Source organism: Desmodus rotundus, chromosome 11, assembly GCF_022682495.2.
Source record: "Desmodus rotundus isolate HL8 chromosome 11, HLdesRot8A.1, whole genome shotgun sequence".
Lineage (NCBI taxonomy): Eukaryota > Metazoa > Chordata > Mammalia > Chiroptera > Phyllostomidae > Desmodus > Desmodus rotundus.
In genome coordinates this window covers 67,402,249-67,474,157 of record NC_071397.1, presented here as the reverse complement: position 1 = coordinate 67,474,157, position 71,909 = coordinate 67,402,249, and the positions used below count along the sequence as shown (strand labels likewise).

Below are 71,909 nucleotides of genomic sequence, written 5' to 3'. Positions count from 1 at the left end.
CTACGCCATGTTATGCCAGCAGCAGCCTCCTACATCTTGTGTTTACCGAGTGTCTCGATTGCATTATTTTCTCTTGTGCTTGATTTAATCTCATGCTGTTTTATAAATTTAGTGTAGCCCGTGTGTACAGTGCTTATAAATTCTACAGTAGTGCACAGTAAGGTCCTAGATCTTCATATACACTCGCCACTCACTCAGCGACACAGTGCAACTTCCAGTCCTGTGAGCCCCATTAACGGTGCACCATGTTTTATCTTTCATACCACAGTTTTACTGTACCTTCTCTACGTTTAGATACACATACCTATCTACTGTATACACAAACTGTTGTAACTGCCTACAATATTCAGCACAGTGACATGCTGCACAGGTTTGTAGCCTAGGAGCAATAGATGACACCTATAGCTTAGATGTGTAGCAGGCTATACCATCTAGGGTTGTGTAGGTGTACTCTGTGATGTTCGCACAATGAAGAAACTGCCTAACAATGCATTTCTCAAAACATGTATCTGTGTTAAGCAGTGCATGACTATATTTAAAACATGCTGGTGGTGACTTTATCAATTCTCAACTCAACACTGTAAGTGAGATTAATTTCTATTTCTTTACCTTATCTGCATGAGCTTTACTGACCTTTACTGATTATTAATCATTGTATTACACCACCAACTACATGATGGACTTCTAAGATTTTATTTTACTTAGTAAAGTTTTACTAAAATTTACTTTCATTTATTTTCATGATTTCAAAAAAATTATTCATATTTCCAAAAACAAAAATAAGAAACAAAAAACCCCAAACTCAAAAGAAAAAAAAAACAGATTTAGAGAAAGAAAACATGGGTTTTAACATACCTTCTCAGCTTCTTCTGCTTCTTTTTCTTTTTGTTTCTTTTCTTCCTCTCTTCTAGTTTTTATTTGATCCACTATTTCGTTTAATTTTTCTTGCACAGCTGTCACTAAAGTAAAGATCATCACCATACCAAGGTTTTCTTCTGCCTATGTAACCAAACAAAACAAAACAAAACAAATTAAAAAACCCAACGACAAAAAAAACTGAGACTGTAGTGAGAAGCATACTTCTCAGACAAATAAATAAAAACTCATCAATAAAAAAGTGTTCCAGCATAATAGCTAAATTTCATACATTCATAGTATGATTACTAATTCAGTTACCCATCAGTTTCAGACACTTGGATAAATGATTATTTAAAAATTGAATATATGTCAATAACACTATCTTAAATTTTAAGAAGTCATGTAATTTGCTATATCCAACCTAAAGTGGGTATGTCAGTAAATTCTGTTTAATAGTCATAAATGTAGGTAGAATTCAGAAAATCTTTCCTACAGGAGGTAGTAACATCAACTCTCAAGCATGTTTTCATTACTTTAGTTCCTTTCGGGAAATTTAAGAGCTGTGACAATGACCTGAACTTTGAGGCCAGAGCAATTTCCTAACATAATATAATAATAATGAATGGAGGGAGTTCGGTGATTTACCTTTTGCTACCTTTTTGTTTTTTCTTTTGATTTGAAATGGTTCAAAGCCACATAGAAAAGCATCTCTGATTCATGAAAGGGTTATAATTCAAAAGCTATTTGGAAGTTGATCATCTGAAGGCAGAATAAAATAAAACATCTTGTCTATCCATAGATATAAGATAGGGTTCAAACCTATCATTTCTGTGAGTAAACTAGACAAAAAAATAAAAATAAATACAAGCCGGATCTCTGTCCTGGAAGCTGAAGAGATTTCCAAGCACTTCTTTGACAGGACTGGCCTCAGAAGCACCTGAATAGGTATTTCACCTCCTGCGCCCTCTGCGAGGACTAGCCTTCAGGCTAGCTCCTAAAATCCTCTGCAGCGGAGCTTCTCTGTGTGTTTCCACACTAACCACCCCAAATCCGACTCTAAAAAACCTCTCCCCTGCATGCCTAACTTGTATGGAAACTGACCACTGACAGTGACTTGGGTGTCCCATAGGCACCTCAACATGGAAACCACCATCTCCACAAAACCTATTTCCAAGTTCTCCATCTCAGAGAATCATACCACCACCTACCCAACCTGAACACTCCCATCCCATCCTAAGCTCCATCACTGTCCCTTACCTATTCGTATATACTACTTAAATTCGCCTACTGTTCTCTATAAACTTTTTTTTTAATGGAAGGAGTATGAATATAAAATGAAAGAAAATAACTCACTCAGAGCAAATAATTTATATTAATACATGACTGCCTGAATATAGCATATTGTCTCAGGTTCTCTACAATGTTTTAAAATGAAGTGTGTTATACCAAATGGTATTAGAATTAGTATAATTTCATACTGGGTAACAGGGCTCAGGATCAGCATAAATTCATGTTTAATATATGTTTTTCCACTCTTCATTTGCTAGTAGCTCAATATATAAGTATTTTTTAAATATCAGCATCGAACCCTGGCCAGTGTGGCTCAGTTGTTGGAGCTTCATCCCATGACCGAAAGGCTGCAGGTTCAATTCTTGGTCAGGGCACATGCCTAAGGCTGAGGGTTCAATCGCCTATCCGGGTGCACATGCTCCCAGTCTAGGCATGCGGGCAGCAACCAAATGATGTTTCTCTTTCACATCCATTTTTCTTTCCAACCCTCCTCTCTTTATAAAAGCAATAAAAAAAATATCCTCAGGTGAAGATAAAAGTATAAAATATTAGCATTAAGAAGACCAACAGTCCTTGAAATATGCAAGTCACATTTAAGATGCATGCATGTTTTCTAATTCTGCTTAGAAAAAACAAACAAAAAACTAGAACTTCTGACCTTAAGATGGTAAAGATTTTGCTTGCCTTCTCTATTCCCTACTCTGAAGAACACATGAAAACTCTCTATCCAAGCAAGAGACAGCTTTAAATACATGCCAAGCTCGGTATCCCATCTCACCACGGACTAGCCAAATAAAAGCTTTCCAATAGCCATTTTTTCTTCCCCTCTTAGAGGAGTCATAAGCCCCTGTTGCTGTTTATAAGCTGAGGGAGAAGGAGACATAAGAAAAAAATCAGTCACCAATCCTCTTCCCAGAATGTAGGCAACTGGCCTGCAACAGGTCAGAGGGGTTCGAAATTTTAATTCTTTTCAGTTGGATTTTTAACTGCACGTGGGACTGGGTATTCTGAGAATGCAACTGCATCTGGGCTTACACCTATCAGTCTTTTTATTACCTAAAAGTCATGGGTGATAGTTTTAAACAGGGGCGACAACTACTACTCTTACCCGAAGTTTAAAGGTATTTGTTTGTACATACACACACACACACACACACACACTGAATTCTGCATGTTCAATGCACTAATTATACATATTTAGCATTTTCTGACTTGCAAATGATATATAATACTTAAGGCCAAAAAAACCCCACCTTTACAAAACCTGTTATTTCCTTACCTGTAATGCTAACAATTTTAAAATACTTGAAACATCATTATCTTCTAGATTTTCCTGGGAGAATATTTCATAAAGGGGGGCTTCATCTGGGTATCTCTCACTGTATGTAAACTTGAGGGTGGTCTGGACAGCTAAAGACATAAGAGTTTGATAAGAATATCTTAAAATGTAGAAAAGTCAACATCTTTGATGAATCAGTAATTACCCTATTTTGCCATGTATAATGTGCATTTTTTTGCCCAAATTTTTGAGAGAAAAATTAGCATGTGCATTATACATGATGGGTGTAACGATTACATACCATGGGTATAATAATCCTGTGCATAATGCACACAAAACATGGGTGTGCATTTTACACGAGATTACATTATACATGGCAATACAGCAATTTACATGTGTAAATGAAAAACACAACAGATTTTCCTCCAAAGAAAAACAAGGTCATAAAAAATCAGATTAGACTCTTTTTAAAATCCTGCGTTAGATGAATAAAAGGCACTAAATATAGCACCTAAGAAAGTACTATCTTAGGCTCCTTTTCAGGCCTCTACTACAGTCAATTCCCAGGCTTTAGCTGGGGGGTGGGGGGAGGGCGGGCGACGTCTATATTTCTATCCGCACAGTGCCAGCAAAGGGTTGCTGAGGGCTCACTAGATGACATGTTCTGAAGCGGGCAGTCTGAGAGGCTGTGTGAGAAACTTTTAACCCGACTCATCTTTGTATTCCCACTCACTCTTTTGGCTCATGCCAGTTCACAGATTCCCAACTGTACAGGAGTAGGACTCTCACACGAGTATCACTGCAAGGTACCTATCCCTGGCAGCCCCGGCCTGGTGAATTCTCAAGCAATCTGCAATAGAGCAGATGTACTAAACATTTTCTGTCAAAACTTATTAGCCATAATAATCCTTTGTCTAGACTTTGCCTTTCTTATAACTTACATTTTAATTATTAAAGCCTCCTGATTTTGATGATTTTTAACTCAAATTAAATATCTCTCTGTGGGGGCACACCTTAAAATATGTTGGTTTGATATTTTGTTTCAATGTTTGTGTATGGATGTCAACAAAGAATTTTATGACTCAATGGTTATAAAAAAAATGAGTGTTTTTTGCATTTTTCATTGTTTTTTATTAACCTTTCTAATCTCATTGCTAAAAAAGTTTCTTTTAAAAAATGACTGCTTCTACTATGTGATGTAACAGACATTCATTATAAAAAATTTAAGAATACACTATGATAGATAAAAATAAAATCAACAGTCATCCCATTATCAGGAAGAGATCATTATTACCACTGTGGTATATTAATGATCATAAAAGTATTTTTAAAATGATACTTTAAAGTATCTTTCAATGTATATATTTAAATTTTAAACAAAACATAAAAATTACTCAAGTTGTACTTGAGACTTTATACACATAAATATGTAAATAACAAATATCCAACATCATTTACAATTGTACAAAACAGATTTGCAGGTATCAAGTATTACCACTAAAATTGGTATTACATGGCTGAATTTTAGTTGAACAGTTTACCAGAAAAAAATAATCCCCGAGTTAACATAAACTTACATTACATTTTTATCAAATTAAACTAGACTAAAGGTAGAAATGAACTTCAGATTTCTCTTGTGCCCCCTAACATCTGCCCAAATTTAAATCACTTTACTTAATTTTATTAGTTTCATAACTGCTTTATTTCAATTTGTGTATCTGTCTTATTTCTATAGTCATATAATAGTGGTTTTACAAATATGTATTTAAGTAACAGTAGAATATCCATCCTAAACAGAGGGAGAAAAACATGCAAATAGGTGTTTATACAGACTAATTTATAACACCAAAAATCCAGTAATCTCCGAATATGAATTTCCAAAGATGAAAAACAATCATAGAAAATAATAGTCATTCAATGAAATATATAACCACTGTAATATATATGCATGGGAAGTCTTGCTTTGGCTAAAAATATCTCTTCTCCATCTGCCGTATTGTTAACATTTCTGTTTCGCTTTTAAAAGCTAAGCTTATTGTGTCAGAGTATATCTCACTGACTTTCTATTTTTCTAGAAGTCATACATGCATAGTATACCACCAGAAACACACGACACATCAGATTCTTAACGGCACCGCAGCGCCTCTGTACCTGCAATGCCTGGCACGGAACTGCTGTGGGAGAAGTAACATTCCTGAGGGACAGGCTCAGAAAAACCACAAGTACTTTTTACTAGACTTACTCTCGTCATTTTCTCCAGCCTCAGACGTCACAGTAATGGTGAAGCTGGGAGGATTTTCTGATAATACTGCAAGAAAATATACACATAGGTTAAGTTATTAAGGTGTTTTCTAAGGCAGATGTTTTCCTCATTAGCCAAATATTACTACCCAGTCCGGGAAACTGATCCCTAGGCCTGAATTTCCATTTCCACAAAAACAGACTAAATAGGGCATTCAAATAGTAAAACATATCCATGAATTTTCTATATAAATCTCAGATTGTCTTAAATCTGTAAAGAACTACCCATAGTAGATACCCTCCTGGATTTTTACCAAATCAATTAAAATAATTACATAATTTACCTTTAATTCAAAATTCCCACCCATATATGGAAAATCACATTCCAAAAAATTCCCAAATGGAATGACAAAAAGTTTGATGTTTCTTGTTAAAAACTATCCGCTGATAAATATTCAGTATTATCACTAATGTTTATACTTAAGTATTCTGAAATACAATTCAGAATCTCCATGACAAACAGTTTGTATTAATTTGTTAAGAGTTTGTGTCTTCTAGCTATCTCTTTCTTGCACAGCATCTCTGGAGCCAAACTTTATTCCTTTTACAAATTACTGAGCCTCTACCATCTTTCATGGAATTGTAAAATTGGCCATAAATCTTAAATCAAATTGCTTACAATTTGTTAAGCAAGACAAGTCACCTGAAACCTATATAATTTTATTAATCAATGTCACCTCAATAAATACAATAATTTTTTTAAAAAGACATGTAAATCCACACTTACATAAATAAGAAAGCTTTACACACCACTTTACACCCTGATATCTGGTACTATGTATCTGTTTATGATCTGTTGCCCCATAAGCATACTGTAAAGACTATGAGAGCTCCTAGATCAGTGCCTGACAGTATCTAGAAACCGGCCTTGTCAAGGGTGCAGGGCAGCAGCCTCTTTCCAAAATGAAAGAGCGTGGGGATCCCTGAAGAAGTCGCTATGGAAACTACTCAGCTTTTCCTACATGGGAACTTCTGAGGCCTTCATAAATATTCATTATCAATAAAAGTTTCAACACATATGCCTTCATTTTAATTGAGGTGTAAAAGGACTTGAAACAATGATGAATATCTGTGAATACTTGAAAGGTGTTTGTCGGAAAGATAAAAGGCTCATTGGACTCCTATTTTAATAGGCCTTGGGCAGGCCAGCCTCTGTTGAAAAAGTCCCTGAAAGGAAAATATAATAAAGCTTTTATGATTGGCTCTACTTTTTAAAAAACGAATGTGTGTAAAATATATTTGATGTATTTCATTCCTGTTTCTTTTCATGATCAATAGCATTTACATGTCAATAAATATAAACATTGCAACTGTAGAAGTAAGGATTCAACCCCATGACATTCCAACTTACTGCCATTTTCTAGGGCTTCATGAGGCTGGAAGTTAGGGATCACCTAAGAGCCAATAACGACAGCTACCATTTACTGAGCTTTGCTTTGTGCCTATGCAGTGCTATACACTTCCACAAAGATCTGTTAATTCTCACACCAAGACCATGACTTTATACTGTTACCATATTTCCCCAAACCTAAAAGGCCGTCAAGTAGAGATGCACCCTCCTTTATGTACCACTAAGAAAAAAAAGCTGAAATTAAACTATGAAATGTAGTTGATTTTAAGATAAATTCATATTGCATGGATGTTAAATGTAAAAATGTCTTAGAAACAATATAATACAGCACCATGCCAATTTTATAGAAGTGAAAACTGAGATAAAAGAGCTTTTAAATAGTTCTCTCGAGGCTATACAAGTAGTAACTAGCAGAACTGAATAATCTGTAAAGAGGTTCATTAAAAAAGAAAACTTTCCCAGCTGAGAAATTGCAGGGAAAGCATTTGAGCTAGTCTGTGAATTAAGGCATATCAGTAAGTACAGATGGAAAAAAGAAATGTAGGAGAGTAACAGAGCAGCCAGGGTATGATAGTTTGTTTTTTTTAAAGCAGCAGTAATGTGGTCAGAACTGTATTCTAGACTTAGGAAGATAAATCTAGCAAGAGTGCGTAAAACGGGAGAGAAACGAGACTAGAGGCAGGCTGCACTAGCTAGCTACTGAAATTGTCCAGCAAAGGTAACACGGTTCTGCACTAGGTTGGCAGCAATGGGAATAGCAGGGTGCATGGTGATGAATGACATTTTAAATGTGCAGGCAGAGGATGGGGGAGCCAGTAACAAAAACAAGAAATAAAAAAGAAGAATCAAGTATGATATCTTTACAGGACACAGGGCAGTTTCAGTTGGACGTGTGGAGTATCAATCAGAAAGCAGCAAATGGAGCTCAAGAGAACTGGGCTTGATTTTAATTTTGGGATCATCCACAGAGAGGTGACAGCTAAAATTGTTAGAGTAGGTAAGATCCCTTAGAGAAAACGGAGAGAGAAATAAGGACCGACACCACCTTTGTAAGGAATCCTAAATTTAGAGGGGAAAGTACAAGAGGAAGAAAAAGTGCCAGAGATTAAAAGAAAAGCAGCCATCAGAGATAAAAACAAACTCAAGAGAAGGCTATCTTATTTGTGAACCACCCCAGCTACCGAGCTCCAACTCTGGCACGGCAGTGTCTACAAGCAGGGGCATCCAACCCGCGGCCCACGGGCCACAAGCAGCCCAGGACGGCTATGAGTGTGGCCCAACACAAAATCATAAATTCACTTAAAAGCTTTTTTGTGCTCATCAGTTTTTGTTAGTGTTCGTGTATTTAATGTGTGGCCCAGAGATGCCAAAAGGTTGGGCACCCCTGGTGCAGTGTATGTGTCTGTGCGGCTCTGCAGGGAGAAAATGGGCAAAGAACCCTTGGCCTGTAAGATCGTGTCTAAATTCCTAACAAGGCCCACTGTGATATGGACCCTGCTTACTTGTCAGGTCTCATTCACACAACTCTCACTTCTCACTCTATATTCCAGAAATACTAAGCCACTTGCCCACTGATCACATTTTGCTCCCTCACAGTCATGCATTTTGCATATGCTGTGCTCCTTTCCCACGACTCATTCATTTGTTAACTGCTCATCACCCTTCAGTTCTCCAAACAGCTCAGTCCCTCACCTCTCCCTACGCGCCGCTTCACCCAATACATACCTCCGTGGAAGAGTCACAACACTGTTGTAAATGACTCATCCCATGTCTTTTCCCAACAGACTGGGCTTCTAACAGTCACATTTGGTAAATATTTGGTAAATAAGAACATGCGGACAGTAGCAAGAACACCTTTAACTGCCTGACCTTGGGAGCCAGACCGAGTAAGGAGGCATGATGAATAAGAAAGAAGTTGATAAGCCATTAATCCATAAGAAATCACGATGAAAGGCATGTTCTGGAAAAGCATGAGAATGAAAGAACTGTAGGGCTACAAAGTTTATGGCCACAAAGAGGAATTTCAGAGGCCAAAATTTTGAAGATGGCATCTCCAAGGTATGGCTATGCAACCGTCAGTTGAAGAAAATAAAATCAAAACTGTTTGTTGATAAAGACAAGGAACTTTAAGCCATGTTAGAAGAATCAGAAACGAATACAGTAAATTTCTGTGGAAGAGTATCTTATACATAAGAGTTATCAAGTATTTACATTATTCTTCATTAAACAGATATGGAAACTGAAAATTGGAGAAGTTTTATGATTTGTGTAAGGGTGCAGAGCTAATAATACCCTCTACACCAAGCAGCCATTACAGAGAAAAAATTGTGAACCAGGTACAACGGAGAAAGGATGTTGGAGAACTCTGCTAGTATCTCCCCAAATCCATTCTTCCTTTCTTCCAGTGACGCCATTTTTAACTGCGCACACTGACCGCCTAGAGTAAAACTGCATTTCCCAGCCCCGCATCCAGGTCCGTCTCACCAAATGAGTAGGTTACAACTATTGGGTTGGAAGCAAGTAAGTCCTTTGACAGTGTCCAGGAAATTTCCTTAAGAAACTGCTGTCCTTTACTTTTTTTCCCCTTTAATTATTCCACTGTCTGAAAAAGGAGCACTGCCTTCTTGACCATGAGGGTGAGACTACATCTCGGGGGTGGCAGAGAACTAAGTCTGGGTCCCTGAGGAATTTTTGGACAAGAGCTACACGACTATCTTTTATGTGCAAGAGCAATAAACTTTTACTTTTTCAAAACCACTGTTATTTGAGGTTTTCTGGCACAGCTGAACTTAATTTTAAAACAGGTATTTAAAAAACCATGGAAAAGGATAATATTCCCAAGCTTGGGGGTGACTAAACTAGGGATGGGAAGGACACCTAACTGGGCTTGCAAAGATGGATGGTGAGGGAATAATCCCAGCTCCAAGATGCCAGACTCGCACCATTGTAAGTGGATCAAATGCTTTTGAGAAAAAGGAAAAGGTTGCTGGGCACAAGGGAATGAGCCAGTGGAGGGGTAGAAGTGTTAGGTGAAGGGGGCAGATGGGCAGAATTAAGGATTTTGTCCAGAATGGAGATTATGGAGGTAGTAGATGAAAAATGTACACTAAAGGGACACACAAATGACACTAAGACGTTCACAAAGAACCAGACAGCCCACAAAATAGTCCACTTGCTTCTCAGGAAGTGTGTCTTAGAAAAACTGCTTTCAGAAGATGACTTCTGCCCATGTGTAAGATGCAATTATAAATGTTTAAGGCTCATGGCTGCTACTTAGAGGTACTGACACAGCAAATACAGGATTACGTACCCCTCTTTTCAAACAGAATTAAGGGAACTTGGCTTTTGGTTAGCGCAAAGCCAACCAATTTGTTCCAACAAAACTCCCCATACCCAGGGACTCTGACACAGAAACGGCTACAACCTTAGGAGCACTACGGAGGAGATGGGTGATCAGGAGAGCCTGTCGTACTTCGGAAAACTAGCTCTTAGAAGGATTGGATCAATATGCAGTCAAGCTACAGAATAGGCAAAAAGATGAAAATGTATTATGACTTGTTGTAATTCACAACAAGTGCAACACCAGACCAAAAGCTGTTTGCAAATAGTTAAGCAAGCAATTCTGAAATTAAGCTAGGTCTATACGGCTAGGACTCCGGGCTGGCCAAATTGTGCCTCTTCAGCATCCATAAGGGGATCATAATGTGCTTACCACGGCTCTACTGCCACACACTCAGCCATCTCTTTAAAAAAAAGTCTATCTACTTCCTTCATTAATAGCACTGAGCGTTTACCAAATCTAGTATTAAAAAACTACTATTAAGTGTGATTCAAAATGTAGTTAGAAAACTACAAATTCATGTTCCTTGGAAAACTGACACAAGCAACTCTTTCTTAAACCTGGTAGAAAACATGGAAATATAAAATCATCGACACAAAAGAAGGCTATAAAATAGTAAACCTTGCAAATCCTGCAAATTTCAAAAGATTAAACACAGAAACATTTTATTTCAAAGTCCTCTGCCTTTCCCCTGAGAGGTTCCATAAAGAACATGATTAACGAGGCAGGCCGAGTTCTTGATGAACTATAAATCAAGACGTCTCAACTTAATTTATTTATTGCAAAGCTGCAGGAATACTGACAGGAATTAGACCCTAAGCAGCTCAGCTGATACCGAATACTTGCATGCATTAAAAATTCATAAATTATCTTTTATCACCCTGACTCAAGAATCCTCAAGCACTTTTGCCTCTGACAAGAATTGCATACACTGAATTATATCAGGACCTAGTACTAAAGAACCACCAGACTGTTGCAGGGTTATAAAGGTATAACTTTTATAAATGCTTATTACATGGGCAGAGTTTAATGAGGGATACTTTATGTGCAAAGAAATGAACAGAACTGCACATCTCATGCTTTCTTAACTCTACCTACACAGTGCTCATGCCTGTTACATTTCCAATAGACTAGGAATGACTGTATCTCACACTTAAGAATATATCCAACAGCTAACCTTATATTCTATTTTATTTAGACATTGACATATAAGCAAGGATAGAGAAGGGAGCCAGACTCCATACACACTCACCCAGTTAACGACACTCTCAAACCCCTCTTCACTCATCCCCTTAACATCCTCACAGCACAGCTGTACTGCTGGTGAGAGAGAACATGAACAGGAATGCAGCTATACAGGGTAGCTGAGAGACATCTGCCTGTTGGCAAAGCAGAACAAAATTTGCTACCGTTGGAAGCAGTGGTCAAAGGTGGAACTAAGAAAACTACGCTAAACAACGAAAGGGAGAGGGATTGGACTTTATGAGTTAAAATGACATACCTTACACTCTGAACTCTGACAGTGATAGACGACACTCAAAGAAAGGTATGGGGAACAGAAATCCCACAAACCGAGGTTCTACTCGCTCTTACTGGTTTTATTTGATGACTTCTCAAAAACAAAGTGTAATGTGGGAGTGGCCACATTGACACGACTATCTCGCTGCATTCTAAGAATCATCTGAAGCATTGCTTAGTACAGAAGAGTTGTCTTCCCTTACGTAATGAACTTCTCAATATTTTACATTAGCCGAACCTGCCAAGTAATCTCCACCTCATCCCAGCTGGAGTTAGAGCCCACGCCCCATGTCTGACGGAGAAGGAACAGGAAAGGAGTTTCAGACCTATCTTAGTACCAGTCCTGCCGCTAACTTGCTGGCTGACCCCAAGCAAGCCACCTCTTTCCTGGGCCTTCATTACCTTGCCTGCAGCAAGAGGAATCCAGGCTGGATGACATCTAATATACCTTCCTGCCTGACAACCCGTGGTTTCTACAGTGGAACTGAACTCTGGGCCACATCATTCACTGGGCATTCTTCAGAATGCCAGAAAATAAAATAAATTTAAAATGAGGAAAACAACAAACTTGGGGATAATGCTACTGTCTGTCTGATTCTGGGTAAACATCACTCTGAATCCCGTAGACTTTAAGACATCTTCGTAGGAAAAACAGCTCCTATTCGAATAAGGGTGGAAACTGACACCTTTGAGGCTCTGGAAGGGTTACTCCCACGTGGAGTATGTTTTCGTGTTATTGCACTCAACCTCCGGTTGCTGTAAGTTACACAGAAACCAAAGTGCCCCCGACTCAATTCCAGACACTCTCCAGGGACCTGCCAGCCTCGCTCCGACTTCTAGATTTCAGGGAAGAAGCGCAACAACAGCCGTGGAGTTGTTCACAAACGCCTGAACACATGGGGAGAACTTGAGGAAAGAGTGGCGGGCCAGGTGGCCACGCGACCCCACTGTCCCCTTCTCCATCGAGGCCCGGGAGGCCGAGGGCAACGGCAGCTCCGGCCCATCCCACTCCATCCCGGGACGGCTGCAGTGCTGCCTGCGGGAGTCACCTGTGAAGGAGTCGGGGTAGATAGACTCCAGAGCCTCCAGCTCGTTGCGCTGCTCCTCGCTGTAATCTGTCATCGTGGCCCTCGCTGCTGCCCATGGATCGCCCAGACACCCAGGCGGCGCGTGGCAGCCGGGACCACTGCCGCGCCAGAGGAGCGGGCAGCTGCCTGGCGGGCGCAGGCGCAGAGTCCCGGGCTAGGAGGCCAGGGGCCCAGAGCCAGGCCGGGCCTGCCGAGCAACAGCCCCGCGCCGGCCTCCGCCAGCTCCTGGGTTCGGCGTTCGGCTCGTCGGGCCTTGCCAGCGGGGCCCTGAATAGCCGCCTGTCCCACGCCCGCTCTAGATTTGCAGAGATAGTGATCGGTCCCGGTCCGGCATTCGTCATAGACACCTAGGACCGGTCGCTGGGCTTTGCAGGGCTGAGCGTGAGAAGCCCCCCAGCGCGGCATCCGTGCTCGATGTATCGGGGCTGAGAGTCGGCCTCGGGTTCTGGAAGTGGGCGGACGGGGCGGGGTGGCTGGTGGTAGCCGGAGGGGGGCGTGGGGAGCGTGTGAGATATCAGTCGTTTCCGGTTTCCAGATTGAGGCCCGGTGGCCTGGCGGGGGGACAAGATGCTCGTGGTAGTGTGGGCTAATGGTGGGGCCCAGGTGATGTCTACGGTTCTCCAACCTATAAAGTCCTTGGCGTCCCGCGGGAGTTGGGCGCGAGGCCGCGGGCGGTGTAAAGCCCAGTGAGTCGAGTGGCAGAAGCTCTGGTGGTGGGTCCCGTGGGTCCGGAAGGTTCGGCCCAATTCCCGAATAGCCACTCTCCCAGGGAATCGGGGAGGAAATAGACTGCAAGTCCGGAGATCTGGGTTCTATATTCAGATCCCTAGGCTTCACTTTTAAGTTTGTAGCTGGACGTAGATTTAAACATGTCTGTGATTGTGTATTCTATGAATTGATGAGGGGTGTGTGTAGATTTCAGTAACAGTTTTGATAAGCAAGGTAAACGTATCAATACTCTGAAAAATGTTCAGAACCTTTGACTTGGGAGAATAAAACTGAGGACTGTATTTAAAATACATACACCTGTCATCTCCAAGTTCATCTCATCAGTTACAAAGAAAATTTTCGAACTACAATGGCAAAACCTAAGCAAATGGCTAAATAAACATGTTACTTTTATGAGGAAATTATTAAAGAATTGCTTATGTTTATAATGTGTAAAATGTGTTTGACTTAACATGGCTAAGTCAAAATAAACGGGAAATGTAAGAAAATACTCCATTAGGAGGTTTTTTACACTTTTATAATATTTTCCTTTGTTTTCTTTTCTGTATTAAAGCTGGATTCACCTGTGTAGTGGGGGAAACAGTTTTTAATAAGAAGGTCCCTAATGATGCTCTGAAGTTTTTCTGTTGTTATTCTAAAATGATGATGTCCCATGGACCAGAAAGCATCCTGATCCTGTGTTAGGAAGTATTGCTCACTTGTAACAGAGGAATACATGGAAACATATTCAGGTACATTTCTATGCCTTAAAGTATTAAGGGTTGATTGGGACATTCTTTTACACTTCAGGGTAAACAGTGATTCTGAAGATCAGAATCAAATAAAATACATGAAGTAACTTGCAAATATAAGGGGCTTATTTGCCTGGATATCCTCAGATCAGACGTGTTACTGGGTAAAGAGTTTCTGGGCAGAGGGAACAATGTCAAGTTCCTAAACTGAGAGGCCACTCGATACTTTGGAAGCCAGTATGGCTGGTGCACGGTGAACTGGTGTAGGTCACATGGGGTCATTGGAGGGTTTAGCTGGAAGAATGACAATTGACTACAGTACTTTAGCTACTAAGTGTAAGTATATGTAATGGGGACAAAGTGTGAAAGTATGGAGACCAATTAGGTGTCTATGGTAATAATTCAAGCAAAAGACAATGATGACTTGGACCAGAGCTTTATGAGTCAAGGTGGCGAGGTACTGGCCAAATACTGGATATACTTGGAAGGTAGAGCTGTGTCAGGGTTTGATGCAGGTTGTAAGAACGAGAGGAGTCAGAGATGGTGTGGGGCCAAAATGACAGGTGAAGATAATAGAATGAGTTTGGCAAAAAAGTTGGTAACATTTTAAAATAAATTTTAAAAAATAAAAAAAAATTTCCTAACTGATAATAATGACCTATCAAAATGGATGCACTGTAAATCAGGTCACATCACTCCTTTGCTCATAACTGCTCTGCCCGTCTCAGATTAAAATCATGTCTTTACAATGTAGGTTCCATAGCATCTGGTTCCCTGACCCTCACCCAGCTCTCGTTACTTCTGTGACCTTACTACCGCCTAATGCCCTGCCACCTATTCTCTGCTCCTGCACACTAGCCTCCTTGCTGTTGCCAGACACACAAGACAGGTTCTCCTAAGGTCTTCGCACTTTCTGTTCCCTCTGCCTGCAGTGCTCTTCCTCTTACACGTGCATTGCTTCCCTTCACCTCCTTCAAGTCTTTCCTCAAATGTAACTGTTGATGAGGCTACTGATAATTCTACTTAAAATTACAATCACCTTTTCTCACTAGTATGCACCCCTTTATTTTCCTTTGGCATTTAAAACTGCACTAGAATTATTTATGTTTATTCCCATTCATTCATTCTCTCTCTCTCTCTCTCTCTCTCTCTCTCCCCCTCCCTCCCTTTCTCCTTCCCTCCCTCCCTCCCTGCCTCCTTCCCTCCTTTCCTCCCTGCTGTCCTCCCTCCACCCCCCTTTCTTACTGGGCGTTTCTTGTGGAGGCTGCAGGGGAGAATCAATTTCCTTGGTTTAGCCCATGACCCCCTCCATCTTCACAGCCAGTAATGGCTAATTTCTCAGGCATCACTCTCACAGTCCTTGACACTCCTCTTCTGTTGCCACTTTGCCTTCTCTGACACTGATTTCTCATGCAATCCTCTTATAAAGACTCTTGTGATTATATCGGGCCCACCAGGATAGTCCAGGGTAATATCCCCATCTCAGGAACCTTAACTTCACATCTGCAATGCCTCTTTTGCCATATACAATGTAAGGTGATGTTCACAGGTTCCAGGGGCTGGAACATGAACATCTTCGGGAAAGCCAGTGTTCAGTCCACCACAGTTCGCAAACTCTGAGGTTTGTGGGCCAGTGTCTGTGTGTGCACAGTTTTTCTGCGTATTTCCTCAAAAGAACTTTCCCCAGAGTGGTTCTTCAGAGGAGTTCATGACTCAGGGTGCACCCAGTCCCACAACTTAATCGCCCTCCCCTGTCTCTTCTAAAGGGTAATTAAAGTCCCAGAGACATTGACTTGTGTAAGACCATATGGCTGATGACAGAGTGTGATTTTCTGATCTTCATTTTGACCCTTCATAACTATGACCTACTGAAAACAAATGGGTGGATTATTGTGGTGTTCTGCCACTCCCTGAGTAAGAAAGAAGACCCAAGCCTCCAGGTCACACCTGTCTGTGGCTAATAGAATCAGTGCCACTGGCTGTTGTGTAGCTCAGATCCAAAGTTATGCCTCAGTGAGCAGGGAAGAGTCACTTTGCTAAGAACCCCAGCACCTTGAAGGGAAGCCCTTATATGTGCGGGAACAGTGGAAGTGGAAGAGGGATTCAGGTGTGATATCGCATCCTACTGTTGGAACTCAGGATGTTTTGGTTATTCCTTGACAGGAGTAGGAGGAGAGTTTTCCTAATACCCACAAGGCCCTGGAAGTTTTATAATCTGCCTCCTGTCATTGTATGGCAGTGGAGTACAGGGTCAGACATCACACTACAGAGATTGGGTTCTGGCTCCGTCCCCTATAGGTATGTGACCTTTGGCACACTGCTGGACTTCTCTATACCTTAGTTACCTCCTCAATGAATTGGGAGAACTTATTTTATTGGGGTCAGGTAGGCCTGGGTTCCATGATTTACCAGTTATGTAATGAAACATCTCAATAGGAAAGTATTTCATTTGTCTGACTTTACACAAAGTTCCCTCACATTCTCTATTATTATCTAATGTTATTTCAGGAAACTCATTTTACAATATGTGAATCTGCATACCAGTTTGTTATAAGTAGTAAATGGAATAATTTGGTTCAAGTAGCTGGCATAGAGTAATAAACACGAATTATTTTTACTACTACTACCATCACCACCACAGGTGGGTGTGGCCACCTGTCTGGACCGTTGGGGAACAGCAGAGGCCCCAGTACGTGAAACCCATTTCTTACTGGAGTTCTGGTGTGCTGAGATTAGAGAAGTTTAACTGCACTTGGTGGTTAGTACAGAAAAATCATTCAAGTCAAGACTAACGTGATTAGTCTCTCTGGAAATACAACATCCATTGTTCTTTGGTCCATGGATCACAGTTACAGATGTGTATCCCATAGAGCAAGAGCCAGTTGTGTAGCTATTCTGAGGACAGTCTGCTCTTTTGTGGCCAGTGCTAAATTTTGATAGACTTACTTAAGAGCTAAAATTGTATCTCTATAATTTATATTTTGAGGTAACTAGTAGCTATTTAGTCTTGCAGTTGGAAGGCTTTTGGCTGGCCATGACATTGCAAAGTTTTAAGGTAAATGTGATTTCCCTCTCTGCTAAAAACAGAATGCAGGAAAACATTTGTAAAGTCATATTACTGTTCCTTATTGCAATAGTGCTTTAGAAATTTTTAAAAATGGAATTGGCGATCGAGCACAGAGAAAGGAGAAAAAGAAGATGATGAGTATAAATGTATTCTGCAATACAAACAAACAAAACCAAAGAAAGCCAAGTAAAACACATCTAGACAGTGGAGTTGTATTTGTCTGCTGGAAAGGAGGTAACGTAAATTGTGGTGGGGGGTGGGGGAACTGAGAAGGTTGTAGTAAAAGATGAGCAAGGCTGTGTGATGCCAGGCCACGGCATTTGATGTAGTAGTCAAAGGTTTGGTAATACATATAAGGTAGTATTAGTGCTTAATTGAATTTAATTATGTTTTAAAGTTAAGTAAATCCATTAAGCATGAAGAGGAAAATGTACAATATTACTAATGAAAAAATTTTGTCTAGCTGGCTGTCAAACAAAAGAATACTCTGGCCAAAAAGTCTGTGAATTTTTTTCAATTACAATTTACATTAAATATTATTTTATGTTAGTTCTGGGTGTACAGCATAGTGGTTAGACAACCTTATACTCCACAAAGTGGTGCCCCTGATATTTCTAGTACCCACCTGCCACTATACATGGCTATTAAAATATTACTGACTGTATTCCCTATGCTGAACTATACACCCTGTGACTATTTTGTGACCACAAATTTGTACTACTTAATCCCGTCACCTTTTTCACCCAGCCCTTCAACAACCCCCACCCCGTCCCCACTCCTTTTGGTAACCATAACTCTGATCTCGTGTCTATGAGACTGTTAGGGAACTTTATTTATTTAATTAAAAATGGATACATACAATTAAATCTCAAGAATGTGTACCACTTAATATTCACTGATGGTATAAAAACCTATGAAGCCATGTGGAGAAGTCAAAGAATACTTAACAATTCTTTGCTACAAAGCTGTAGTAGAAGATCATGATTAAGTGGTTCAAAATATAAGTTGTATATTTCATATTCTGAAAGAGTTTCCTATAGAAAGGGCTCCCAGAAACTAGCGGAAAGAAAGTTTCCTGGTGTTAGTATGTAAACAACTACTATCTTCTTTCTGATGATGTAATATTTTTATTTCATACACTTTAGTTTTGCTGTAAAATCTTACTGAAGAGTATTTACTTGGTACAATCCTTGAAAACTATTAAAATGATTTGGAGTATGATATAAAGTGTTGCTTTAAGTAGTGTGTCTTAATATAGAGGAATTTCAAAATTTTTCAGATAAATGGAGCCATAGAATTTCAGAGTTGGAGGAGAGCATAGTGAACACAGTGGATGTGATCATCTGTATTTACATGGCTCATTTGTACCAGAGCCAAACAAGGACCCTACTTACCTTCCACACTTCTGTTTTTTAAAGCTCCCTCTAGCAATGCCACATAAGTACTGTACATAGAGTTAGGTGACAAAGTGGAATGATTTTCCTCGGCCACTTGTAAAAGATCAGTACATTAACACTCTATCAAAAGTGGAATGCCAGCAAATGTCTTTAGAGAAAACTCAGAATCAAATCAAGGATGTTTTTCTTCCAGTAGAAACAACCTGGGCCTACTACTGTTCCAGACGATTGTATACATATTGACCTGTATACATATAAACATAAACGTAAAAATCTTATTAGACTTAGAAGGGGCCTCAAGAATTTATCTGCTCATTTCTTTGCCTTCCAGCAAGTAAGGTCTCATTATCCCTATTTTATAGATGAAGAAATTGGGCCTCAGAAAGACTGATCTGCTCAGTAAGAGATGGGGAGGAGGGATAGGTCTCCTGTCCTAGCAATTTGCTACACTATGCATCTCTTCATGGTTAAAACAAAAATTGGTTCCCTTAAACTTTATTTTCTATTTGCTTCTATTAAGTTTGAGGGACCTATAATTTCACACAAAATAGACCCTTATTTTCATGATTATGTAAAATTAGATTACCAAGTAATTGATTTTTAGATAGTTAAGTTGCCAGGTGTTCCTGAAAGTGAATCTTCAAAGTCAGCTTGACTATTGGCAATTGGTCCATTGCCCAGTAAGCAGTCATTGTTTTATTTATTTATTTTTTAAAAGTTTCTCATTTTGCTAATTTTGGCCAAAGAACCAGTTGCTTACGTTAATGTGGCAAAAATCAGGCACAAAATACTACATATATCAGAAATAATATAAACTAGAAAGCTGTCAAATCTTAGAAGTGCAAAGTCATGCACAGAAAAGGCAGGCAGGTCTCCCCTTCTGGAGTCCTAGAGAATGAGTATACAAAGGTAGTTTACAGCCTTGCTTCCCCAAATAGATTTGAGTGCAAAGGTGCAATTTAATAATGAAAAAGCACAGACGGTGTCTCTGTAGTGGAGCACAGAGGGGAAGCTTTATGTGTCATCACTATAAAAATGCTCCTGGTGTGGAGGTGCTACCAATAACATGACACTAATGATGATACATTAATGCCTCATCTTTGCCTGTTTACAGCAGCGTGACTCCAGACCGTCAATGGGCTTCTTCCCTACATGTCACCAGCTTTGAAAGGGCTTTTTATCCTGGATTCCAGAAGGTCAGATAGGTAAGCTTGGAGGAAGAAGTAGTGAAAAGCTTCCGAATATAGAGGTAGAAATACAAAAAGAAACCAGAAATCAGAGATGGGGAAAATAGCGATACAAGACACAGAGTGCGAAGCGGAAGGAAAGGGTCACACTCAGCGCTTGTTTTATGGAAGGCAGTGTGTAGAGCACTTTGTTTCTCTTCAACATTTAATCCTCCCAGCAGCTCCTTGAAGTAGCTACTATGTGCAGACACCAAAATGGCACTCAAAAATATTAATTTTTGCACAGCTAGTAAGTAACAGAACCGAGATTTAAATGCTGATATGACTCCAAATTCCATAATGTTTTAGTAAGACCAATGTAGGCATTACTAGACCATCAATGAAATTTCAAAAAGGGAGACTGGCACAATTATCAGACAAACTGATTTTGGAAATAGCATTTTGGACGGACTTTTGTAAACAAATATTAGAAGAGAGAGAAAAAGATGAAGGAATTCCATTGAAACTCCATTATCGTAAGAACAGAGTATGTGTCAAGCAACCTGAATCACAAAAGGTGCTATAATCAAGGTTTTAATTCAATACCTCTTGATTTGCTTTCTTCATTAACCTCATCTTCATGTTCCTGGTCCCCAAGGACGCTATAGTGACCTTGCAAGTCATCACCCAAACAGAAGAGACTGGGTGCTGAGATATCTTTCCAGTCCTGACTTGAAGGAATACGTACGTGCTTGACATCTTCACTTCCAGGAGCAAAGCCAAATAGTTTCTTTATGCGCTGCGTGATGAGGAGGTGCGCGTGCTGCTCTGCAGCTTGTTCAAAGAGCTCCCTCTCGTGGCGGAGGTGGTTGGTCCAGTAGCAGTGCTGCAGAGAGGTGAGGGGTGAGCAGCACCTAACCACACAGCAGGAGACTAGGGCAGTGATGGTTGCCAAGGTGATCAAAATCCAGCCCAGCATCTTAATGTAATTATTTAAAAGGAAAACAGAAAACATCAATGCATCGAGTATTCAAGAAACAGCCATGGCCAGAAGGATTCCTTCAAAATTGAGAACCAAACTGTGGACAAGATATGTTTTTCTAGTTTTTAACACATTAACAAGGTGCTGATCATTTGGTATGGATATAGGTGTGATGGAGGTATAGGCCCAACCATTTCAACTTCATTTTTCTATTACAAAGGATTTTGCTCAAACTTGGAATGGATTCTAAGTATTGTCCTTGAAGAAGCAGATGCTATAACCCACAAATTACCCTTGCATAAAGGAACACAAAGTATGTGCTTTGCTTTTAGTCCAATTTTACTTTTCAGCCATCAGGTCCAGGCCCATGCATTGTCTGAGGGCTTACTAAGTATTTGATAATGATGGTGATGAAAATGAAGCTATGATAGATAATAATGGTAGCCTCCTAAGGCACCTTCAGTGATGTGCCAACAAGTACTCATTAATATTTCTTCCTGAGTTGCTCTTTCCTTTTATTTTATATGACCAAAGAAGGAAGTCAGTGAGCAGACTCTTATGTCTCTAAACATATAACACCTTATTGTTTTCCTTTTCATTTCCTTCCCCCTTCAAATAGTCATTTGCTCACTACTTTTATGACTTTTTTGAAATGTACTTTGAAAGGAAAATGAACTAGACTTTATTTGCAACTGTTTAGTTTCCACCATTAAAGACTGATGTGAATGGCTGTTTTCTACTCTTACGATCCTTTTATTTCCTTTTAGTTTTTCTTCCTTTCTCCCCCAATATTCAGCTGTTGTTATATAAAGTGAGAGACACAAGTTGCACACATTTAGGGAAGCCAGCAGTAGGCAGCCACAGTCTGGGAGGTGGAGGTCTCTTCCACAGTTTGTGATTCACCGACAGTCCTGGAATCACCTGTGTGCACAGGGGCACAGCTGCACTCTGTGGAGGCCAAATCCTACAAGGTGATGCACATCACAATTAAACTTAATGGAGGCCAGCAAGGTGGAGGAAAGGCCTTCTTAGATGCCCATAAATTCATCGACTATCATTTATTGAGCCCCAGGTTGACGGCTACCATGTACTGTGCGTGGTGCTTGGCTGTGGAGACTCACATGTGCATAATTTAAGATACAAACATTCTTCACACAGTCTTTAAGCCTTTAGAGAGAAACAAAAGAGCAAGCCAAGAAATATGGTAATTTTTGATATGTGTAAACACGGGCCTGAAGGAACCCAGTGGAAGAGAAATGAACTTGTTTAAAGGAGAAGAGTATCAGGGCATACTTCTCAGAGGAGACGATGCTTGCACTAAAATTATTAAAGAGGAGTTCAACAGAATGCAAGCACTTGAGGAGCGTTCCAAAGAGACAGAAAACTAAGAGCTTAAAGGGTTGGGGAAACCTCAAGAAATTTGGATTCACTAGGTCCTAGGAGTCGTGTGGAAAAGTAGTCAGTGGCCAGATATTGGAGGTCTAGTATGTCATGCCAAGAATTTGGATTTGTACTTAGGCTGGTAGGAAATCACGAAAGGACATTATGTGGAGTGTGCAAGGGCAGGCTCATCACAATTTGCATTCAGAAAAATAATTTTAGCCTCAGTGTAGAAAGCAGATTGAAATGAAGTGAAACCAAGATCAGGAAGATTTTTGAGAATGAGGTATGGGTAGAGAAGGAATTTGAATTTGATCTTGTGGTCAACCCAGAAGAGTTCTACTGAAAGACAGTGTGTATTTCTCAAGTGAGACTGATGTTTAAGGTAACCACAGAAGGCCCTGATGAAATAGGAGCAGCATGATGTTTCAAGCGGCTATTCATTAGCTCTGTGAACTTACAAAAGTTACATAAATTCTCTGAGCTTTGGTTTCCTCATCTCTAAAATGGGATTGCTTATATCTGTCTCATAAGCTTATGAGGACTGGAGTTAATATATGAAATGTATACTATATGATGAGCAACTATGTAAATATTAGTTTTGTTTCACCAAAACAAAAAACCCACTGGCTGAGAGCACTCAGAACTGCACGACCATCCTTTCACAGAAGTCTGTGTATCATTAAATAAGACATTTTAAGAAAATGTTACCATTGCATATTACCTCTTAGTTTTTCTTAAGCAAGGATATTTTTAAAGTTAAAATTTCCCCACTGATTATTTGACTTTTCACCTATATTCACATAGCTCCTCTGCCTGAGCTTTAGGGCTAGTATAAAAAGGTGAGACAAAACCTACTGTAATGGGATTTCTCATTTTGCTTAAACTGGGCCATATTCAACTCTGCAGTATTCTGGGAGTTGACAGTATTTTTTTCAAGTAAATATCATCAGCACTTCTAAATTTTAATAACTGAAAAGTAATGGGTCAAAAATGTCTTTATAATAAGTGGTTTAAAAATGATATTTTTACTGTATGGCAGGGGCTTGAAAATTCATTTTTTTCCCTACATCTTTTGGAGAAACTGAGGAAAGCCAACCACTCTCTATTGAACCACACTTTTACAGTTTTTACATTCAACTCACAAGTGTGTTGGGTTCAGGCCTCCCCTAGCCTCCCTCATCCACTCCTCGCACAAACCTGTCTAAGGACACTAAATTTAAAGCCGCCATGGGAGTTCACTTTTACTTATATTTAAGCTTGCTGTAATTTTAAATATTTTAATCTATAAAAATGCATTTTAAGAATATGTGGCAAGATGAAATTTAGTAATATGGTAATATTAGTTTAATAACAATATCCAAAATTCATTGTTTTGTATATATATAAATTCTGGACACAGTGCTGAGCACCTTAGGTATATTAGCTCATTTATTCCTCACACCGGCCCTATGTGGTAGATCCCATTAATGTCCCCATTGTACAGCTGAGAAGAGTGAAGCACGGGTCAGTTACATAAGTTGCTTAAGGTTTTGCAGGTTAATAAACAGCAAAGAAAGACTTAAACCCGGGTCTGTGATTCCAAAGCCCAATATCCTAACTGTATTTATATAGCGATCAGTAGAAATCACTTTGACGAATGGCATCTAGTTTGTGTTCTATAGTCAGACAATATGAGGAGCAGCAGGAATGAGAAATGATTCCAGTGAGTGTAGACTGCAGTTAATATGGGAAAGGATAACAGAAAAAGAAATCAAGAACTTACTTGTGACTGGAATCTGTGCAGAAGAGCTACCTCATCTCTTACCAGGTTCATGTCAGATGGAGCTGATTTGCAACATGGAAACCCAGCTAAGATCTCTTCCCGTTTGCTGGCATTGATGTTGTCAAACACTGGGTAATGGTCCACAGATACAAATTCACTTGCCGCACATTCGTAGTATGTGCCTGTCATCAGGGTCGCCACCAGCCATGTCAATGGAGCAATGAGTGCCCTCCCGGTGATGCTGCAGAACCTGAGGCAAGCCAGCTTGCGCTCCAGGAGGCTGATTCTCCGGTGCGGAGGGGCACATTTGCAGCAGTATTCGTTGGAAATTGTCCACATTTGGCTTCTCAGAGCATAGCCAGCAACCAGAAGGATCAAGGCAGGGATGACTAGAAAAGCAGAACCATAATAGAAATTTTTCCCAACCTGACAGGGACAGCTGAATGTGAAAGAGGAGAACAGCTGTTGCCCACCAATAGTCAAAGCAGCAATTAAAGAGTTGATCAATGTTCCACTTCTCTGCAGAGAAGATACGATACGGTTGAGAGTTGCGCTCATTGTTGGGAAGCTCTTCCACAAATCAGCTTGTATCCCTTTCTGATCTTTAGACTCCTCCAGCTATAACCATTTTATGGGTTCTTACTGGTTCTACTGGTTGTGTCAGTCAACCCAACATCCTTACATGTTGAAAGGATTCTAGCATCTTTCCTTGTGCACCTTGGGAGTCCTGACCTAATAAATGCACTTCAGATTACATTCATAGCTGGAAGAAATTGAGAGAGGGGTTGATCTGGTGTGAGTGAGGGGGAAAACTTCTTCAGTGTGTCTCTCCGCTGAAGAGAGGATGACTCGCGTGCAAAGCAGACTACTGACAGCGTTCCACGTGCTGCTTCCTGAGACACAAAATGCTCGGCAGCAGCAAACAGAGCACTGGGAGCAAAGCAGAGAACGTGCTTACCCTCGGACTAGTCCCGGATTTGCTTACCGTAAAATTACGACATAAAGAATAATGGACATTATCAAAAAATGAATGGATTCAATATTTGGAGCTCTCTGGAGTGTCCATAACCCAAGAGTTCTGCCAGAAGATCCCAAATGCTTTCCAAAAAGGAGAATAACAAGGCTTGGGTACCCTTAAAACTGAATCACAAAAAAGCATTCTAACATTGTATAAAAATCTATTTGTATTGACAGAATATAATATAATGATGTGTTACTTTATGCAAATTTTTAACGTGACATCTTTTTGTTCTATGAAAATGTGATATTTATGTATTAATAAAGATATATATATATAAAAGAAAGAATATGTAAGGTGTTCTCTATATTTCTATATTTTCTATAAGGTGTTTTCAATATTTTTTGTATACCTTCTATATAAAAGCCACTGAACTAGGCCTGGGTGGGCTTATAAAAAGTGAATAAGATATAAATTTCTGTTTTCAAAAAAAAAACACTCAACTGGACATGGTTAAATACATAATTAGTGAATTGAAACATAATGCTGAAGAATTTACCCAAAGCGCAATATAAAAAGACAAATAATTAAAATATGTTAAAAACAAATTAAAGGACTCTACTCCAGGAAGAAAAACAACTCAATTAAAAAATGGGCAAAGGACCTGAACAGACACTTCTCTAAGGAGGACATCCAGAGGGCCCAGAGACATATGAAAAGATGCTAAGTATCACTAGTCATCAGAGAGATGCAAATTAAAACCACAATGAGATACCACTCCACACCGGTGAGAATGGCCATCATAAACAAATCAACAAACAAGTGTTGGAGAGGTTGTGGAGAAAAGGGAACGCTAGTACACTGTTGGTGGGAATGCAGACTGGTGCAGCCACTGTGGAAAACAGTATAGAATGTCCTCAAAAACTAAAAATGGAACTGCCTTTTGACCCAGCAATTCCACTGCTGGGATTATACCCTAAGAATTCTGAATCACCAATTCAAAAGAACCTGTGCACCTCAATGTTCATAGCAGCACAATTTACAATAGCCAAGTGCTAGTAACAGCCTAAGTGCCCATCAGTAAATGAGTGGATCAAAAAACTGTGGTACATTGACACGATGGAATGCTACATAGTAGAAAGAAAGAAGGAGTTCCTACCCTTTGCAACAGCATGGATGGAACTGGAGAGCATTATGCTAAGTGAAATAAGCCAGGTGGTGAAAGACAAATACCATATGATCTCACCTATAAGTGGAATCTAATCAACAAAACAAACAAGCAAACAAAATAGAACCCGAAACACTGAAATAAACAACAAATTGACAGTAACCAGAGGAGTAAGGGGAGAGGGATAATGGGGAAAAATAGGAGAATGGTTGTCAAGGAACCTGTATAAAGGACATATGGACAAAGCCAAAGGGGGTAGGTTTGAGAGTGGGAGGTGGGGGTGGGTGGGGCGGGGGGCATGGTGGGGCGAAAACGGAGACAACTGTACTTAAACAACAATAAAAAATGACCAAAAAAAAAAGAAATAGAAGACAAATTAAGCAACTCCATAACCTGTTTAATAGGAGTTCCAGGAGAAAAAATATTGAAGGAATAGTCAGAGAAGCAATATTTGAAGAGAAATAAGTGAGGATTTTGCAGAATCAAAGAAAATTCTCATATAGGAAAAGTGTTAGATGTTATGAACAGTGTAAAGATACATGAACATATAGACACATCACAGTAAAGCTGCAGAGTATAAAAAAATAAAAAGATAATCTTAAAAGCTACCAGAAAGAAGAGATACATAACCTATAAGAGAATGACCGCAGACCAACAGGAGACTTCTTATCAGTAACAATAGAGGCCAGAAGGCAGTATCTTCAGAGTAACTCAGTACCAGCTAAACTATCATTCTAGACAGAATAAGATAAAGGTACATAAGACTAAGGGAATTAACCACTAATAGAACTTCATTAAGAGGATTGTGAAAGTATATTTTCATCAAGAATAAATGAAGTCTGAGGAAAAACATGGAGTAAAAAATAATGAGTACAAATATGATATTCATAAGATGTTCCTTTAATTATAACCTGTAGAAATAACTACTTTTTAATTTAATAGATATAACTAAAGAAATACATACTTATAGTAAGAAGTCACTATGGAAACGGCTAAACTTAAAAGGACTGACCAGACCAGGTGTTGGTGAGGATTGCAGAGTGACCGGAGCCCTCATGCATTGAAGGAGGTAAGGTAAAATGGAACAATCCCTTTGGAAAATTGTCAGTTTCTTCAAAAGTTAACTCTATATCCACCATGTAACACATGTATTTATCTCCTGGGTATTTGCTCAAGAAAACGAAGGCATATTTCCACAGGAAAACTTGCACGTGAGTGTCCGTAGCAGTTGTATTTATAATGGCTGCAAACTAGAAATGACACGATGACAGGAATACATTCAAAACCACTTCTTGAATCAAAGAATTCAAGTGAAGGAATACTACATAAAATTCTAAAAAATGTCAATTAATCTATGTTGGCAGAAAATAGATCAGTGCTTGCGTAGAGAATGGGGGAGGAGAAATGAGAAGAGAGAGATTACCAAGAGATATGAGAACATTTTTAGGCATTTTATCAGTTTGTACCGGCAGGATTTTAATTTACGGAATGACTGAGTGATAACACTGAAAGAAGAATTTATTACATTCATCAAGAGAAAGGGGCATGCCAAGCCACACGGGCCATATGGAGAAATGCCAGGTTTGGTCAGAAGGCAGGAAGGAGGAGCAGAAAGCCTAGGCCAGACCTTTCACCGGTGTGTTCATGGAAAAGGCAAGGCAGGGCAGAGAAACCTATTTAGGACTGGCTAGTTTAAATAATTCTGACGGGATTTGAGGCACAGGGGCTGTCACTATCCGTCTGATACCTGGGCCTGGGTTGATCTAGAGTAGGGGGGATAGTGGCTTGGTGTATTGAGAGAAGAGGAGGTGGTTCAGAGTATGGGCTCTGGATTGCATGGGAGATGTAAATCACTTTGGCTACTAGGGAAGCCCTGTAATTAACGGATGCCAAATAGACCAAGAGTCTGAGATACTGCAGTGAAAACAAGGTGATGGGAATTTCAAACATATTGACTGATTTGATGGCTTCAGGGGTGTATACATAGGTCTAAACTCATCAAATTATACATCAATATCTCAAGAAAGCAGTAGAATTTTAAGAATAATTATTACATAATAGAAATCCAGTGTATAGATCACTCAAAAACAGAAAATAAAAAAGGAATATTGATAGGAAAAGAGATAATAGAGGGAAAAAGATGGTACAAAGAACACACAAAATAATGGTAGAAATGAGACCAAACACACCAATTTCACACACACAAAATTAAATAGGTAACAATTACTGGGTACTCACTACATGTTAGGCCTTCTTCTAAGAACTTCATCCTACTCAATCCCCACAGTCACCCTGTGATGAGGTGCTAATATTATCCTCAGCTTTCGGACAGATGAGAAAATGGAAGTATGGAGGGATTAGGGAAATCGCATAGGGCCAGAGATGAATGGGAAAACCAGGATTAGGACCCAGGTGGTCTGGAACATGCTCCCAACCACCACACCAGAGCTGGACTGAACTTACCTGTCGAGCAATTAAAAAAGAGTCACACTACTTACCGGCGACATACCTCAAACCAGTCCACACGCAAAGCTTGAAAAATAAAGGTATTGAAATACGTATTACTGAGAGTAGTATTAATATGAGGCAAAACTGAACTAAAGGCAGCAAGTGTCCAGCTAAGTTTGAACGCTCCATCATAAGAAAAGGAACAATCCATCATGCGTAAGATACTTGTCAATTTGTATGTCTGTGACTGCATAACTTTGAAATATATAAAGCAAACACTGATGAAATTATAGATTGAAATCCTTAAAATCATAGAATTTTAAAACATATTCTTATCAGAAATTATTGATCAAGTGAACATTATAAATGATATAAAAGATATGGTGAACAATATTAATAAGCTCTAAGATAAATATAGTATCCTATACCCTAAAGATAGAGAATAAACATTTTTACAAGTTCCCAATAAATTAGTTGCCAAAACATATTGATTATGTATAAAATTGCATGGGAAATTTCAGCATTAATATCTAATAACAAGGAAACCGACTTAAAAACCATGATAACAGAATGCTACAGATTAGGGGCTGGCAATCTATGGTTCAGGGACCAAACTGATTTGCTGCCTATTTTACGACTTTTGAGCTAAGCACGGGTTTTACATTTTAAAATGACATGTGAAAATTGCATGACATTCAAATCTCAGTGTTTATAAATACAGTTTTACCGGCGCATAGCCATACTGGCTCCTGGGACGTCGGTAGCTGCTTCCCCACCACAGCCACAGCGATGAGCAGCTGTGGCAGAGCGTGTGGCCACGAAGCCCACAGTATTGACTCTCCAGCCCTCACAGAAAAAGTTCGCTGACCTTTGCCAAAGAGCTGTGCGAATAAATAAATTAACTAGACTGACAGCTATAGGTATGCACAAACCTTAACGAATAATTTTTTAAATTGCATTTTATTGATTATGCTATTACCGTTGTCCGGATTGTCCCCCTTTTGCTCCCTTCACCCAGCACCCCCACTCCTTCGGGCAACCCCCCCACCCCATTGTTCATGTCCACGGTCATGCGTATAAGTTCTTAGGCTACTCCATTTCTTATACTGGACTTTACATCCCCATGGCCACTCTGCAACTACCTATTCGTACTTCTGAATCCCCTCACCTGTTCACGCTTTCCCCTCCTCTGGCAACCACTGAAATGCTCTCTGTATCCACGATTCTGTTTCTATTCTTCTTGTTTGCTTAGCTTGTTATTTAAATTCAATTGTTAATAGATTTGTATTTTTTGCCATTTTATTGTTCATAGTTTTGATCTTCTTTTTCTGAAATAACTCCCTTGAACATTTCATATAGTAATGGTTTGGTGATGATGAACTCCCTTAATTTTTTCTTGTCTGGAAAGCCCTTTATCTGTCCTTTGATTCCAAATGATCACTTTGCTGGGTAGAGCAATCTTGGCTGTAGGTCTCTGCTTTTCATGACTTTGAATATTTCTTGCCAGTCCCTTCTAGCCTGCAAAGTTTCTTTTCAAAAATCACCTGACAGTCTTATGGGAACTCCCCTGTAGCTGACTAACTTCTTTTCTCTTGCTGCTTTTAAGATTCTCTCTTTATCTTTAAACTTTGGCATTTTAATTATGATGTGTCTTGGTGTGGGCCTCTTTGCATCCATGTTGTTTGGGACTCTGTGCTTCCTGGACTTACAAGTCTACTTCCTTCACCAAATTAGGGACGTATTCTTTCATTATTTTTTCAAATAGATTTCCAATTTCTTGCTCTTTCTCTTCTCCTCCTGGCATGCCTATGATGTGAATGTTGGACTTCTCTCTTGTAGTTGTCCCAGTGACTGTTTATACTATCCTCATTTTGAGGAATTATTTTTCCTTCTTATTGGTCTGATTGGTTATTTTTTATTCCTTTATGTTCCAAATCATTGATTTGATTCTTGGCTTCATCCATTCTACTGTTTCCCTGTGAATTGTTCTATATATCAGTTAATGTATCCTTTGTTTCTGACTGGATGTTTTAATGCTATTAAAATCCTCACTAAGTTCCTTGAGCATCCTTAAACCAATGTTTTGAACTCTGCATCTGATAGATTGCTCATCTCCATTTCATTTAGCTCTATTTCTGGAGTTTTGATCTGTTCTTTCATTTGGACCATGTTTCTTTGTCTCCTCATTTTGGCAGCCTCCCTGTGTTTGTTTCTATGTATTAGCTAGAGCTGCTATGATTCCCTGTCTTGGTGGTGTGGCCTGATGTAGTAGGTGTCCTATTGGGCCCTATCACCCAAGCTGGGTACTCAAGATGCGCCCTTCATTTGCACTGAGTACTTAGCAAATAACTTTGAAGAAAAAATTCAAGCTGTAAGGTTTGTGCAGTATGATACATTATGTAAAGCTTTAAAACAAAATAATTTATGTTGATAATTTCATATTTAAAAATAAGTTTAATAGAGTCTATGGGGAGTGAGTAAGTAGAGAAGGAAATTGTAAACCATTCTTTCAAGGAACTATGTAGAAAAAGTGGGAGCATTGATTGATTAGAAGTCACTGTTGGGATTTCAAAGTCTTGCTGTAAAGGAGTTTTTTGATGACAAATTCTTGATTTCTTATTGTTGTTTACTGTTAGAAGGAATAATGACTTCATTTGCAGTACCTTTGGGTAACTTATCAAGGATTGTGAATGATTATTTCTATGAGTAAACAATTTTCTATTGGGCTTTATAGCCAAATGGTCTCCATGTTGAAGACAGCTTGCTGTGGCCTATCCAACATATGACATGTCTGCTCCTCAATAGGTCCCTGGGTGTGGCTTTGCCTTGTCGGAAGGTTTGTGGATGACCTCAGATGGTCATCATCTGGCTGACATGTTAGTAGATGTTCTACTTTCTTAGCATCTCCCCAAGTCACTACTCAGCTTCCCAGGTACCTCCCAAAGTATGAGTATAGGGGGTGGCCCAGTCCCCCATTTACGTGGGTTGATAAACACTGCAGAGCAGATATGACAAGACTGAAGAACGTATCGTACTTCCAACCCCAGCTCTGAATTCAGTCCTAGGACACCGAAAGAACTCTAAATAAAAGAGGAAAAAGTTCTCTTCTGCATTATTTTAAAATGACTCCTCTTTCTCGTTTGCTACCAGAGCAGACACTGTTGATTTTCAACCAGTGTGCCACAAGAATTTTAAAACATGTGATACTTGACTATTTTCAGGGGCACTGACCTCTTTTCCTTTCAATTGTCAAAAAAAAAAAAGGCAACAGCCAACACAATAATAGCCATCTAGTGTGAATGAATCAAAATTATACCTTTCAGATCAGCAAAAAATGTACTTTTTGGTGTGCCTCAGAAATTTAGCAATTAGTTTATGTGTGCCACAAGACGTAAAAGGTTGAAAATCGCAGATCTACATGCTTGAGGCAACCTCCATGCCTTCTTCCATTTAAGTAAAGTGTGGTTTTACATGAAAAGAAGGAGGCTGGGGGACACAGGTCTAAATATGATCATAAGAGCTGCTGAAACTGGGTTTCTCAGTCTGCAAACCAGTCAACCACTGCCCCAGAGTCAGTGCCTACGGCTGTGTTGTGCAGGCTGTGCTTTTGCACGGTAGTCGGGGCGGCGACTCCTTCCTAAAGCCACACGGTCCTGGCTGCAGGGCTGGGACTGAAGGGGGACCCGACGTCAGTCTGGAGGAAGAGCTGGCTGTCTCTAATGTGCCCATGTTGTCCTGAATTCTCATGGTGGCCCTGTTGTCACCATACCTCAACCTTTAGAGTTTGGTAAAATTGATTCCGGTATCACCTCTCCCTCCCACCAAGTATGCAAGACTTTTCTATGCTTTTTTTTTTCCCCCAGGGATCTCCCATGCAGAACTCAGAATCGCCCCAAACTGGGTCTCGGTAGCTTTTGTGAATCTATCTCCAAAATATTTTTTGTAACATACAGTGTGTGGTAAAAAAAAAAATTTTTTTTTCTTTACTTGGAGTCAGCAAATTTAGCCCAAATCTCTCCTTGTTGCCTATTGTCTCGTTAACACTGAAAACATTTCTTAACCTCTCTGACTTTTAGATTCCTATCCTATGACATGGTAGTGATTGCAGTACTGACTACTTCACAAAGTGTAGACGAATTAAAATGAGATAAAGAAAATGAAATCATGTGGTAAAGTGTAAGTTTATATAAGTATGAGGTGCTGTCAAACTACTACCGAAAAGCCCCCCTAAACCTACAACTCAGCCAAGCTGATTTTCCTGAGAATGGGGTCATAGAACATAGGTATTAATAGAAATCCCACAGATGTTGTAGAATCCCATCCAATATATTCACCTTCAAGAATAATCTATAGTAATTATTGTTTATATAGTACATTATAGTGCGCTTTATAGCACACATGATCTCTTTGATATTCACAATTATTCTGTGAGGTGGTATTATTATTGCCATTTTGCAGATGTGGAAACTGAGCCAGAGAGCAATAAAATGGCTTGCCCAAGTCACACAGCCAGTAAATGGTGGAGCTGCAGCTTAGCCTGAGCCTCCCATATCCTCCCAGGCTCTTTCAACTACACCGTGCTCCTCTTCAAAGTCGTCAGTAGTCTGTCACTTTATAGCAAGACTTTTTCAGAGCACACAGAGCTAATTTTTCATTGACTCAAGTCATAAGAAGCAGGAAATACTTTCTTAAACTTAGTTTCAAGCTTCTATTTCTGGAAACATTTTGATCCTCCACACCCTGCAGTTATCAAGATGAGAGAGATTCTTTTTTCAACTTTAAATATCTATACTTCTGCATAAATAGAGGGAGCTTTCAATAGCCAGCATCTCGAGGACACTCAAAAGAAAGCTAAGGGCTTGCTTTCTCTGCCAGAATAACCATACATTATTAAACTGTAGAACACCCATTCTGAGCAACAGTTTTATAAGAAAATATTAGCACCCAAATGCTATCACTTCTTCAAATTGCTGGTTATGGGTAAAAAGTTACTAGGTATATTTGAATTTTTTAATCACACAAGATGGGGTCTGTGATGACCATTATTTGGAGGATAATATGAAAGCCATTATAGCTGATTAGGTCTGAATCCAGGATTTAGTGCCGACAGATTGCTGATCCCGTCTTGAGTTCACACAACAATCAATACAAAGGCATTTGAATAATGGTAACATTTAGATCTGTCTTGGAATGTGAAGGTTTCTGTTTGTGATTTTAAAACAATGCTTTGGCATGAGAGCAAAACACCACTCTCATACTCCCTTGGGCTAAAGAATTTTCAGTAGATGGTGCTTCTGATCTGACTTCCCACTCTCAGTTTTTATGCCTCCAGATTACAACTCAGCCTCACAAGTGAAGCAGTACTTATTTGATCAATAGCAAGGTACGTGGCCACCTCACAGTTCTGTTTATGATTGTCCTCTTCCGTTCGGCAAAGAGCAAAAGCAGGGGAGCACATAAGTAGCACTGGTGTCTCACAGCGAGGAGGGACCAGCAAACAGAAAGCAAAGCCGAAGGAAAGAAATTGAAGGTCCCATTCTTCATCTACCAAGCACGATGTCTCGCCCTGCACATAGAAGACCAGAATACCACAAAATAGTAAGATCTTTTTATGATCGTGTTCTCAAAGATGTCTTATTCTACTGCAGAAAAATGTTATAAATAATTTCTGAGTCATTTTGAGAGGCAAGGAGAATATTTCAGTGAAGCAAGGGAGTGCAGAGTGGAGTGAGTCATAAATGACACCTCTGGGAATAGTTACAACAGTCTCCTACATACTGTAACAGAATAATTGACTCTTTATCTATATTCCAGGGTCTTATTTTCTGATGGGTTATATCTACAAAACTGTCAAAGTTTTCATAGCTTATGAGGTAGAAAATGAAATTCATAGAAAATAGTTGATTATATATTAAATTAAGTAAGAATAGATCATCAAAAACTTGGCATGAAAACATTGTCTTTAAAAATATATCACCTAGTCTGAAATGTTAGGCGGTATCATTATAATTTGATACATGCTATTATTTTTTCTACATATTCCCAGTTCCGAGTTATTTTTAACACTTAATTAGTGCAGATTAGATTTGGATATCCTTTCTTGTTATAGGTTTAGACATCCAGAAGTTACATGAGTGAAAGGTCCTCATTAAGTTTAAATCTCTGCTAATTATTTCAGGAGACTGATGGGCATTGCATAAAATTAAGTAATTTTAGCCATGAGTACTTAAAACTGTATAATGAACTTATGTACACCCCAGTTGGAAATGCCTACAGATGTACCCTCTGGCATTCTGGGATCTTGATTTATTTTTATGTGGGGCTCTCATATGCTAAAATATATTGTATATAGTTCATACTATACCTAAATCACTTGATATTTATCCTGATATATCCAAAACTTCTTGAAATAGTTAGTGTCTACTTTTCATATATGAAAATGATTGTTTTAAAATTGATAAAGTTATGTTGACATTCTTGTGATAAGTTGTATGGATTTGAGACCTGACTGGACATGCAGTTCAAGGCACGAGCTTTGGCCATGAAAGAGAATGGAAAAAACTGACCTTGGTGGGTACTAAACTTACAACTCAGCTGGACGTAAAACAAACTTGGTACCCACCCCTCAGAGAGAGAGAGAGAAATACCATTTTTTCAGCTTGGCCTTAATTATAAGTGGGCACAACGCTGAGGTGATAGCATGTTGGTAGGTATCATTTTACCTCCTTTTCAAATCCTTTTGTTTTATTGCCAGTGACAGCCACCATGTTATCTCGCTCTCTACCCCCGCTTCACTTTTGCTTATTTCAGTAATTTATTTTCTCCTTATATACTGGGCAAATATTTCACATATAGGCATTTCTTGTGACTTATAATTAGGTTCTTGGAAAATTCAAATTCAAATTCAAATTAAATATATGATGACTCTTCAATAATTTGTTTAATAATATTTTTGTTCAAATTTCTTGCTTTGCTTTACAGCCTTTGTTTCCCGGTAGAAATATTAATGTATTTATTACTTTCTTATACCTTAATTGTATATATTTGTGTTCTTAATGTAATGCCAATTAATGTATACAATATATATTCTACATACATTTAAGATGTTTTGATCTATATTTTCAACATAAATTATGTCCATTTGTGCTGTGTAATGTTTAGATGCTATCCATTCAAAACTTATTTAGTGATAATAAATATTCTATCTGATTTTTAAAAATTTGTCATAATATAAGCCCATAGGTAAGACAATGGACACAGGTGGTATTGGGCCAATTTTGGAGTATGTGGATCAAAATTATATAACACTTTATGTAATGAGGCCCCTTTGCTGAATGAAACATTTTGTTGATTTGTGGAGCCATTTCTGCCCATGATAAAAAAAATTAAATACGTATTACCAGGCCTTATTTACCCCTGCACTTTTGGCTATCCATGATACCTGGGGCTAGAGGTAAGGATACCTCTTCTAGCCTGGAATCCACATTTGACCTTTCATGAAAATACAGATTATGTACAAAACAAGATTATTTTCAACAGCACTGATTCTTCCTACCCCCCTCTCCCTCCCGCCTCTACTCCAAACATGCCTTCTTTTGAGCACCTCGGAGATGTCTGCCGCCAGAGGGGAGCCTGCACTCTCAGGCTCTGTCCTGCCTCTGCGACTGCTGGCTGGTTGGGCAAGTCACCCATTCCTCCTGAAGCCTCACCCCCTCTTCCGTAGGACTGAGAGCATTGGAACAAATTATCTTCAATAGCCCCTTTCCTTTCTTGTATAGTATTCCACTGCAGATGCGAAACAGAGACTAATATAAATGGATTGATTGTGTTTTGTGTTTTCTGTTCCCTGTATTTTCAACCTATCTACACTAAACCAAACCTAAATTATCCTCAGTTTTAGTTTTAATTTTTGAAAATAAGACATATTTTGGAGATCTATACGGAATGTGCAAGTTTTCCTGTTTTTTTTTTTAAGTATAAAGGAAAAACCATAAATTTGGTGCTACAGTTGGATTCGTCCTCATGTTCTCCCTGGCAGACCTGGAACCCATTAGTGAGTGTGCAGACTCATGAGAAGTCTCGCCCAGTTGTCCCTTCCCACTGCAAACATGGGCAGCAGGTACCAAAGGCTATTCTAGAACAACAGCAATTTATATTAGCAATAGTATTTCTGTAGAAACTTCCTCCATGAAAATACGTTGCAAGTTATATAACACAAACAAATACATAGAAAGGTGTTCTCTTGTTAAGAAATTAATTTTATTTCACAGCTCTTTCTTCCTCTGAGCAATGTATCCAAATATATGTACAACAGAAGGTGGAAGAATGAACAGGTGATCTGACTGGAAGATAGAATAGTATATTGTTTGTAACTGCTATAACATGAAACCATCCATTTTTCTCCAGAACAAAGATCTCTTTGTCCTCACCTATGGAGCTCTGGTTGCCCAACTGTGCAAGGATTATGAAAAAGATGAAGATGTGAATAAATATTTAGACAAAATGTAAGTAGAAGTCTTAATTCATGTGGCATGTGCACTGTTTCTTAACATCCTCTGCGATTTGTCCACCTCTGCTGACATCTCTTGCCCCATTCCATCAGCTCTCCTTCTCCTTCAATAAACGGCATCTCAAAGCTAGATGTAACTTCTGCCAGCTGCCATTTAGGTTGTTATAAAGTATGAAGTAACACAAAGGGACTTTTTTCTATGAATATCAAGCACAGAATATTTTCTTTCTAGTTGGAAATCATTTCTTTGTTAGTTGCTTATAAGCAAAGCAGGTGATAAAACTGAATTTTTTCTTTTAACATGACGGATCATCTAATAGATTCTTTTTGGAAGTCTTTTGTCCTAACGTAACTACTTCCAGTGTGAGTATATGCTTACACGAGCACAGACCTCCTGTGGACGGATGTGTGAAAGGCGACTAATGGTAGTTGCCTAGAGAACTGGGAGACCGAGGATTAGAGGTAAAAGGCAGATTTATTTTTTTCCTGTTTGCTCTTTGAATGCTTCTACCATTACCATGCTTTACTTAAAAAATATACTAGAGCAACACAATTCTTTCTTTTAAGATAAAGCCCATTCTACTTCTCTTTATTAATGGGGATTCCTTCTACACAAATTCAGCTTTCAAATTTCTCAGCATAATTATATGAACATCAGATTATTGCACTATAATAAAATATCTGTCAATATTTTTTAACCTCTTAACCATGGATCCTGAAAAGGACTCTAACAGGGCAGTGGCTGACAAATCTGTACTAGTTAGAACATTTAGGTTAAATGGAAAACTTAGCCTAATTGAGTTGAGCATTTTAGCTTTTTTAAAAGGCTTCACTGTCTTTTTTTTGTTGGAATACAGAAATAAAGACATAAAAGAAGTATTAAAGATTTTTTTTCTTGAACCCTTGGTCTTCTTCTTTTCTACATGTTTGTTCTTTTTCTACTGGAAAGTTTTTTTTTTTCACTGTCCTGTATTTATTCTGATCCACGTACCTTTATTTTTTCATTTCTTCTGAATTTAGTCAGGAGCACTTCCTCAGGTAAACTCACTGTAACAATGGGAGCTGCCTAAGTCCTTTTACACTTAGGCCATGCTTAAACATGTCATAGAGCATCTCCAGAAGGTACAGCAAGTCAAGAAAATGCAGCAATTCACTTCTTTGACTAAAAAAATACCTCTGGTTAGGTACTACTTGAGTGCACATTTTAACAAATCTGAATAAAATATTAGTTAAAGAATAAATTTTGAGAGGCTGCTGAAAGGACTTGCCTTCAGAAAAATAATTCACATTTGGATATCCTCAGTAGCTTCTGTTGAGAGTGTCTTACATTTTTTATTTAAAAAATTTAAATATATTTTATTGATTATGCTATTACAGTTGTCCCATTTCCCCCACTTTATTCCCCTCTGCCTTGCACCCCTCCTCCCACCTGCATTCTCCCCCCTTTAGCTCATGTCCATGGGTCATAAATATAAGTTCTTCGGCTTCTACATTTCCTATACTATTCTTAACCTCCCCCTGTCTATTTTGTACCTACCATATATACTTCTTATTCCCTGTACCTTTCCCCCCATTCCTTCCCCTCCCCAATGATAGCCCTCCATGTGATCTCCACTTCTGTGATTCTATTCCTATTCTAGTTGTTTGCTTAGTTTGTTATTGTTAATTTTTTTTAGGTTCAGTTGCTGATAGTTGTTTGTTTTCATTTTACCATTCACATTTTTGATCATCTTCTTTTTCTTAGATAAGTCCCTTTAACATTTCATATAATAATGCCTTGGTGATGATGAACTCCTTTAACTTTACCTTATCTGGGAAGCATTTATCTCCCCTTCCATTCTAAATGATAGCTTTGCTGGTTAGAGCAATCTTGGCTATAGGTCCTTGCCTTTCATGACTTTGAATATTTCTTTCCAGTCCTTTCTTGCCCGGCAAGATTTCTTTTGAGAAATCAGCTGATAGTCTTATGGAAACTCCTCTGTAGGTTACGTAACTTCTCTTGCTGCTTTTAAGATTCTCTCCTTATCTTTAATCTTGGTTAATGTAATTATGATGTGCCTTGGTGTGTGCTTCCTCAAGTCCAAATTCTTTAGGACTCTCTGAGCTTCCTGGAATTCCTGGAAGCCTATTTCCTTTACCAGATTGGGGAAGTTCTCCTTCATTATTTGTTCAAATAAGTTTTCAATTTCTTGCTCTTCCTCTTCTCCTTCTGGCACCTCTATGATTTGGATATTGGAATGTTGAGGAGAGGCTTAGGAACCTCCGGGACAACTTTAAATGTTCCAATATCTGAATCTGAGAGCATCTTATGTTTTCAATTCAATACATAAATATACAAATATATACTTTGCAGAAGCATACCCTTTGACCAAAACAATATACATATGCATATATGTGGCACTGACTATAAACTTCTGGCTTCCAACCCTGTATATTTGCATAAAAATTAGAAAACACTGGAAACACTTTTGAATCCTAATACAACTATTTCTGTAAAGTATACATTCTGTTTTTTAAAAGTCTATTCTTTGTGAACTTCCTAACAAGAATCAGAAAACACTTTTCTTAAAAGGCAAGTAAGCTAAACTGAATGTTGCTATCCACTTAGAAATATAAATATCTCATAGATTTAGTGAATGGTGAGCACTTTGACATTAAATTGATCCATCCCCAATTGTCCAGTCACCAAATATCTCCCCCCTTTTTAGACCCTATGGAGTAAATGTTGCTTCTACAAACCTTGGTGTCTTTATCTTACTGGGTCTTCTGTTGCTCTGTTCAAATTATTTCACTTGTCTATGTACATGTTGCTGTGAAAGTCGATCAATTTTATGTCAGTTTGGAAAAGGCAGTCTTATTCTTTATTATTTCCACCATCAAGGTCATATTTCCTCAACTAGACTGAAAGTTCTCAGGTTGATCTTATTGAGGGTGAGTGCTCAGTCACCTTAGCCACATACTCAGATCGCACCTCAAAAAATGCTTTTACAATTGTACTTCAAGTTCTCAAGCTCTTCGTTGTGACGGGAGCTAATAGAAATACTTTCTCCCAAGTCCCATAGATTCAGTTTCCCTGAAGTGAAAAATGAATTCTCTGGACTTGGCTCTTTTTTCTTTTCACTAAAATTCGGAGTCTAACCATTGACATCTACACCGGCAACAAAAATTGACTTCTCTGTTCCCCTTGTCCTGCCCTCTCAGAGCCAGGGCAGACATGCCCGCCCTCCTACCATGGCAATGCTGCCATGAGAAGAGTGAGTGCCCAGTGACCACGCCTGCAGCAGACGACAAGCTAACTGGACCCTCATTCTCTTTCCATCAGCAGCTAATGATGAGAAAGTTAGTTGCTAACAAGAAACATTGGGTCACGAACACCGACCAACCTTCTTTACTCTCAGTGTACACAGTCAAGTTTTGGCCAGCCTTGAATCCTCAAATTCCTTTGCTTGTAGATTGGTTACTATTCCCTGGATGTGTTGCTCACAGTTTCTGTGGGACAAAGAAGGAGCCCACCGACAAAGAGCCATTTGAATTGTCAAGTTCGTTTGGTTTCTAATCCACTTGGGCACATGCTAACAAGATGACTCTGTTCTTACATTGATAAAACATTGATAAATTTCACTAAGACTCAGATATTACTTCCAGACCACACTCTTCCCTTCGTTCACAGGGGATACGGCATTGGCACACGGCTGGTGGAAGACTTTTTGGCTCGATCTTGTGTGAGACGATGCCACAGTTATTCAGAAATTATAGACATAATCGCCCAGGTAAGGACATTTTTAGTTCTGTCAATATGTTTTGAAAATCTTTGATCCATCCTGAGTTTGGTGGGTTTCTGCTCTGATTGAACAGGTTCCATCTGTATCCATTATTAGGTACTAAGAGAGAGAATTCTGATCAAAAAGCATTTAATTTCAGTACAGAGATAAAGCGATTGTGAACTGAGATAAATGCTTCTGGGCATTTAAATGGCTATTGATTTTTCTGAGCAAATGGTATGTGTGGAGCCTATATCCCACTCTGGGGGAAGTGTTTTGAGAAGGTAAACAGCAGGGAGGTACAATAAGGCAGACTTATAACATACATGCCCCGAACCAACTTCCTTATGTCATCATTTTCAGCCGTCTCAGAGAATATTTTTCTAGCCATTTCATTCCGGGAACAATGTTTTCCCCAAAGGAAAAATAAGACTTCCTATGAATGTATGTGTACTAAGAACTTTCATAGCCCTAGTATACGAAGGACACTTTGGAAGTATCTGGGATTAGCACAAATTTCTGATAAGAGACTGGGAAATGCACTCTTAGCCAGAATTCCTTTAATCTACAGGCCTGTTCACATTCGTGGCAATAACAGTTCTGTACAGCAGTTTGTGATTCATTTTGATGTTTGTTTCCTGCAACTCATCTGAAATCGTGTTTTAATTTTAACCGTTTCGCGCGTGTGTGTGTGTGTGTGTGTGTGTGTGTAGCCTAGGGTTTTCTACATATGAGATCATATCATCTGCAAAAAGATATAATTTTACACCTTTTTTTCCAGTATGGATGCCTTTTGTTTCTTTTTCTTGCCTATTTTATGTGGCTAGGACTCCCAGGACTGTGTTAAGTAGAAGTGAGATTGAAACGTTTTCGCCATTGAATGTGGCAGAGGGGAAAGGACGATCTCGTTCAGAGACGGTTCTGGGAAACGACACCCACACACGTGTAATGGCGTTGGACCCTTGTGTTCCAGCACATACAAAAATCAACTCGAAATGGATTTGCAACTCCCACCCCCATGCAAGACGCCTTCTACCAACGAAGGGAATCTCTCGTCACCCTCACCCTCCTTCTGTGCACAGGGGTTGTCTCCTGGTCTTTCTACTTCCCTTCAAAGGCCTGATTTCCTCGCTCTTAATAATTTTCGCTTCTCAATCAGAATGTTCTTTGACATGTGGGAATGATGTCACCCAGTTCAGGAGCTTTTTAACACAGAGGAAGAGTCAGATTTTAGTTGCGTATTCACCCCTGGATGCTTGGCTTATGATTAGCAGCTGTCATGTAAAGTTCTGGCCTTTGGCAGCATTATCTCGTTAATCCTTGAAGACTCTCTCAGAAAAGGCAGGTGGTAAATGTTAGCGTCAGTTTCATGGAGAAGTGGGCGAGGTCAGAGGAAGTTTACTGTGGTCACACGCTGCGTGTGGAGCATAGCAGGGTCAGGAACAGAACCCTCTGGTTGTGACTTTTGTCTGGCTGCGCTCTCAGACCATGCACTCAGACCCGACACTGTCAACATCCTGCTCGGGGGTTTCACGCCTGTATACCGTGGCTTCCCCAGAGCTCACGATCTCTGTCCTAGTTCCAGGGAAGTAGAGAAGGAAAGGAAGAAGAGTGCAGTGAGTCATCCAGGAGCTAGTTGGTGAAGGACAAGACGTAGGAACGGGTCTCCTGACCTCATTCTCTGCTCTGCACCTCTGTGCCTCGGGGGGAGGACAATTATGTAATCTCAGATAGTAATAACATTCCCGTCTCTCCTGTTTTCCTCAGTTTGCCTTTTCCACAGGGAAGCTATCTCTATCACTAAGCTTCTGATACATTTTTTCGATAGGCTTTAGACCTCAAATTACACCATCTAGTGGTATGAGGAGAAATCCCATGACAGAGACCAAATAGTGATCAAAAAAATCTTTTGTAAGCCTTACATTTTGTATAAAAAACAGATAGCAGGCTAATTCTAAAGTCATCTTCCTGCAACATTAAAATGTATCTATTTTTATTTGTTTTCTTTAATTTTGCAGTTACAGTTTACATTCAATATTATTTTCTTTTAGTGTCACATGCACAGCAAGTGGTTAAACCATCACACACTTCACAAAGTGAGCTCCCCCGACATTTCAAGTACTCACGTGGCACAAAGCATTCACTTTTAAATTGTGATTTTTTATCATCTAAAGGTCTGCTTTTTGTGTTGTTGCCTCAAAGTACAACAACAAATTTTAATTATTAGTATGATCACATGATCTTTAACACTCTAGTGATACAGAGAGTTTCTGAAGAAAAGCTCCAAGTAATTGCCGCCTGTTGTCTGCTCTGCCCTTACAAGAGCTTTGTGAAGTTGAGGTCTATCGTCAGCCCCTTTTTAGTGAGGATGACGTCAGCACGGATGCTTAGAAAAGCCAGCTTACAGTTTATTTCTTGTGACCTGATTCCAGTATTTTTTAAATGATTGTTTCTTTACAGTATACCTTTGAAGATATTCCCATATTATGGTCATTGTTTTGAGAAAAGTGAAAATGTGGGATTTGCAGTAGAGTTACCTTAGCTGATTTTAGTTGTAATAATGAAATATTAGAGAATTTAACTGTATTTAGCAGGATAAATCTCTTTAAGTTTGTTATAAGGGCAAGTAGAATATGCAATTTTACCTTTCTCTGGTTAAGGCCTAAAAAACGCCTCCTTAGTTAGGCAAAAATATATTTCATGGTTTTCAAACACATTGATGATAAAGTTTTACTATTAGGAGAAGCTAATTAGAGATGAAACTGATCATTCAAATAAAAAGGTTAGGATTCAAAAGAACGATTATAATGTTGCCTCTTATTTACTTTTAGATAGGGAAGGAATGGAGGGAGAGAAAACACTGGTCAATATCAGTTGCCTCTCACACTTGCCCTGACTGGGTATTGAACCAGCAACCTTTAGGTTTGTGGGATGAAGCCCCACCCACCAAGCCACACCTATCAGGGCTGTAGTGTTGCCTTTTAAAAGTAAATTAAACACAAGGAACTCTGGTCCTCATCAGCTTCAGAGCAATGGTCTAACCAAATCCAATAAAAATCAGGACATCGAACTATAGTTGTAAGTCGCTGAGTGTCCTGGTGGGGGCTTCCGATGTCTCCTTCAAAGCATTCACACTTCTAGCTACTGACGGTGTGAACAACCAATCGGCCTAGCCTGACTCTGGTCATCCAAGCTGGGAAACTTCTCACTGTCAGGCCAAGGTCGTGATGATGGTTGTTCTGAGGTATAGAGGGACTCCATAATTTGTCTGTATAAACGCCACATCTTTGCTATTGCCACAGTCGGATAAAATGTTAAAAGAGTGAAAAGGATGGGATAAAATAGGTTTAAAATATAAAAGTACTTTGAAAAGTTGAAATTCTTAGCTTTAGGTTAAAAAATTGGAACTCAATATATTGTACATATTGGAAATTCTGCAAAGCAAAATGAGATACTTTCTTTTTGATAGTGAAGACTAAAATTTACCTTAATTAAATACTATAAGCAATGATTTTTTTTTTGGTGAGTGATATCAAATCAATGAAATAATTGAAAGGCAATGTTCACAGGAGGCAAAGAAGAGAAAATGCCTAAAGCAGGGAAGGAAATGTAAATGGGGCTGTTGTGAGCATGGACTTCAGAGCAAACACTTAGGAATACAACCCAGAGAGGAATCTAAATGGCAGAGGGATTTTTTTACAATTGGGGAATCATTTTTATTTATAAAATGCTTCAGTTAAGATTAGAGTTGAGTCTACACAGAAGAATCCCAGCAAAGCATACTGATCAAATTTATTTTGTCCTCATTCCCATCTACACACACAAAACTGCCATTGCTGAATTGATACAAATTATTCAAATATTTTGAAGCCTGAACCCCACAAGTCACTTTAGTGTCGGCAGCTCCGTGGCCACAGAATTGCAATCTCCTTATAGGTTTGTACTCAGAAGCATTGATTTCATACCTCAACAGGGACATTCACATGTGACTTTAGTAGACATTTTCAGAGGTGCGTGCCTGCATTGGAAGGAGAATCAGTGAGGGTCTGGTCAGGAAACGGATGCCACACAGTCATTGCAATGAGAGAAGTTTAATATAAACGTGAACTATTTATAGGGGATTAGCTACTGAGAAAGAAAAAGATGCTAAGGAATACCCTATTGCTGAGAGAGAATTCCCAAAGAAGAAACATTTTGAAGGGGTCCCTCATCCAAGGCTGGGGTTCAAATGTCTTTGGAGAAGCTATGATCATAGCCCATGGTAGGTGCAAAGGCCTCTGGGTCCCCAGGCTGAGACTGATGGACAGGGAACTATGGATCAAAACTGATAAGCAGGAGACCCTCACTGGAGTATGAGGGCTGAGGCTAGTGGTAAGGGAAGCACGGGCCGGAACACGCAAGTTGGGCCATAGTGCCACGGGGTAACCTGTGTGCCGCCAGTCATTTCCAGCAGGAGTGAATTGAGAAAAGGCACACTAGAGCCAGGAAAAGAAGTACCTTCCTGCTGCTCTATCTCTGCAGAAACTTCTACTGGCAAAGGACAAATATTTGCAAGATCTAATTCTGACACTAGAAGCAAGGCAATGTTTGGAGTTGAGAGGCAATAATCCAATGACCAACATAGAGGCCTGAGCCACTGTGACATTTATTTACATCCTATGGGTGTTTTTTTATGTTGGTGCACCTCTAAGTGCAACTGTAGCAGGCTGGTAGAAAGATGTGGCAAAGGAGGCTGGATTATTTTCTTATCAGTGTGGTGTCAGCTGCCTACAATTTAAGATGCAAAATATTATAGACCAAAGAGCACAGCTTTCAATGGGCACACTTTTCTTCTGAAATAGGCTTTCTGATAAACACTGAAGTACATTAAATGTAGCCACTGCCTTTTTTTTTTTTTACTAACCTCTATATTACCAAATCTATGCTTGCGCACACTCTCTCTCTCTGTCATGACTATACACTCTACTCCATCTATTTTACTACTCTCAGAAGTGCTATTCAATGATGTTATCGGCAAGAACTCCAGAATATAGCCGACTGGCTAATACCGTGCACTCTCTTCCTTGGAATCCAAAGGAAGATGCAAGGCAAATGGCAGATGGACACTTAGGCCACCACCCTGCTGTGCAAGGTGTGTTGAGAGCTTGACGCTTGTAATGGCCTGTGTAACGGTCTTACAGGTTTTAACTGACGAGGTCCACTTTCTGAAATGTTCATAGGTCTTAACGTAAAACTTAGTTTGCGTTGTCGGAGACAGGATTCACAGTATCAAGATACCTAAGTGAACATAACAGAACTACCTTGGAAAGGTAAGATGACTCATGATTAACCTTCCTTAGAACATTTTTAGTATGAAAATAGAGCAGCATAAGTCTGCATTTCAGTTTAGTGCTTTAATCAGTATGTAAAATACAATTTTGTATTGTGTTTTGTGCTTGTAGATCTTCCAAAAATTTGCTGGTGACCAGGTTCTTTTGTATATATTTCTGTTTCCCATCTAACTAGAGCAAAAGTGTTTTACGAAAAATGGGAATAACACAGAATTTTCTTGAGTCATGGTAATACACACACACACTTTGTTTGATTTGATGCTTTATTGTGTTATCCATTATAGTTATCCTTATTTCTGGGAAATTTTATTTCCCCATCACATCTATAAGCTTAAAGGGAGACTAATTCCAGGCATTCTTAGGGTTTTGCCCACTGTGCCGTGGCAAACCAGACCATTGTAGACATATGTTACATACTTCTGAAGTGAATTTAGCAAGTGCTTGAAAATCTGACCACACATCTACACGCCGTTGCTCCTCATGTTCTTTCCAGAAGAGGGCGGTAGTCCACATTCGTCTTCAAATTAAAGACTCCTACTCCTTCCCCTCCCACTTTGCTTCCCACCACCTGCTTTCCCTTATTTCAAACAATAGTTACTGCACTGCAAATCCAAATGTGTCTGGTTGCTCACAATAACAATTCCGCAAAAACAAGGTTTGAACTACGATAGAATTCTGGACAGGAAAATATCTGGTTTTTATTAAATAACAGACAGTGAATCTATCTTGATAATTTTAGTGAAACCCTTTATTTTTTCCACTATTCATACAACTGTAGAAAGTTTCAGGAGAGGAGGGAGATTCATTCTTGCTACACTGAAGTCAACGGTGATTACAAAATGCAAGTATTAAATAGGTAATCAAATTATTAGATATTACGTTTCTGTTAGACTAATAGGCATATATCTTTTCCAATTTATTATAAGGATGAGTAGAAAATAAATTGTACAGTTATACCTCTCTTTGATCTAAGATCTACAAAAATCTCCTTAATTGCACAGAAATATACTTCCTGGCTGTCAAACACATTTACAGTAATAGTTTTATTAAGAGAAAATGATTTAGATAAAAATCAGTCATTTCCATTTATTGTGGAAAATATTTGAGATGTATCCTAAAATGTATCATGGAGCCAAGTTGTGTTAGCTAGACTCCTTTAGCTTGCCAGCCTCTGGGTTATGTCAGGTCATAGGGGTTAATTGTGAAGAGATTCTGGGACACAATAACTAGGCTTCATGGAAGAACAGAAACTAGAAAATCCTTCAGTCTGTCTTGCTCTCTCAGGAGCAGGAATTTGTGGTTACTTACCTACTTCTGGCCTCCACCATTTTGGTTACTCACTTATTCTCTGCTTATTTTGCTCTTACAACTACTTACAAATTTTCTTTTTTTTAATATATATTTTTGTTTCTCAATCACTGTTGACATACAACATATTAGTTTCAGGTCTAGCACATTGAGTATGTTACTGAACAAAAAGTGGGGTTTGTCTGCCTGCTGCCACAAAAGCCAAACTTGTGAGGCAGTTGGTGGTGAAAAGGGAAAGAGGTTTTATTCAGATGCTACGCAATCTGGGAGAATGGCAGACTCCCTAGCTCAAAGCTCATCTCTTCCACAAAACCCAAAGTCCAACCATCCTCATCAAGACCAAAACAAAAGCCAGTGCCCAGAGTTCCTGCTCCATTTTAATATCCTGGGTTTTGGAGCCAGCAGTTGGCTCCTAAGCAGTCGTCCACACGTAGCTTAGCTTGTTCCCTGATGCTGCCTGTTTCAGACTGCCTCCTGGAGGCCATGGGCCATGTGGCTGATAAGGCTTCTTTCTTCCTTTCCCCAGGCTAGACTGATGGGCCTCTTGGTCTAGCACCAGCCCCTGCACCATTTTCACTTTTATTGCACATGTGCCTGACTTCGCCAAGTCCCACCTCCAATCTGGTATCAGAAAGGGTAGGAGGGCTTGTTTCTCTAATCCAATTATCTTGCTAGACTTATGCATGCTCAGTGTAAGAACCTCCTCTGCCTCCATATTGGTCGGTGTTGGGGTCCCCTTTGTCACTGTGTCAGCTCCACGCAGCGTCTGGGGCAGAGAATCCACAAAGCATGTGCTTGGTTACCCAGGAGTGTGGCTTCGCACCCTGTGGAAGTGCAACCGGGAGCTGCACTGCAGACGCAATGTCCACACCATGGCCCCAGGCGCTTTGTGAAGGCATTCCTTGACTGGGTGCCCAGCCTCTGTACTCGAACCTCCAAACTTCATCTACTGGTAACACGTAGACACTTGTATGCTTTACAAAGTATCACCCCGGTAAGTCTAGTGCCATCTGACGCCATACTGAATACCATACATACTTATTACAATATTATTGACTATATTCTCTGGCAATATTTACATCTCCATGACTGTTTTTATCACTGGCAATTATACATTTAATCCCTTCATCTTTTCTTTCTTCTCTTTACCTCCATGTTCAGCGGCCTCACAGTGTCTGCTGTCTCATAGCTTCTGCTTACTTTCTTTTCCCTTCATCTCGTTTGTCTTCTGCCCAGTCACACAAACTGTGTCTCTCTCTGTGTCTCATGTGTAGTCTCAACAAGAAAGTCTCTGTCTAACCTGTCCAGTCAATCTGTGGCCCTGTGCTGGGCAGAGTTTTGTGCTAAGCCACTTTAAGGCCTGTAGCCCAACTATGGACTGATTGCCAGGGCTCTCAAATGCCTACTCTAGCCCATTAACTGTGGTCAGAACCGCAGGATAACAAGACACAAAACATGATCAGCATAGGAAACCCCTCAGGAAGGAGGACTGGGTATGGCAAACATTCTGAGGTTTTCTAAAACAGGGCAAATGAATTGCCATAGACCTGATTCTTTCTGCCTGGACAATAGTAACAGTCATTTATGCATCTTACTTTGCCTATGAGCCCTCACTCACATTATTCATCCTACTGGTGCTTCTGTTTGTTTTCCTTGGCCCCAAAGGTAGAATCCCTGCGTACACTAGTGTAGCAGGCTCCATATCACATGCTATCTATAATGTATTGGAGTTGAAAGAATGGTCTTTGCTATGCATTTTGCAGACAACAATCAAGTAAGCAAATCTTTCCAAAAAATGTTTCTGCTAGGAAGCATTCCAAAGGAGACCACATTGTTTGACCATTAGCAATAGTGGGGCGGGCATTTCTCAGAATAGTACACTCCAAGAGATGCTTTGGTAGAAGGAAAACAATCAAATTCTCCTGGGAAAAATGATGTTGGCCTACAATATATAGCTTTAGGTCCTCTTCTGAATTTCTTATAGAGGAACTAACTAGAAAAATGTGCTCTGCTCCTGTAATCCTACCGAGCCTTGGCTTTTGTTTCTTTTTGAATCTTTTTCAGTCCTTTCTCTTGGCATTCTGTATTTCTCAAAGATTGTTACCAGAAATGACATGATTTTTTATGTAAATAATAAACCTGCCCAAGGAAAATGAATTCAAACCAGGCCAATCAAGTCGGAGATATCAGCATATCTTAGGTCTTTTTCTCTCTCTTAAAATCAGAACACTTATATTCCTTAGGATTCTGTAGGTTATTTCCCCTCTTTTCTTATTACATTTGACTTCTTTAATTTTCCAAACAATGTACATTTTAAAAAAATACTTTTTCTAAAAGCCCTGGCTGCTGTGGGTTAGATGATTGGAGCATCGTCCTGTAACCAAAGGTTGCAGGTTCAATTCCCAGTCAGGGCACATAACTAGGTTGTAGTTTTGATCCCCAGTCCAGGCCTGCACGATCCCCAGTTCGGGCACATATAGGAAGCAACCAATTGATGTTTCTCTTAAAAGAAATGAAAAATTTCCTCAGGTGAGGATAAAAGAATCACTACATTTCACAATTCTGAGTATAAGCCCAACTGTGATGCACCCAGTACAATGCACAACACTTGAATGATGTTGACAACATAACTCAAAGCCCCAAATGGGAGGCTTTTTTTCTGTCCTTTGAATGAGCTTTCATTTACCAGATGGAAATTTAAACCTCAACTTTAAAGTTTCCTTTCACCTGCTTCTCCCCTCCCACGCCCACACAGATACACACCCCCCCTCCCTCCTAAACACAACTTGCTTTAAGGGATAGACTAAGGAATGCACCCTGGATGTCACAACACACTTTTATTACTAGGCAATTGCTGCCCTGTGTTAAAATCTCCCGCTAATGTGGAGAGCTGGTTTTCCTGATGATCCTCTCAACATGGGACTCGTGCATGCTGCTTTCACCTCATCAGACCTGGGAGCACGTCACTGCTACACCAAGCTGTCAGCTTCTGCAGATGATCCTGTGCCCTGGCTCTGCCTTCCTCTCCTGGGACATGGAGAGGGGGCTCTGCACTCCCCACACAGATAGTAAAGGCTGGCAACTTCCACTCAGCTCAAATCTATTTCATCTCAGGGAACTCAGTACTGTATCCAAGATGCCTACCAGGAAATCCCTACAGCACAGAGTGGGAAGTGGGGAGGGGGGTCAGGGTGATTACCATTCCTTTCACTTATTTCAGATGACCAGCAATTGGGACTCTGTTAGTTACAAAGATTGGCCAGTCCTAAAATATTTAGTATCTTGCCATGTGTTGTAGGAGAATAATTTGTCAATAGATGTTTGAGAATTTAGCCATCATTGCATGTGCCTCCCATCTCCACCCAAAAGATGGAAGAGGGAAACTGAGGTACTAAAGTGGTAGAGTCCTCAGAGTCCAGGCTGGACTTGGGAGTCAGGCATTCCTTAGCGTGTGACTCCTGCAGGGAGCTGAAGGGGAGGGAAGAAGCCAAGGGAAAGGCTCGGCATTGGCAGGCCTGAAAATGCAGGTTCTCGACAACAGAGGAGGAACAGTGACTGGGTCACAGAGACCAGTTCTCAGCACAAGGACACAGGTGTGGGTGCCAAGGTTCAAGCACCACCTGTGCCTCATTCTCAACACCTTCTGGATATGACTACTTCCTTTAATCCCTCAACTGAACAGTAGAAGCTAATCTGATTAAGCCTAAAATCGAACATTTCTCTTTGTTATTAATTATTATTTGTCAAAGGTTAACTCACGATGCAGGAGTAGGAGCCTATTGAACTTTTCCCACATTTTCCAACGTATGTTATTATAATAAGTGGGAGCTCTTGATGAGCAGGGGTTGAATTCCATGGAAGTCACAGCACCACACCACACAGCATTCCAGAGAAGCTGGCATCACAGCTGGCTGAATGTCGAGCTGGTTTCCTACTTAGTGGCATTTTTAAGCAGGGAAAAAGAGAGTGGAAAAATTAGAAGGAAAGAAAAATCCTTTGTAATTATAAAATTCTTAATATTTAAAAAATGATTAACATTAACAGCAAAAGCATTTATAAAATATTTTCAGAATTATTACATTTCAGCCAAAAAAGCGCCAGATAGATTATTAAAAATAAAAATTTTTAAAACAAATGTGACCATTTAGGCTCAATTCTCTTCTCCAAGTGGGCAAGAACTGCCTTATAGAAACACCCACACACTTGAACTATTCCCCTTTGCACCTCTGGGAGGGGCGAAGGAACAAAAAAATAGGAAGCTTTCTTCTGTGGAAAGAGTGTATGCACAGCCTCAGGGTCTATGGATCTTGCAGACTGGGTCTAACTCACCGGATTGCTTATGGCAGAGTTCCATTATGAAGGCAAGGCGCCAGCAGGAAAATTACCCTTAACCTTTTATTATGACTACATTTGTGTAACTATTTTTCCTCTAGTCACAGAGTAGTATTTCTGAAGGTTCAATTCTCAGTAAATTCCACAAGTCATCTTCCCTTTCTTACGAATGTTCATCTTCCACTTCTGATCACGATCAGTACTTATGGGAAATTTGACTTTAAATAGGCACCTTTGTCTTCTTGGCACTATTATGTTCCAGGAGAAAGCTTTCAATCTGCCAGAAATCTGAACCCATGACAAGCTAGTCTAAAATTTATATAACGTTATTAACCAATGTTATCCCAATAAATCTAATTTTTTTTAAATGGCTTAGAAAAGTTAAAAAAAATCTAGTCTATCCTAACTTTCTATTGTAGATTCTTGGTGTTGTTTCCATTGCTTAACTTATCTGGATGAAACTCATGAGACACTGATTTATGAAACAAATCTAAGTGTGTGGACTTGTTGACCAAAGAATGTCCAACCTACAGCAAAGTCTTGTAAGAGTTGATTTGAGCCAAATTTTGGGGATATGTCTGAAAGCAAAATTGGAATGGATGGAGAAAATGCTCCAGAGAATGTCAGTTTTGCGGCTTATTTTATACACTAGAATCAAAAGAAAAGATATAAGGAAGGGTACATAAAATTCATTGTTAGTATATTAAGGATGCAGGAGAAAAGGAAAGTGGGGAAGGCTCTGAGACTGGATAAAAAGCCAAATGAAGAAACGCATAGTCCTTTAACATTGGCAGGTACAGGGTAGTTAGTGATGACCATTACAGCACATAGAGATGGCATTCCAGGAACACGACAATAATAAGAGTTCTGTGGTCTCTGCTCTGGTACCTTCAAAAAGAAAATTACTCTGTCATTTCAATGGTGTGTTACCCAAGGTGCATAAGAACAGTGAAGAGAACTCACTTAAGGTCAAAGTTGACCTTTGCTAAGGAAGCTATAGGTCTGGGACATGACTATCCACTATGACTTGCCCAGTTAGGAATTTGTGATCAGACGATTCTGTGTGGTTACTTTTGGTCACTGAGCTTGTCAGTCCTGCCCTCTGAACTGGTCAGGTTTGTTATATTGCCCCCCTTTTATTCACAAACTAAAAATAGCAATAGCTTTGCAAGCATTTCATAATGTAAATTTTGCAGTAAAATTCCTTACCAGGAAATGAAAACTATTGAGTAAATACTATGGGAAGCAAAATCCCAAAAGAAAAAGCAAGATCTACCTGGGTCTAAGGCTTCAGAGACACCTTGGAAAGGCCAGCCAAACTCTGAGTCATCCCTGCTTGGTTTGTGTCAGAAGTAGGATTTTGCTAGACTTGGTCTGACCTCTCAATCATTCTCCACGGAAATGGTTATCTGTCCTTCTACTCCATACAATAACCTGGAGGTTTCCCCCAGAAAGTCTGATGCCCAGATCCTACTTTCTTTTTTTAATTCTTACCCAAGACATACCTGTTGATTTTAAAAAGAGAGGAAGGGAGGAAGAGAGAGAGAAAGAGAAACACTGATGTGAGAAAACACATTGGTAAGTTGCCTCTTGCACACACCCCGATTGGGGATTGAACCTGCAACTTTTCTGTGCATAAGATGATGCTCAGCCAATTGAACCACCATGCCAGGACTCAGATCCTACCTTTATGCAATTAAATCTTGGTCCCTGAAAGTAAATCCCAGCATAAGAACTTTTTAAATGTTCCCCCAAGTGATCTTAATGGGCATCCGCAGTTCGAGAGCAAAGGTTTTCAAACTGTGTTCCTTGGCACTCTAGGGTGAATGGTTGGAGGTGAGGTGCCCTGTGAGGGCTGCCGCTCCTCCAGACCCTCAGTCCAGATTTTTCCAGAGTTACTTCTCATTTGAACTCTTTCAAGTATTCCAAATAAAATAAAATGTCATTGGAAAAAAAGATGGAACACACTAGAGAGATATAATAAAGGATAGTCTTGATTAAAACAGAGCCCACCCCAACAGCGGTTTATCTCTGGGACAGAAAGTGGGGAGAGGAGGTGTGTCTTCCGGGATATTCAGTCCAAAGAAGATGCATATTGATTCAACACTAGTTTTCCACTGCATATTTCTTTAGCTGCTTGACTTCATATACAGGGTTAGTGAGATACACTCATAGTTAACAATTGTTTAAGGAAGCAAGTCTTTTTAAGACTGCTTATGATCCCTCATGTTTCCTCTCATGACACAAATACCAACAAACCACCTGGGAGTAATAATCTTGTATGTTGATTCCATCAGCAATCATTATTATTATAGAAGTATATCCCTTTAATTTAAATTTAGGAATAAAATTGTCCAGCCAAGGTGGAGGCATAGGTAGACACACTGTGCCTCCTAACACAACCAAAAGAAGGACAACAACAATTTAAAACCAAAAACAACCAGGACTGCCAGAAAATGGAACTGTATGGAAGTCCGACCACCAAGGAGTTAAGGAAGATGCATTCATCCAGCCCGGTACGAGGGGTAGAGACAGGCAGCCTGGCAGAGAGGACTTGTGGCCAGGCAGCAGCTGGTGGAGCCACCGAGGTGGCGGATTGCAGACTGGGCAGTCCCACATTCACGTGCAGATAAACCGGAAGGAACAACTAGGGAGCGAGATAGACCTTGCAACCCAGCGTTCCAGAGTGGGAAGATAAAACCCTCAAACCTCTGATTGAAAACACCTGTGCAGGTTGAGGCAGTGGGAGAAACTCCCAGTCTCACAGGAGAGTTCATTGGAGAGACCCACAAGGTCCTAGAACATATACAAGCCAACCCCCCCCCCACCTCGGGAATCAGCACCAGAAGGGCCTAATTTTATTGTGGGTAATGGGGGAAGTGACTGAACACTGGCAGAGAGTGGAGCAAATACCATTGCTCCCTCTCAGGCCCCTCTCCCACATACAGTGTCACAGTGCAGTAGTGCAGTATGTGGGTTGCCTCGCCCTAGTGAACACCTAAGGGTCTGCCCCTTACTATATAACATGTGCACAGAGACAAAAAAAAAAAAAAAAGGCCCAAATGAAAGAACAGATCAAAGCTCCAGAAAAAATACAACTAAGCAACAAAGAGATAGCCAACGTATCAGGTGTACAGTTCAAAACACTGGTAATCAGGATGCTCACAGAATTCGTTGAATACGGTCACAAATTAGATGAAAACATGAAGGCTATGCTAAGAGAAACAAAGGAAAATGTACAGAAAACCAACAGCGACGGGAAGGAAACTGGAACTCAAGTCAACGGTGTGGACCAGAAGGAAGAGACACTCAGCCAGAACAGAATGAAGAAACAAGAATTCAAGAAAATGAGGAGAGGCTTAGGAACCTCCAGGATATCTTTAAGCATTCCAACATCCAAATTATAGGGGTGCCAGAAGGAGAAGAGGAAGAGCAAGAAGTTGAAAACTTATTTGAACAAATAATGGAGAACTTCCCCAATCTGGCAAAAGAAATAGACTTCCAGGAAGTCCAGGAAGCTCAGAGAGTCCCAAAGAAGTTGGACTCAAGGAGGAACACACCAAGGCACATGATAATTACGTTAGCCAAGATTAAAGATACGGAGAGAATCTGAGAAGCAGCAAGAGAAAAGGAGATAGTTACCTACAAAAGAGTTCCCATAAGACTGTCCTCTGATTACTCAAAAGAGCCCTTGCAGGCAAGAAGGGGCTAGAAAGAAGTATTCCAAGTCCTGAAAGGCAAGGACCTACATCCAAGATTGCTCTATCCAGCAAAGCTTTCATTTAGAATGGAAGGGAAGATAAAGTGCTTCTCCGATAAGGTCAAGTTAAAGGAGTTCATCACCACCAAGCCCTTATTATATGAAATGTTAAAGGAACTTATCTAAGAAAAACAAGATGATCAAAAATATGAACAGTAAAATGACAACAAACTCACAGTTATTAACAATCAAACCTAAAACAAAAACAAAAACAAAAACAAACTAAGCAAACAGCTAGAACAGGAACAGAATCACAGAAATGGAAATCACATGGAGGGTTATCAACAAGGAAGTGGGTGGGGGGCAAGGGGGAAAAGGGACAGAGAATAAGTAGCATAAATGGTAGGTAGAAAATAGACAGGAGGAGGTTAAGAATAGTATAGGAAATGTAGAATCCAAAGAACTTATACATATGACCTATGGACAGGAACTAAAGGGGGGGAATGTGGATGGGAGGGGGCGTGCAGGGCAGAGGGGAGTGAAGGGGAGGAAATGGGACAACTGTAATAGCATAATCAATAAAATATATTAAAAATAAATAAATAATTAATTAATTATAAAAAATAATTCAGGAAAAAAATACTGTCACAATGCAATTAGTAATTATTTTATAGCTTATGTACTCTTCCAAAGGATTTTTCTTAAGCCAAATTACTCAACATCACATGAGTCTAGACTTTCCTTAATTTATCCTCCTTGAAATGATCCAGAGAATGTGACTAGGTGAATTAATTAACTCATTTCTCCATTTTTATCTCACTTTTCACTACAATTTAAACCTTTGAAAGATTTTTCTCTGGCATTGGAGTGGCTATATGATCAAGACATCTCAAACTAGAAAAAGACAGCTATTCATATGGAACGAAAGAAATATGGGTGCTAAAGATATAAAAATTAAAGTTTGGGGAATAGTGTAAATATTTGATGAAATTTCTGTTGCTGAAAATTCCTTTTTTTAATCAATTATCATTTCTACCTAAGGAAATAAAATAAGAAGTTAACCTTATTGATATAGTGAGCTAAAAGCATAGTTTGAGCATATTTGTCCCAAGTATCTAGAAACCCAAGGTGAAAAAGCTGTGCAGGATGGGAAAGAGCTCGGGGCCCCGGAGAGCAGCCAGGAAACTTGGAGATAGACATCAATTCCCTTGGGAACAGAAAGAAGCCAGGTGACTGGTAGTTCATGCACTACTGGCTATAAGCTTCAAGACAACAGGGTTGAAGGAAACTCTGAGATGTGCTAATCTAACACTCTGATTTAAAAAATGAGGAAACCTGCTTCTTATGGTTAAATGAGTATTTGAGAGTACACCACTACCATGCAACATTTTATATGGTGGAAGTTGAGTCAGATAAATGTAGGTGCAAATTCAGTCTTTATTTCTTACCTGTTGCTTAACCTTAACCTTTTTGAACTTTAGTGTTATTTATAAAAATAGAAACAATAACACCTCCTTCCCAGTGTACTTGTGAGTTTTAAGTAGAAATCATATGGAAAGTATGCAGCACATAATAAACCCTCATGGACATTAATTCTGCCTTTCCTCTCTAGTGGAAGAGCAAAATTTAGAATATGGTCTCTCTTATAGCTACCCGGGTATTCTTTCTGTGTAACTCAATTTTAACAAATAATTGAACATTGAAAATATTATCTGAAGTTGCCTAAAAGCAGATTTCTTTTCAGATTCAAATATGACATTTTATATTTGCAATAAATATGTTCCAACCCACAAAATGGACCAAACTAACCTAATGCTCTTGATTAAATTCCAAAAGGAGTGACTCCAAAGCCACTGGCACTTGCCTTGCTTACAAGTAATGTAGGCCTCCTTCTGGGGTCACTCCCTGTGCTCCAGCTCCAGCCTCAGCAGCCCAGCTTGCCCTTGCACCTCTCCTAAAATGTCATTATGGCTCAGTACACATTTTGGGCTTCATTAAGGCTTAATCAGAAGTTACTGCTAGATGAATAGAACTAGAGCCAGACCTTTGTGTCGGCTCCTCAAGGAAGCCTAGCTCCCGTGGGAATGCTGGGCAAAGGTGAGATTGGGTTGAATATCTAATAATCAAGGCAGCAGCCACACAAAGGGGAACAATCTTTATTCTTGCAGCTTCCACATAAGAGATGCATTTGCAGATCCACTGCTCCTTGCTATTTACCTCATAGGTGAGAGGCTGCAAATGTCAAAAAGTCAGGAGTTGACTCTGTTCTGGTTGCATGGAAGGCCAAAAGGAAATAGTGGGTAGGAATATGTGAAACAAGAATTGCCACAAAATTAACTGAGTTTTTAAAAAATCTTCACCTGATGACATGCTTATCGGTTTTAGAGAGAGGTGAAGGGAGGGAGCGAGAAGGGGAGAGAAACACCGATGTGAGAGAGAAACACCTATTGGCTATGTCTTGTGCAAGCCCGGACTGAGGACTGAACCCTTAACCCAGGCATAAGTCCTGACTGGGAATCCAACCCACAGCCTTTAGTTTTACAGGACGATATTCTAACCAACGAGCTGCACCGGCAAATTAATTGAGTTTTTACAAATTATTACTGAAATAAGGAAATTATAATAGGAACATAGCAGTAGTTATGTGTTTGTTTGAAACAGGATACAGTAAGGCTCACAGGTTGCTTCTGAATGTTATGTCTTTTACGTCTCTTTTGTTCTCCTTTTTTTATGCCACTGGTCTGTGGAAAATTGAGACATACGGCAAATAGAATGCCCTGTATTCTAGGTTCACTTGGTTGCTTCCTCATGGTGCTAATTAATTTGTTTTCTTTTGCCAATATTTCCTGTAAACTAGTAGTTAGGTCTAAATGGTGATTAGATTCACACTTAATTTTTTTTAAGGAAACTATTGCAGAGCTGGTACTGTGTACTTACTCTTGCATTGCATCACATTGGGAGGCACAAAATTTCCAGCTGTCTCATTTTTAGGGATGCCGAGATAGATGACTGCCTTCAAGTTGCATGGTTCTCACCTATCATGCTTTCTCCCAGCAGTTTAAAATTCATTAGTTATTGCCTAGATCGACTTTGTCATTAGGAGTTGCAAAACGGTTATTTTCTATTTCTGAAAATGTCTCTCTTCTAAAATATACTCATTTTCATGTATTAGTGGTTAGTCTATCTTTTACTTCACAGTGCCCCTAAATTTGGTGGTTTAAAACAATAAACATTGATTTAAGCTCATGATTTCCTGGGTCAGGGATTTAACAGGACATAGTGGGAACAGCTGTATATGGTCTGCAGCCTCAGATAAGGTGGCTCAAAAGTCTGGAGGCCTGGAGTGGCTTCATTAGGACCATAATTCTGGGGTCTGTGCTCTGCCTCTTGGTTGGATTTCCTGGTTCTTCTCCATGTCATATCTAAGGATACCAGGATGTCCCAAATGGTTCTTCACTCACATGTCTGGTACTTAAGCTAGAATGACTGGAACAGTTGGGGCTGGCCAAGCATCAGTCTCTCTCTCTCTATTTCTCTCTCTCTCTCTCCCCACTTCAGAGCTTGGGGTCTCAGGGTAATGGGAATTTTACATGGTGTCTGGCTCCCACCAGGTTGAACATTGCATGAGACCAAGGCATAAGTTGTAATACTTTTATAATCTGGCTTCACTTCTGCTACACTCTATTGGTTGGTTGAGGCCAGATTCAAGGGCAAAAGAATAAGACTCCATCTCTCCGTTGGAGCCATTGGACCATATTTAAGTCACCATGGTTAGATTTTATTAAAGTAAAACCCACATGTACCAAAGATGCTCTGAAGTTGGTTTGGCTAGAGTCAATGTAAATCCAAAAAATAGAGAACTTCCTTTGAAAGTTCATACTGAACCCAGAGAGCCCATGGTGGCATCTCTTCCTAACTCTGAGTTCAGTGACATCACTTTGGTAACTTGAAAGTGCACCATAGAAACTGGTAAACACTTCAAATCAAGCTTTTTTTTTTTTTTTTGGAGCCTTTGTTAAACATTTATCACACCATGGTTTGACACTCAAATATTGTTTCAACTATTGCAATCTCACAGTCCCCACCTTCCACTCTCCCCCCCACCACACACACCCCTATCTGTCCCCACACCTCCAAGTTCCCAAGGATACGTTCCTGGTCCTTATACCTTTAGGGAGCTTTCCCAGTTTGGGAGAATGTCCCATGGTAATACCCAGTCCATCCCCAGGATTCTCCATCTAAGAGACAAGAACTCTCAATGATATGCTGTGAGCCATAGCATAAAGAATTCAGAATTTGCCTTATTTCCGATAAACAAAACTAGGAGCAGTGTTACACCAGCACTGAATGATCTGTCTCCCAGACCTCCAGTGAAGACTGACTGACCCGTTCAGCACAGTGAGCTCAGTGCCGAGGGCCCATGATACTGGAAGGGGCCCACAAAAGTGTCTTTAATTTCTTTTAAAATCTGGAGAAAATAAATTGGAAAAAAAACTATTTAGAAAAATAAAATCTGATGAAAATAAATGTACTTTTTGGTTGAAAAAAATAGTTTAATATAATTCTGGCGTAGTTCCGTGGATTGAGTGCTGGCGTGCAAAAAAAAAATCACTGGTTCGATTCCCTGTCAGGACACACGCAGGGTTGCAAGCCTGGCCCCAGCTGGGGGTGTGCGAGACACAGCAGATTGGTGTTTCTCTCGCACATGGATGTTTCTCACTCTCCCGTCCCCATCTCTGAAAATAAATTTTAAAAAGTTTTTTTTAATTGTTTAAAGAAATTAGGAGAACCTGAAGGAAATGAATGACCTTTTTTTTGTTGAAACCAATGGTTTAATATATAATATTCATATATTTGTCTTTATATCAATACAGTCATGAATATATATGGGTGCGTATATGTATATTTTGATGCACAAAGGGATCCATGAAGGCAAAAGTACCTAGAATCCACAAAAGTCATAATACAACCCTGCCTGCAGGGGCAAACCCTCATTGTACTTTGGAACCTTGTGAAAAGGTCTGAATTTTAGGCACTATATCCTTTCAATGTATCACCTTTGAGAACTGATGTCTTCAGATTCTGAGGAAATGAATTTCGAATGGTACAGCTTCATACAGCCTTTGAGAGCAATAGGGTAGATTTATAGGACAAGGTCTGCTGCTGACCACACTGCCCACCCCCCTGGGTATAGTAGTCTGCTGAGAATAATTGGCTCACTCAAAAGTTGCCACTGCTGCCCCCAGATGCCATCACCAATATTTACACAGAGTGGCAGACCTTCCTGCATGAGTCTTCTAGCCAATCATAAAATCTTAGAACTTGAAGAGACTGAGCCCAACCCCCAGCCAGTGCAGAAGCACCTTTGTCACTGTCCTTGGCCAGTCACCCAGCATCAGTCTGAGCACACCCTGACACTGTCAGCACGTGGGAGCTGTAGAGCTGCTGCTCTTTGTGTTACTGTCTTGTAAACACGAAATGTGAGAAAACACAGATATTCAGAGTTTGCTGTTGATGCAGTAAGAAGATGTCAGAAGGAGTGAACCCTTGGACCTCATGAGTCAGCGATGGTGCATGAGCTACACATCGTGAGTGCTATCCACAAGGCCCATTGTGGTCTCATCTTCCTCAGGGCTAAGTTCCAGGCCATCCTCCACCACCTTATGGAGGGTGCTGTAGTGTTGCTGGCTTTGGTCGAAAGAATGCAGCCCTGAAGCAGCCTCCCAGGAAGCAAAAGTAGGCATGGGGAAGACTTCTGGCCTCTTGTTCTCAAAAAAGCATTTCAGGTTTCTCTCACTCAGCTTGTTGGCATAGTCCAGGAATGCGTTTTCCAACTGCTCCTTCTCCCTCTGTGCATATGTCTTCCAAAAATTCAGCTGCAGGTAGCTAACTTTAGATCGGCAGCGAGCATAACAAGTGGTGAGCAGAGAGAAGAAAGACGCTGAACAAATCAGGCACCATCCTAGAATCTTAGAAAGAGAGAAATATTGAAGACAGGTAAAAGCAAAGGCACTTCTCAGGGAGCTGGGGTGATATGACTGGGAAGCATATGGTTAAATTAAAACCACAGTCATGGCCATATCTCAATTGAAACGGTTCATCTTTTATTTTAACAAAACTCTTTTAACAGTTAAACGCAGTTAGAGTTTACCTAATTATTATCCATCCTACCCATCATTGCTGGCATGCAAAGAAATAACCAGAAGGCAGACAAATAGAAAAAATTTAAAAAGTACAGATTATCTCCCAATCAGATAAACCAAGCTTTTCAATAACATTAGCTATCAGAGGAAAAAAGTCTGTGTGTGGTGTTTGTGGTCATTTAAGAAAAAGAGCAGTTCCTTAGCCACTTGTTTTCAAGCATTCAAAAATGTGTACACGTGCCTAGTGACGGATATTTCCCGAGTTCTATTGTTTGCAGGGAGCAGCAATGCTTTGTGAGAGAGATATCATTACTCTTCATCCATGACACAACGGAACAGACATAATACAGCATGGAAACTGAGCCTGTGAGAACTGACACCCTGGTAAAAGCTGAGGAAACAATTGCAGTCATTTCCAACCTTCAGGACTACTGGTTCTGCATTTTGATACTTAGAAAAAAGAAACTACCCTTTGAGTACAGACTGGTTCAGCTGAGTTTTTTCCCTCTGAATATTAAAAACAGAAGTCTAAACAGTTCAAGTTATCTAAACTTCTTTGTTGTTCTGACTACATTTTTAACAACCGGAATGGATTTCATATTTGGACAACCGACAGAGCTCTTTTCAACCTTCTCTTGACAGTTCAGTAAAATGACCCCTCGTGTTTGTCAGTAGGAGGGCCTGTGTGAAAATAGGAAAAAATATGTGCAAGGGTTCTACCCGCTACTGCACTCTACTTCCTTAGGAAAAGAGCACCTGGACTCTCGTGTCTCTGACCCACCCGTGGATGGAACACTTGTTTCATCCCCACCCACGTGCCAACTAGTAGTCTGCGCTGTTTGTTTCTCCTGCTTATCTGGACTGCCGTGAGCACCTGCTGTTGATACAGCTCTCCTCGTCCACATCTCCCGTGCGCCCGCCCCTAGGCGTCAGCTCCAGGTCCGTTTCATTCTGCCAAGAAGTAAGCAGGTCAGCGAGCCCAGCTGAGCTGTGGCGGCAGGTGCAGGATTTCCTTGTGTTTGTGTTTAGGGAAGAAAAGCTCACGCGCTGATGAGTGTCTGGATCTGGCACTAACTGAATGGAGCCTGGTGCCTGGGTGCACAAATTATAAATCACTCATCATGTGACAACACTCATACTAATGCCTTCCTTCAACAAAAGAAGGAAGATGTCTGGGAGGCTGGCATGTTCTTATCTAAGATGTGCTTCATGCCTTACACAAAAGACCGTGGGCATGTTTGGGTTTATCGGTTTATGGGAAGTACGTGACGATACTGCCAACAAGCTTTGGAATGCATGCTTTTAAAAAACAGACTTTGCCTTGATGTGTTGCTGTAAAGGCAAGCTCTTGTTGAGAAATGAAATGGTACCATGTTCCATGCATTTACTCTGAAACAAGTAGCATTGCTGAGCAAGCGTGGATCAGTGTATCCACTCTTATTGCTGGGTTTAGGTTTGGGGAATGCACTTCCTCCTACTCACAAGCAGGAATTCCAAGGCCAGGACAAGGTTTCACATCTGGATTTGTGCTCATGTCCCTGCAAGGATGACAAACTACTTCCCTATGTCAGTTGGGTAACGCTATCGTTTCCTTCTGTTAAATGAAATAATGCCCGAAATCTTTAGCTTCTAAAGTCATGTAAGACTTCTTCAGCTGTGTAGCATAAAAAGCATAGGATGTGCCCGCCCCAGAGAATATGATTGCCTTTCACTGAATACTATTGAAGACTGGCAATTCTTATGCTATATGGGAAAATTTTCTCAATCCTGGCAATATTTACTTATAGGGATAGAAGCTGCCAGAAATCAATCAAGGGAATCTTGGTATTAACAATTTTACATGCAGCTTCACAAAGTATGAGCTCATTTGGTTCAGCTATATTTTAGTAGACCAATGCTGTATTTGTGGGGAGTTTTTTTGCTCAGAAACTGGTTTCAAAATAAATAATTGATAAAAAGCAGTAATTTCTAATTACAGCTCTGCCTTTAACACTCAATTCTGACGTATATCATACATTATTTATAAAGGCAACCCAGAAAGATAGTGTTAATGTACTTAAGTATTTACGAACACACAGAACCCAAAGGATATTTTCTTTTTGGAAAAGTAAAAGACAATTCAGTCAGCAATTTTACTGAGCCATCCAACCCTTAAAAGCTTCCCCTGAGATTGCCTTCACACTGCATCACGCTCCAATTTCATTTGTATCAAAGTGTTCCAGCAGGATTCAGACTCAGCCTGGGCTGGAAGGAGGAAAAGGCAAGAGGGCCCCTTTTTACCTGAGACTGGGCTTGCAGGGACAGTTTCAGCTCTTCATTGTCCGTGGCTGTCATGCTGGTTTGGCCACATGACACTTTGTGAAGCTCTTCCCAGCATTCTTTGGGCCTGTGCTTGCAAATCAGTGCCAGGAGTCTTGAACTTTTTGTCCCGCTCATGGCACATTCGTAAAAAGTCCCATTGAGCAAAGCCACAGACAGCCACATCACTGGAGCCACCAAGGAACTCAGAGTGATCTGCCCCAGGACATAGAAGAAGCGGCAGCTGTGGCCTCTGGGGAAGATTTTCCTGGGGTTCACGCAGCAGCCTGTGAAGAGTCTCCAGGACCTATTGTTCAGAAAGAATCCCAGGATCAGTAGAACCCAGGCAGGAGCAAAAAGGAAAACCAGCCCATAGACCACATTCTCGGTGCTGCAGGGGCACTTAAATGCCACGAGCGAAAAGAGCCGCTCACTTCCCAGGGTCAGCAGAGCCATAAAGCTATAGCCAATCACAGTTTTCTGGTTCAGGACGAACTTTAAAATCCCATTAAAAGCATCCATTTTGGAGAGAAACAAAGAGGGGAAATGCTTTGCCTGTATTTATTTGGCAGAGCCGCTGTGGCCAGCACTGAGGGTGGAGCTTTTCATCTGGAACAACAGTCCTCCTTCTCAGACTGAATTCAGACAGATAAGGAAACGAGGTCATTCCTGAGGAATGAATATTTCTCAATCCTATTCAAACAATGCTTCCTACTGCTGGGTACTGGGCTCTGAAACTAGGGCCAAGACACGGAGGATTAACTTCATAGGGCAGAGCTTCCATTTTTATGTTGTTCCCATGCACTGAAAATCTGAAAGAAATTTTCACTCAGACAAATAAAGGTCTAGGAATTTTCCAGCAAGAGAAATCGACATTACCAGAAATTGGTTTCAGCCAATTGGTCAGGAGCCAAATCAAGCCTGGAGTTTTGTGCTTTTTTTTCCTTCCTCTTGGTACTCGACTTAACAGCTGGAAGACATACTTTAAATCCTTTAAAGCTGGCTAGTGTAAGAGTCTTGAAACAAATTCAGGATGTGAGCTATTCGAAATTTATATGGAAAAGTTTAGGTAGTCTTTGAGGTTTGAATAAAAGAGAAAATGTGGAGAGTCCTCATCAATTCTTTCCTAGGTTCTGATAGTGATCTCTTCCTGCGTATCTCTGCCTTTGGCCTCATGCCCAGCCCAGCCTCGATCCTAATCTACCCTGTAAGCTGACACATGAGGGGCTTCCTCTAACACAGAAATTTAATTCTGCCTTAGCTCACTCATGGCTTCGGGCCTCCCCACGGCCCACAGACTGATAAGCGCCAGCCTCCCATGAGCCTTATCACGGTATTTCGTGCCCATGACATGCTCCCTCTACCCAGAAATGCCCACTGCCCCCACTTTGTTCACCTGACAGTCTCACTCAGTATGCGTGAGCGGGATAGAAGTGGCTTCCTCTGTGATTATTTCCAGGATTGCTTCATGATACAGGGTGGGGCAAATGGAGGTTTACAGTTATTCACATGGAGAAGAATACACTGATTAATAAATAATAATACAAGAATAAAGTCTGCGTTTCACATACTCACAGCTGTAAACCTACTTTCACCCCACCCTGTACGTCACAGCGAACTGCAGGACTTACTGCCCCCTCGCGGTGGTTTGTGTAGTATCTGTAGCCCCTTTTAACTGTAAGCTCTTCTGAAACAGGAACTACATTTCATTAACTTATATCCTGGGCCTAAACATGCTGTCAAATACAGAATAGATGCTCATTCAATAATTTCTCAAAATCGGTATTGAACCCACACCATGTGCCAGGCACTGTATTAGACAGGCAGTGCTCACTGAGTATGAATGAATGAATGAATGAATGAGTGAATGAATGAATGAGTGAAGAACCTTTAATTAGAAGTACTTCTACTTAAAATAATCAAGGAAATTATTTCTATTTCTCTCCTACACTGATGTTACTTTTAAAATTAAGTTAATTAAGGCACCTAAGACAGTGACACAGCAGCTGCCACATTCCCACTAACAAACCTCAGATTCCAGGGCTGTGTGCATTGTGAAAAGAAAGGGCCTTGGACTAGGAGCCACGGAACTAGGGTGTAGTACAGCCTTGACCATGTGCTTTTACTTCTCCGAACCCCAGTTTACTCACTTGTAAAAATGGGAATGACACAGAAATAATCTTCAAGGTTTCCTCCATTTCTACGTTGTAAACATTTTTAAGAAGTTACTTTATGACTCATTTTGTGCCTCTCACCATTACTCTTTGCTCCTTATCCAAGACCTGCCATCCTTGGTCATGTGACAACCTCCACTTCCCAAAACATACTTCTGAGCCTAAGCTTCCTGTAGCGTTCTTGGCTTTATCGTTGATAATATGGCAGATGTGTCCCTTCTAAATCACGATCTTGTCGATTACTAGTGTTACAAATATATTGTTCCAATTCATACTAATATGTTGATGACTAGTCATATTTTAATTTCCTGCCTTCCTAAAGGACACTTATTTTTTAAAAAGATTTTATGAAATAATGCTTAACTCTTTCATAAGGTTACATTGTTTCCTCAGAAACTAGTCCCTTAAGATAGCGTAGTCTAGTTCCGTAAAAATAAAAGGATTTAAGACTTACTCTAGTCATGGTGTCAGACATTTCAAAGCTAGGTGTGAGCCTGGACTTCCTGATGCGAACTCCACGAGTTTTACCATTGTGCAGCACTGCCTGGAACAGGGTATTTGGCTGCCCTACTCATAGACATTTGTTCTAGACCGAGTGTTTGTAATTTTTTTCTCTCTTTCATTAGGTTGCTTTCAAGATGTACTTGGGAATTACACCAAGCGTGACCTGTAACAATTCAAGCAGGAATGAATTTTCCCTGATTCTAGACAAGAACCCTCTGGTGGAGTTTGTGGAAGAGCTCCCCGCTGGGCGGTCCTCTCTGTGCTACTGCAACTTACTCTGTGGCATTATCAGAGGTGCCCTGGAAATGGTAAAGCTCCTATTTCATTTTGCCAGGAACATTTTTTTCCAGATACATCTAGCGCTGGGTACCAAATCACCCCAGAAAACAGCAGCTTAAATAACCAGTGTTTATTATCTTACATGGCGTCTAAGGGTGAGAGATGTGGGAGCAGCTTAGCAGGGAGGTTGTGGCTGAGAGATCTTCACAGCTGTACACTCATACAGTCAAGCTGTTGGTCGGGGCTAAAATCTCTGAAGACTTGACTGAGGCTAGAGAATGTGTTGATACTTTTCCAGCCCACTCACACGGCCTCAGTGCCTGGCTGGCAGTGGGCTAGAGGCTCCATGTAGTTACTTCTTGCCAAAGAGGCCTCTCTGTCCATCTAATCACAGTTGGTGCTGCCAACTCTGGTACAAAGTGGGCAGGGACACCTGAGGGCGTGAATAACAGGAGGCAGGGATCATTGCAGGCCACTTTGGAGGCTGGCTTCCACACCTACATTAATTACCCTTCGTTAATGACTTAACTAAGACAATTAGTAGCACCTGCTAGAGTCAGGCACTGAACCTACAAAGATGAGCGAGACACAGCTGGTGCCTTTCACGGAAGTTCTGTCCTGTAGAGAAATCAACTGTATGAAGCAGTGTGACTAAGGGCTACAGGAGGACCTGGGTTGGGGTGGATGGAAGGTCAGGAAAGACTTCCTAGAAGAAGGCTGATCTGGCATCTGAAGGATTAGAGGATTTAGGTGAGGTAGAGGCCTTGGGGAAGGGAAGCAGGGGGAATAATATTCCAGGTAGAAGGAGCAGCATGTCCGAAGGCACAAAAAATGTTTCCTTCAAGAAACAAGGAACTTGAATTAGTTTAGTATGACTGACATGTAGATTGAAAGAGGGATTGTCATGTGAAAGGGGATACAAATTTTTTACAGATGACTGATATAAAAAGGGATTCACATGACAAGTTGGAAATTAGATTTTTGTATTCAAAACAGCAGAGACCCATTATAGTTTTATAAGCAGGTGGATGATAATTTGAAATTTGTGTTTAAAAAATCTCATTCTTTGTCAACAAAGTGAACGTGGACAGGAGAGGAAATTAAGGAGGGAGGGGGAAGCAGCTGGGAAACTGATCATGGTAACCTCAAGATAAACCAGATAAAACCCTGGCAGTAGGAGTGGAGACAAGATTTCAACAACATTAAGGAGGTGGAGCAGATTTAAGATTGGGTGATCAGTTGATTAAAGGGACAGGCTGAGAAAAAGACTCGGGAATTACTTTTAGGTTTCTGAGCACCCTAGGGATGGCTGTACTCTTAACCAAGAAAGCAAAACCAGGAGTTGTACCTCTGGGGACAGGAGAGACAAAGTGAGAAGTTCACTGAGGCAGCTGCTGGGACTGATGTGTCACCACACACCAGTTGTGACATGCTAAGCAGCTGAGACCCATTTCCGAAGGTCACAGAGTAATGTGGACTGAAGGGCACAGGAACTCTCAAAGAGCATGTAGAGAGAGGTTTGAGTAAAAAAGAAAAGTCACAGATGGAACCCTAGGAAGCAACAAAACAAAGTAAGTTAAAGAGAGAAAATAAAGGCTGTAAAGGATACCAAGGAGGAGCAACCAGAGCTAGGGAAAATACCAGGACAGAGTGTGTTTCAACACGAGGGAGTGATTATCAAGACCAAGGACAGCAGAGGCTAAGTAAAACAAGACTGAAAAATATTCACAGCACTTAGGGACCAAAGGGTCAAAAATGGCCTTGGTAAAAGCTGTTTTGAGGAACTGAAGAGAGGACAAGACAATCTGTGAAAGACTGATGGTCCAAGGGCGGCTTAGCAGAGGTAGTAATCAAGGGAGTCTCATTTTTCCAGAAGCATAGCTATTTAGAATAGGGAGTCCAGACAGTAGCCCAAGGCTAGACATGTGTTGGCTTACCAATAATGAAGCATGCATATAGAATTTCAATTATTTTTGATAATTAGGGAAGGACATAATAACAGGTAATCCAAAAGACTAAAGCAATAGAAATAATGTATTAATCACAGAGAAATTCCACACTTCTACCCTACCATTTTCTAAAGCTTGCCCTAAAATCAGTGACCATGAACTCAAGAAAGGGGAAGGGGGATTTCTGGCAGTTTATGCGATTAACAAAAACAAAACAAAACAAAACAAGTTAAAGGTAAGGTAAGGAAGTCTTCATCTTTCATGGGTAATCGTTGACTCTATGTGCTGAATGACACAGGCATTAGACCACATGTGGCCCCAAACATCAAAAAGATTCAATGTAGTCTTCTTGTTATATTAATTAATTTTCTGTTAAAATTTGACAAAGACAAAAAAGATCTTATAAAGAAAAGTGAGGGTGAATTTTTCTTCTATGTTTTAATGTGCCATCTATATCCTTCGATTGGGTGGTGGGCTCACAAAGGCATGGTTTGTGCACCCTGCCTGATCTAAGTAACTTGACATACCGAGGTCCGTGGTTTCACAAATGCAGGCTGGTTGGCCAAGGACTTCTTAGTGAGAGAGGGGAATGAGTCAGGTAAGATTATAATTAACTAATTACATGAATTAATTGCTTAGAGGAGAGGCCCAGGCTTCTCTACTTTTCAGTGTTTGCTTGTATGGGGTACTTCCTCTTACTCATTTCCTTTACTCCCAATCACTTAAAATAGCTGAGTGGTATTCTAGTGAGGGTAAGTCAGCAATACCATGCTGCTCTTATGTGAATATATTTTGATGAACAGAGAAGTTAGCCCTTTGGGCTTCCTTAAAGGTCTGGGAAATGGACTATGCTTTACAGAGGAAAAAAGGGCCTCAGTATCAAATATTCATATCTGTAATTTTAATCTTTAATTTTATACTCATAATTTATTTAGTCTGTATTTCTTTGAATCTCTCAAAGCCATAAGTGATTGCTAAATATTGTTAGGGCAAGTGATGTGCTATTTAGCTAGGGCTTAAACATTCATGGCATTCAGTTGGAGAGGATTCTTTTATCCTTGGAAGTTCTGCTTGTGAGGCACATTGGGTCATGGCTATCTTTGAATTGTGAATCCGTGTTCTTGAGATGGATTCATAATGCGACTCAGTGAGCACAACTTGTCATGGGCCCACATCTCTGGGCTTGCCCCAGAGTCCTCCACGTTGGGCCTGGCCTGGACTGCCCATCTCTTCGCAGACCCGCAGCACGGAGCTCACCCACAGCCAGATTGTCTCCGGAGGACGCACACACAGCCAAGGGCCCCTCATCCACAAAGCAAGCTCTTCTTATCATTCCGTAAAGAAAGTCATCTCCTAGTGGGGTAAATAAAACTGAAAAAACAGACAGAAAAATGTAGAGAGTTTTTTCCTTTAACCTAAATGACACAGCTTTTTTCTTCTTTTCCTAGGTTCATTTGGATGCTGATGTTACATTCTTGCAAGACAGACTAAAAGGCGACAGTGTAACAGAAATAGGAATAACATTCCTGAAAAAGCTAGATGAGAAAAAATACAGGCGGAAAAAATGAGAAATAGCATGCAAAATGCCTCAGGCTGACTAGTTGAGGAGTTAGTGGTAGGTAAACAAATACAGACACTGGAATTTTGAGTTGCTTAATAGCATGGGCTTTAAGAGGAATATAAATCAGCCAGAAATTTGAAATGCCTGTGCTCTAGGATATAAGGCTGTTTTTTTTTTCCCGTTTGCTTTTAAATCACACAATTTCAATCTCGTGTCAAGATTACATATACAAATAACTCCTTATAAGATAGAAAGCATGAGTTGCACGTATTACATAGTCCAGCATAAGAGGTCTATTCGTTTCATTTATTTATGGTAGGAGAAAAAAAAAATACTCTGTCACTAGACAACTGGTGTAGTTATCTCTTCACATATGAAGAAATGGTGAAATGATACAATAGAGAGTTCACTACGTATAGTTTCTGGGTCCTGTGCATTGCATTCTCTGTGGAAGCAGTTCTATTTGTAGCAATCGTTCATATTTATGAAAAACTGTGGATGGGGTTTTTCTCATATATCTCTTTGGCTTATAGCTTCAGCTTTCTGAAGTTACTCTTCACTTGTAATCAACAAGGCAAAATTATTCATTTGGATGCTAATTCTGAGACATTTAAAATTAACAATTTTAACTCTTTATTTAATTTTTAGATTGCTGTCATTAACCTAATTCTTTCCTTTTTCCCTGAAATATTACTGATGGTGAGGCCAGAAAATCACTACAATGAGAACTAAATAATGTTCTTTGAGGATATTTTCTTACCTCAAAGCTTATTCAGTTCAAATTTTTACTATCATTTTCATTACCTAAAAACCTGATAAAGTATATTTTGTCTGTGACCAGAACATATTTAAAATGCAAAGTTACTGGATTAAATAAACAATAATCTTCACCAGACCATCAGCATACATGGACAACCTATATGGCAGACAAACTTTACTGGGTTCTGCAGAGAAATCAAATTAAAAATAAATGTTACGATCAGTGTGTCACCATCAGTTAAAAGTGCTGTAAGTGCTGTGGTAGTGACAGGGCTCAGAGTCCTGACGATGAGGCCCCGTTCCGTTTCTAGTGGCCTCATTTGGCGCTGACTAGTAGCTGGTCTGGGTAAGGTGTATAATCTCTCTCTCTTCTTTTCTCGTTCTGTAAGATGAGAGGATACTACATGATAAAGACCTAAAACTATGACAATAAACAAATGTCATCGGTAACCACTGAAAATCCACCTTTTCAGATTTTAGAAGACT

General features: G+C 40.0%; 4 protein-coding genes across 8 annotated transcripts in view; 1 reads left to right on the top strand and 3 right to left on the bottom strand.

The window, feature by feature from the left end:
• RWDD1 (RWD domain containing 1) overlaps positions 1-13,267 on the bottom strand; it is a 17,235-nt gene extending 3,968 nt beyond the window's left edge. Inside the window, exons 1-5 of one of the 3 annotated variants that reach the window (XM_053914260.1) lie at positions 12,987-13,048; positions 5,670-5,735; positions 4,161-4,277; positions 3,428-3,558; positions 856-999 (exon numbers count right to left, since the gene is read on the bottom strand). In XM_053914260.1, the coding sequence (XP_053770235.1) occupies positions 856-999; positions 3,428-3,558; positions 4,161-4,173 (288 nt within the window). In that variant the 5' untranslated portion in view covers positions 4,174-4,277; positions 5,670-5,735; positions 12,987-13,048. Of the gene's footprint in view, positions 1-855; positions 1,000-3,427; positions 3,559-4,160; positions 4,278-5,669; positions 5,736-12,986 lie in introns of all 3 variants that reach the window. The other 2 variants (XM_024551831.2, XM_045188699.2) reach the window with 2 other exon arrangements.
• A 7,434-nt stretch (positions 13,268-20,701) lies between these two features.
• On the bottom strand, positions 20,702-24,852 carry CALHM4 (calcium homeostasis modulator family member 4). Its single transcript, XM_024551671.3, has 2 exons — positions 24,243-24,852; positions 20,702-21,094 (listed from the first exon to the last, which is right to left on the bottom strand). Exons 1-2 carry the CDS (start codon positions 24,798-24,800, stop codon positions 20,702-20,704), a joined length of 951 nt encoding a protein of 316 aa, XP_024407439.2. The 5' UTR covers positions 24,801-24,852.
• A 9,293-nt stretch (positions 24,853-34,145) lies between these two features.
• On the top strand, positions 34,146-71,372 carry TRAPPC3L (trafficking protein particle complex subunit 3L). Of its 3 annotated transcripts, none has more exons than XM_024552149.3 (5): positions 34,146-34,199; positions 37,223-37,320; positions 40,996-41,095; positions 66,998-67,183; positions 70,552-71,372. In XM_024552149.3, coding segments are annotated over exons 2-5 (408 nt in total). In that variant the 5' UTR covers positions 34,146-34,199; positions 37,223-37,318; the 3' UTR covers positions 70,672-71,372. The 3 variants fall into 3 exon arrangements, with proteins under 3 accessions (XP_024407917.1, XP_024407916.1, XP_071075740.1); XM_024552148.4 differs by having other exon boundaries at positions 34,152-34,414; XM_071219639.1 differs by lacking the exon at positions 34,146-34,199 and adding an exon at positions 35,508-35,522.
• On the bottom strand, positions 60,677-64,744 carry CALHM5 (calcium homeostasis modulator family member 5). The gene is made up of 2 exons (XM_024552146.4): positions 64,180-64,744; positions 60,677-61,725 (listed from the first exon to the last, which is right to left on the bottom strand). The coding sequence occupies exons 1-2, from the start codon at positions 64,717-64,719 to the stop codon at positions 61,336-61,338; spliced, it is 930 nt and encodes a 309-aa protein (XP_024407914.2). The 5' UTR covers positions 64,720-64,744; the 3' UTR covers positions 60,677-61,335.
• Positions 71,373-71,909: the final 537 nt, after the last annotated feature.

Excerpts from the sequence above, each read along its gene's own strand:
- TRAPPC3L (XM_024552148.4), top strand. The coding sequence starts at position 34,373 with ATGTCTCGCCCTGCACATAGAAGACCAGAATACCACAAAATA. Across the intron at positions 34,415-37,222 it reads GACCAGAATACCACAAAATA|AACAAAGATCTCTTTGTCCT; the intron begins GTAAGATCTTTT and ends ATTTTTCTCCAG. Across the intron at positions 41,096-66,997 it reads TTATAGACATAATCGCCCAG|GTTGCTTTCAAGATGTACTT; the intron begins GTAAGGACATTT and ends CTCTTTCATTAG.
- CALHM5 (XM_024552146.4), bottom strand. The coding sequence starts at position 64,719 with ATGGATGCTTTTAATGGGATTTTAAAGTTCGTCCTGAACCAGAAAACT. Across the intron at positions 61,726-64,179 it reads CCCTGCAAGCCCAGTCTCAG|ATTCTAGGATGGTGCCTGAT; the intron begins GTAAAAAGGGGC and ends TCTCTTTCTAAG.
- CALHM4 (XM_024551671.3), bottom strand. The coding sequence starts at position 24,800 with ATGAGCGCAACTCTCAACCGTATCGTATCTTCTCTGCAGAGAAGTGGA. Across the intron at positions 21,095-24,242 it reads TGCACAGATTCCAGTCACAA|ATGCTGGGCTGGATTTTGAT; the intron begins GTAAGTTCTTGA and ends AATTACATTAAG.